Here is a 71,412-nt window from a genome sequence, read left to right as displayed (position 1 = left end):
TTCTATTGTAGACTAGGGAGACTGATCTGCTTTTTTTTTTTTTTTTAAACTTTATGCATATGGATGTTTTGCCTGCATCCATGCCTGGTACTTGCAGAGGCTAGCATAAGGCATTGGACACCCAGAACTAGAGTTATAGATGGTTGTGAACCACCATGTGGGTGCTAAGAATCAAACCCAGGTCTGAAAGAACAGCAAGTATTCTTACCATGGAGCCACTTCTCCCCTGCCTGCTTCTTCTATGTAGCTGCCATCAGCCAGTCTTTCCCAGGTTCCTCTGGGACCAGAATCTCTGCCTAACCTCCAGCCTCGAGCTCTCTCAGGAGGTACTGGCATCTGCCATTGGAAACACATATGTGGGGAAGGTAGAGAGAGATGCAAAGCTAGTTGATGATGCCTTCATCAAAGACAAATGAGAGACTGAGGAGCCGGGCAGAGCCCCCAGGCTGCCATCACTGAAGCGTTGGGCACACTTTTGAAATGAATCACTTCCCAGCGACACCCATCTTCTTGCTCAATTTTCTCATCTTGCGTTGATGCTTTTCTTCCCTTTTACAAAATAACCTGGCCTTTTCCTCCAAGCAGGCCTGAAAGTGAGATGCCGGCCACCTGGTAAATGAAATGCCGGTGAGGTCAGTTTCTCTCTCTCTGTCTCTGTCTCTCCTGTCTCTCTGTCTCTCTGTCTCTCTCTCTGTCTCTCTCTGTCTCTGTCTCTGTCTCTGTCTCTCTCTCTCTCTCTCTCTCTCTCTCTCTCTCTCTCTCTCTCTCTCTCTCTCCTTCACTGCCCCCTTTGCTGGGAATGGAAGGCAGGGCCTCTTATGGTAAATGTTGTCCACCACTGAGAGCACACCCTTCAATCCCAGGTTGGCCGGAGCGAGGGAGAACCACAGCTGTTGAAAGAAGTTGGTTTTTCCTTATTGGGTCTTGATGTGATCTCAGGGGCAGTGCAGTTTTCAGATGCAATCCTTCTTTCGGTTGCCCCTTGTCCACCCTTTCCCACCAATATTCCATGACTGGTTTTGCCTTGCGTATAGAACAGTGGTGGAAAAGCCAGTGGTAGAGACAGAAGAGTCTAGGACAGTGAGTGATAGGATGGACTGCAGCAACAGAGGGCTTCTGGGAGCAGGAGGGGGTTCTGCTTCCCAGGACAGGCATTGGACAAGACGATAGAGTTCTGCGCTAAGAGCCAGTCTGTGGCCAATCACTTACCCCATGGGAAACCCACTCACACTAATGGTCTTAAAATTTTTTTGATTGGCATATATGAATTATGCATAATGGGTTTTATTACGGCAATTTCATGTATGTATGTAATGCATTTTTGCACATATTCATCCTCCATTACCATCTCTTGTATCCCTCCCATTCCTTCTAATGCCCTTCTTCATATCAGTTAGTTCCCTATACGTACATGTGTGTGTGTGTGTGTGTGTGTGTGTGTGTGTGTGTGTGTGTGTGTGTCCTATTAGAGTTGCTTACAACAGTATGGCTGAGGAATTATATATGAACATTTTATGAGTAGTTACACCAGTGAAGAAAAAGGCAATCATAGCTTGCCTGTAGATACTTAGGGAAGGGCTGTGAGTCCTCGCAGGCCCCCCCCCCCCCATCCTCCGCAAACTACCATTAACCGTCTGTAAGTCCTCTGGCTTTGTGAGCCCCTCCCCGCTCCATGGCAGAGTGTTGGGAGGGCTAGGCAGCAGGTAAGAAGCTCCATGCCAGCTTGATATTTTTATATCCTGCAACCAAACAATGGGGTGTTTTCATCCCTAGAGCCATATTCTGTAATTCTGGTGGACAACCAAGAGCATTCGCCACAACCTGGGGAGCTCAGAGGCCTCTCCAAACAACAAAAGCAACTCAGGGAGGAAGGGTTTAATTTCAGCTTATATAGAGGTTCTCAACATTTCTACTGCTCTGCCCTTTTAATACAGTTCTTCGTGTTGTGGTGATCCCGAACCATAAAAATATTGTTGTTGCTACCTCATAACTAAAATTTCTACTGTTATGAATTGCAATGCAAATATATGTGTTTTCTGATGGTCTTGGGTGGCCCCTCTAAAAGGGTCAGCTGAGAACCCCTGGCTTATAGGCTATAGTTTATCATGAAGGGAAGCCAGAGCAGGTTGTGGCAGGAACCTGGAGGCAGGACCTAAAGCAGAGGCCTTATTGGTTTGCTCCCCGCCTGGTGTTCAGTTACCATTCTTACAGAGCCCAGGCTCATCTGCCTAGGGCTGATCAATTAGTAACCAATCAATCCATGCCCCACAGCCACGCCCAGAGGCCAATCTGACAGGAAACAATTCTCAGCTAAGGTACCTCTCTCCAGGTGCAGCAAGCTGTCAATGACAATTAGTCATGGGGTGGGGTGGAGCAGAAGGTTGGGGGGTCTGGGAGGTAGCTCTCTTCTGCCTCTAGGATTTTCATTAAATAACCTATGACTTCTGGTAGAGGTTTGATTTATCTACATAGAGTACCTCCATTCAAATGTATTCTTTAAAAATGTGTGTGTGTGTGTGTGTGCCTTGTGGAGGCCAGCTAAAGGTGTTGGCTCCCATGGAACTGGAATTACAAGTAGTTGTGAGATGCCTGGTGTGAGTGCGAGGAACCAAACTCAGGCCCTCTATAAGAGCAGCAAGTGCTCACTGCGGAGCCCCTCTCTAAATTGTTCAAAATCAACTCATCGTGTATCAGGTTTCCTTATGGCTTGCCCATATATTCTTAGTTTCGGTTAATCCTTTCCTCTCATTTCCTCCTCGGCTCCATCTCATTGCCTCTTCTTCACCCGCCGTCAACCTTTTCACCACCACTGGGGCCTTTAACTGAGTTCGGCTGCTTGTCTTGTGGGCTGATTGTCTAAGTCAGTCATAACAAATATTTACTGAGGTCCTCTTAAGTGCCAGATTCTATGCTGGGTAGTGTGGGTGGGGGTAAGAAAAACACAGAGAAAAAGTCTGTTCATTCCTGCTGTCACGTATTAGGATCTTAAAGGAGTAAGATAAACAAGTAAATGTTCCCTGTACACAGACGTGCAGGGACGAGGCTAGGCCGCAGTGGGAAGAGTCCTGAAGGAGGGCAAGATTGTTCCACAGGCAGCAGCTGCCCAGAAGAAGCAGAGTTTAGGATGGAATGCTCTGGAGTAACAATTCTGCATCTACTTAAGGTTGGATCCGGTAGAGGCATGTGAGAACATCTCCCTTCTCGTCTACTTGCTTCTCTTTTCCTCATCCTCATCCAAACTTGTATCTGAGTGAATTCCATCTCTGCCTCCCTGTTAGCATTATTTAGAGCATGGCTTGGCAAACATTTGCTGGAAAGGTCCAGAGGGAATTATTCTTAATGTCCCGGGCTGGACATTGTCTGTCAAGAGCCCTGATATTGTGGTGTAAAGTGGCCACAGAAGACACACAACCCCATGCTGGTTTTGTGTCTCTATAACTTCAGGTATAGACTCTGGAATTTGAATTTCATATGGTTTTTCACATCTACTAATATTATTCTTTTGCTGTTTTTCAATTGCTTAAAATGCAAAACATATTTTTTAGCTCATAAGCTATACAAAATAGGCAGCAGCTTATATTTGGGCAAATGGCTATAGCTTATGGATCTATGATTTAGAACTATAGTTCTTATTGCAACAAACCCCTTTGGGCATGCAAGGAAGGTTGCCAGCTTATTCATTTGTTCATTCATTCATTCATCCATCCATCCTGATATTTTCAGGTTTCCTGGGCTCCAGGGGTTTTGGGAGTCACCGTAGCTGCAGCTATAACCACCACAAAACCCTGTCCTCAGGCAGCTTAAACTTTATACATTAAATCACCAAGCCAAGGGAGTCCTAATATTTATATTGCACAAACAGGCACTACAGAGAAGTAAGGGAGGGGAGGAGGTGCTGCCTTTCCAGCCTGGGGAGACAGGGAAGGCCTGCTTGGGGGTGATCCATGGGAGCATGAGCGCCTGAGACATGAGAGGGTGTTCTCCAGCAAAGGGGAGACAAGTGAGGTAGAGAGAGAACAGCAGGCATGAAGAGCCTGAACAGAGAAGGAGCCAAGTGGACATGGACCTGTGACCCAGGCCCAGACTGAAGAAGAGGGCAGCAGAGGGTTTTCTACATGCTCATCAGGTTTTGTCTTCTTTACTGAACATAAGAGAACAAACAGGAAGAAAGCAAAAACATTTCTGAGAAGATGAGCTTCCCTGGCTCTCTTTTGTGGCTCCTTGGGCTGAGCCTCGCTACCTACTGGCTGCTCCCCACCTTTAGGAGTGACAGTCTGGTGGGAGGCACCCAAGGTCAGGCCTTGCACATGACTTCCAGAAGTTACGTTGTCTCTTCTACACCGTGGCCATCACCCTTCACCCCACTCTATCCCCCAGGGAACCAGTACTCGCTGACCCACATCTTCTACATGGTTCCCAGTAGGCTCTGCCATTGAATGCTACACAAACCTTCAGGGCCTCACCCTGCCTCAAAGGGCTGTGATTCCCCAGGGCTGAGCCTCGAATCCTCCTCATCTTGCAAAGAGAACCCAGTCTGAGTCAGGTTTTCTAACCCAGTGGCCACCTGTGCTGGGGAGCTCTGGGGAGGCTGGGAAACTTTCAGAGTGCAGTTAATCACTAACTAGCTGGAGATAAGAAAAAGAGAAACAATTGAGAAAAATGCCCAACCCAGAGCTTAGCGTGTCCCTGCCCACACACGCCAGGACCTGGCATGCCAGGAAAAGCCTCAGGATCAAACTGAGGTTGTTCACCAGTGAGAAAGCATGCCAGTCCCTGGGGGTTGCTGACAGGCTCATGGCAGCCAGTGAGTTTTTCTCTTGCCTTCAGCCAAGGCTCAAACCCCACCGAACAAACAAGGCCAGTTTTTCATGCTGCTCTCTGTACAGGCCTTGGAACCACTGGGTAGATCAGAGAGCTGTCTGCCTTTGCTGGATTCATGCTGAAAAGAAAGGCAGACAGAATGCCTGTGCGTAGTCTAGGCCAACATGGTTAAGACCACAAACAGGTTGAGGTCAAAGGGAGTGGCCAGGCCTTCCTAGGAGGTCAGGAGAGGGGGCTCCACAGCTCATAATCCTCGTTATTAATGGAGGGTTTGCCAGTGTTAGGCAAGCCTAGAAGCTTCCTATCTATTACCTCCAACTCCATAACTGACCCGTGTTCAAGGGATTAGCCCCACTTTACAAGTGGAGAGTTTGGTGTCTTGTTCCAGGTCACCGAGCTGCAAAATCCCAGAGCTAGAGTCCCAGCTAAGGTCCCCCTGACCTCAAAACCCACAGAACTGCCCCTTTAACTGTCTCTTTCCCATGGCCAATGGCCAAAATGCTCTCATGGGAGTGTTCGGTTTTCAGACGGAGACTTGACTTCTGGAGAAAACAAAACCCCAGACCTCTATTCAAGTGCTGGCAGCCATTCATGCCTTGCTATGAGGGATAGCCACCCGAGGGAAGTTGCTGAGTGACTTCATTCGCAGGGAAAATTGAGAGGGTGCTCAGAGTATAGGGACAAGCTCCCTCAGTCATAGAAAAGGAGCCAGCGGAGGCATCTGGATCCCAGCACAGTTCCTGCCTCTGCCTGGGGTTTTCCGCAACATCTTCCCAGTCTGATACCCTCAGGGGCCTTTTTATTTCTGTCTCTGCGAACTCACTGATGGGTGTCCCTACCTTCCTGCTGATGCTATCAGTTGGGCTCAGTAAAGTTGCTTCATCCATTTTTTTTTATTACCTCCTATCTTTTTAGAATATTGTAGATAAAACTCTGCCCCCCTAAAGCTTAGAGGGGCTTTTAGAGAAAAAGTACCCCAGCAATTGCCAGCTGGTAGCTTTACATGTTGGAAGACAAAGTAAGGTGGCATGGCCTGGGATGCCTTCCTCAGCTCCCTCCAGCGCAGCTGCCACCAAGTGCCCTGTGCTGTGCTGATCATGGTCAGGGCCATTTTGGTCTCATGGTCTGTGGGGAGGTGGGAGCATTTCTGAGTGCCCACTGTGTGGTAAAGGGAACTAGACAGAGCACTCGATGTGTGGGAACGCATTCAAACCGGCTGCCAACCTTGCACAGCAAGTCTAAGCAATGGGCTCCAGCCCATGTGGCAGAAGAACAGGAGAGTTGATTATTGAATCCACGCTCAGCTCACTGACCCCTGAGTGAGCTTTGCACTGGTCAGGCAGTGTGCTGGGATCACACTATCACGTGTGTAACACAAGAGCTTGATCAAAAGCAGGAGCCCCAGCGTGCCCCCTACAACTTCCTTCAGCTTGCATCTTTTTTTTTTTTTATTGTTTCTTTCTTTTTTTCTTTTTTAAAATTTTTTAGCCTGCATCTTTTAACAAGATCCCTAAGTGACTGGCATGCACTTTGCAATTTGAGAAGCACCACCCTTGTTGCACAACCCAACTCTTTTTCTGGTGGGGTCCTAAACCATTGTATTCAACCAAACGGCTAGACAATGACCAGCCTCGGACATCGAGTCAGACAACCCGTGTAGGTCGAGGGACAGATCTTACAGGAACTCTGGACTCTGCAATTTACAAGGGAGTCAGGAATTGGGGCCAGGTGGTAAGAGTCAGGACACTCAAATCCAAACCCTGGCAATGCCAGTCGCCAGCTGAGTCACTGGGCTATTCCTGAGTTCTGGCTTCTCATCTGTGGAACCAAGCAAGTAAGCCAGCCTGGACCTAGCACGCAGTGTGTTTCACGAACATGGGACAGGCACCCAGTAGGCTCTCATCAGGGATCTGCTGAAAAAGGAACCCCAAAATTAGTGAGCTACCTGGTCATCCTCTAGAAGGAGTTCCTCCCTCCTGCCGCCCCGCTCCGGATGAAGAGGTGAGGTGGGAAGAGAAGACCGCCCATCTGTGTCAGAGGAATGCAGGGTCTTCTGACGACACCTCCTTATCGTGGTAGTGGCCTAGATCTTCTCTTTCAAACTTCCCCCTAGGTCTCCCTAGCTTTTCTTATTTTGTGAGCAGCTGCCGCACACCGTGGCTCACTCAACAAATTGGCAGTATGTTCAGGGTGGGTAGATGCCAGAGAGTGGGTGAGTGGTGAGGAATGGCTTGAGTCCTGGCCTCTGGTCTGGGAACCTCTCATGTTAAAGGGGAGGAGGTAAATAAGGTCTGGAGGTCCAAGATGGTTTTCCCACCCTCCCCTTAATCTCTCGCATTCTCCCTCGTGTTTTCAAACTTTCTTGAGTCATCCTTAGTTACCAAGGTCTGACCAATCCCACCTTAATTACAGCTAGTGTTTCCTTTGCTTATGCCAAGTCAGTCACCACACTATACACTATATATGTATATATATGTATATGTACACACATATGTACATATATATGTATGTGTATATATACATATATATTATACATTCTCCTATGGAATCCCTCAAACATCCTGATGATGTGTAGATGCTGTTACTGTTTTCATTTTATAGCAAGGGCAACTGAGCCACAGAGTAGGGAAGCAACTTGCCCGAGGCCACTCAGCCATTTCCTCCTGATGGTGAGCACGGGATCTGTACCTGGGTCCATTTAGTCCCAAAGCACGTGTGCTAACCCACTAGGCTCACTACCTTACAGCTGTGGGTGCCTTGGTTGAGACAGCAAGCCTGTTGACATGGTGTCTCCAACCAAGATCATTGGCATCCCCATCCCAGTAAGCAAAGTGTCATATTCCCCAAAGGAGGGACAGAACGCAGCTTTCCAGACCCTACTTTAGGTGTCTGTCTCTGGTGGTCTGCATCAGCAAGGCAACTGTAGTTTGGTATAGTTCCCAGGTGTTTTGGAACCTCCGTGGGATTCCTCACCCTTCGAGCAGCTGGGCTCCATGGACTGGCCTCTTTGCTCTTCCTTCATGCAGAGTAGCCTGCTGGCTTCTGGGAACACAGGGTCATTAAATCCTAGGAAGCTTCCTGCAGGTGACCTTTGCCTTTGTGACTGAGATAAGTGAATTTGTAGTCTGCGGTCAGGCTTCAGGGCTTAGCGCCGGAGCTTCTTTCCTGGAGGTCTGTGGTGGCTGGGGAGTGGGCAGAGAGCTAAAGGTTATTAATTAAAACACTAAGCACAGGGCTGGAGCGATGGCTCAGAGGATAAGAGCGGTGACTTCTCTTCCAGAGGTCCTGAGGTCAATTCTCAGCAACCACATGGTGGCTCATAACCATCTACAGTGAGACCTGGTGCCCTCTTGTGGTGTGCGGGTCTACTTGCAGGCAGAATACTGTATATATAATAAATAAATCTTAAAAAAAGACAAAGAAACCCTGTCTCGAAAACAAACAAACAAAAAAGTTTGTTAAAAAACACTAAGCATGCACGGAGCTTGTGGACTGTCTCATTCTGGTTCTTAAATACTATGTATGTGTGTTTGCATACATGTTCCTGCATATGTAGATACATGCCTACATGTGTGGAGGCCACAGTTGAAGCTGTGTTTCTTCCTCTATTTTTCCCCACGTTAGTTTTGACATGGGGTCTCTTATTGAACCCAGAGCTTACTGACTGGTTAGATTAGGTCAGCAAACTGCAATGACCTGTCTGCCTCTGCCTTTCTAGCACTATACTCAAAGCACAAAGCACAAACTGCCAAGCTCTCATACTTACCTGCCCACTGAGCCAAGAACACCTCAGGTTCTTAAAAGCCCATGTCTGAGTCTTTAGACATAGATGTAGAATTACTCTTGGCACCTCCCAGTCTGATGGTGTCTCAGACATCCTTTTGTTTATTTGGTACATTTACCACCTACTTGATTAGCCGCTTAGGCTTTCCTTTAAAATGGGTCATTTACTAAAGAAAAGGTTCTGATGTTCTGCATTGCAGAATGGTAAGAATAGTTCATAACACTCCATTTTACATTTTATAAAGACCTAGAAGAGTCAATAAAAGGCTCCAAGCAGGGAAGTGATTATGTTAAATGTTTTATTTAAATTATGTTAAATGACTAAGTGAAATGTTAAAGGAGATGGAGGAGACCACCACTCTGATTTGATAATCACTCACTATATGCAGGAATCAGACATTACTCCACAGCCCACAAATATGTGTACTCACTATAGTTCCATGAAAAAGCAATCATTTCACCACCAATAGTAGAAAATAAGCAGTGCTTGCCGTGTATAGAAATAAATAGATACCTATGCTAAAATCCAGCATTAAGCTCTCAGGTTGGATCTCCAGTTCTTTCTGTGGGCATGAGATGTCTGTACATGGAGGCCTTTCTTGAAGTGTGTGAAGAATGAAAGAGGATCAGAAGAGGTACATTTTCTCTGTGATTACCTGTGTAAGTCCAGGCCCATAGGTAATCTAAAACCATGCAATTTCTGCCTACATTCAATACTACAGCATTAGAACATCTGCCTCAGGAGGGCAGGGTTGCTGTGCTTTCCCTTTAGATGATCTGTAAATTCACTACTCTTGTCCCAGGACTTGGATCAGTGCTTGGAATGTATCAAGCTCCTCCATATCAAGTGAAGACATTGTTATGGGGTGCATGACCTGAGTTTTCTGTCCCTTATTTTTCTCTTCCCACTGAGAAAGCTGAATGTAAGTGGAGAAGAGTATTCAACTGGCCATTAGACATCTTGGGTCCTTTATCACAGCTCAAGCCCTCACTTAGGTCTGAGAATGGTGGGACACTGACCTGTAGCCTATATCAGTCTTGGCTTCTTCCAGCTCTTGGCTGAGCAAATGACTGTGTTGATGTGTGGATCAAATGATACCATGGGTGGGTAAGCATTTTGAAGACAGAGAGTCCTCTGCACAGGGAAAAGGTGGGTTGCTTGTAAATGGTAGAGGAGATGTCAGATTGCGATTCAGTGACATTGTGTGGCCCCCAGTTCCTGTGGTAGAGCTCCTTCAAAGTATGGATCACCTCATTGTCTTTGTCTTCTAATAGAGAACCTAGGGCTCCTCTTCTTTCACTGAACAAGCTCATTGATACTATTGAGACCAGTTCCTGTCCTGAGTGTTGGAAAAGTTGACTTATGAGGTTGATGCCATCTTCCCAATGTTTATTTTTAGTAGAACTATTATTATACTGCTACTAATATTACTAATAATACTGTTCTTACTAATAATGCAACGAAACTCCCACTTGTCTATGACTGGACCAGTTTTGCCTAGAGGCAGAGACATGGATCCAATGACCTTTTGATCTCAGCCCTTGGTTCTAATACTATCTTGAAAACCCAAGGGTGTTCTGTTTCTACCCTTAAGGAGTTGTGGTTAGAACTAGCCAAAAATATCATCCAATTCAACTCCCAATGGTCACCACCTTTCATAATGAGCCTGTCATTCAAAATTCAAGGCTTTCTAGTATATAATAGTGAAGTACTAGCCATGAAGATGAAGGTAGGATTTATGTGACACACAACAAGCTGGTGAAGCTGTCATTGCAGAAGTCTGATACCTGTCATCTACTGAGGAGGTGACATCTATACTGTGCCATTCTTCATTCATTAAGTACATGATTACAGATTCTTAGGATATACCAGCCACTCTGCTAGTCCATCCCAAGAGACAAATAAGACAGTGTAATGAAATGCTGTAAGAGCTTAAGACAGGAAGAATCAAGGAGAGAGAATTCAACAAGCCAGTGTGTGTGTGTGTGTGTGTGTGTGTGTGTGTGTGTGTGTGTGTGTGTGTTTACTGAGTAGTGGTAAGATAGTTAGTTAGGAAAGCTGTGTTTGGGCTGTGATCTAAAGAATGAGTATCCAGGAGAATGAGGAGAATGAGGAGGAGGAGGAGGAAGAAGAAGAAGAGGAGGAGGAGGAAGAAGAGGAGGAGGAGGAGGAAGAAGAGGAGGAGGAGGAGGAGGAGGAGGAGGAGGAAGGAAGAAGAGAAGAAGAAGAAGAAGAAGAAGAAGAAGAAGAAGAAGAAGAAGAAGAAGAAGAAGAAGAATTAATGAACATATTCTGGGTATATGCAAGAGTATAATAACAGTTTAGTGAGAATAACCTGCCCATTTATGGGGCTGTGATATTGTGAGATGTAGATTTGGGTTTCAACCAGTTTGTTGGCATTCAATTCTTATATGTCTTAGAATCTCTAAAGTGACTATGTCTGAAATGGTACTTATGATAATGAATTGACTAATTGATGGCCATTCCTATGTTCCTTTAGGGCACATCATGGACAATGTAAAAACCATGGGCTGGAGAGATGGCTCAGTGAGCAAATGTGATTGCTGCCAAGCCTGGTGATCTGAGTTGGATACTTGGGACCCAATTGATGGAAGGAGAGAACTGAATCCTGCAAGTTGTCCTCTGGCTACACACATGCATAAAGACATGCACATATCATCCTTCCTACAAACAAACAAACAAACAAATATAATAGAAAAGAAAGAAACAAAAATCTAGCCACATAGTTAGAGAATTGTAGTTCAATCCCATTCTGTACCTCTGAAGATGAGATGGGGGCTAGAAGTTTAGTTAATCAGAAATGGCCAACAATGGCTGAGCTAATGATGCTTCCAGAAAAATCCAACAAGATGAGCAATAAGGCATCCATATGCTGAAGATCCTAATTCCATGGGAATGGAATCCTGTGTGCTGGGGACCCTTCTAGAACTTGCCCTATATAACTTTTCATCTGGCTGTCAATCAACATGGTTTAAAATGTCTATTATAGTAAACTGGTAAACATAAGAGATCTGTAAGTTGCTTCCAGAAAATTAGTTACAACCCAAGGAAGTCTTTGGGAGCTCCAATGGACCCCTGCCTGAAGCATATATCCAGGAGTTTATAGTCCACAGAAGTTTTGTAAACTAGGTGCTTAGCTCATGAGGTCTGATACTATCTCTGTGTGGTTAGAGGACACCCAGCCAATGTCTTCTGCAGCATTACTTACTGGGGAAAGTCCCATGCAAATTTCATCACAGAGGTAATCTGTGTTATGAGAGTATCATAGAACAAACTGAGTCTATCCTATTAGTATCCAGGTACTAAAAGGAGGCACTATGCAAGGTGAGAAATACTCAAAGAAAAGACTGGAGAAGTGACTAGATGCCAAAGGTCCTCTGCATTGTGCCACAGGGCCTAGTTTTCTTTCCAAGAGGCGAGGAAGCCACTGGTGGGTGTTAAACAAGCAGGTTCCCATTTTAAGAAGAGCTCCCAGCTTTCTTCTGTTCCTACTCAGTGCTCCTGGGTACATCCCTCTTGAGTCACTCTGGGTAAGATTCATATGACCTGCTATAGCAAGAGTGGTGCTGCTACCATATTGGAGTTTAGGCTTAGCTCCCTGGATGTATTCAGATGTATGCGGGATGTCAGCGTAGAACAGGATGGCTTTAAATAACCAGTGCTCAGTCAGCAGAAGGAAGGAGGCATACGCCGGGGTCTTGCTTTCCTGGTTTGCTGATCACTTTCGCATTTAATTAGATGTTAGGATGCCAAGCCTCTTCTGTCTTCTCAACTCTTCCTGTCCTCCCTTCCCTATCACGTCCTTTACTTGTCTTTGTCTTGCTGATCTTCTGTCCTTTCCTCTCAGCATTCTCAACTGCTCTTCAGTATTCTGGGTTCCATATAGCCCAGAGAAGTGCTGATTTAAAAAAAAAAAAACTTTTGTTTTTAATTTGTTCACTTTACATCTTGATTGTAGCCCCTTCTCTTGTCATCCCCCAGTCCCACCCTCTTTCCCTCATATCACCTCCTTCCTTCCCCTAGTTTTCAGAAAGGGGAAACCCTGCTCTTCTAACATCTGGCCTCAGCCTATCAAATCTCATCTGGACTGCCTGTGTCCTCCTCCTCTGCGGCTTGGCAAGGCCACCACACCAGGGGGAAGTGATCGATGTGTGGGGACCACAGTCCATGTCAGAAGTAGTCCCTACTCCCCATATTATGGGACCCACCCGGAGACTGTGCTGCCTATCTACTACATCTGAGCAGAGGGTCTAGGTCCTCACCATGCACGGTCCTTGGTTGGTGCATCAGTCTCTGCAGCATCCCCCTCCTCTGTCTGGATTTGTTGCCTTCATTGGTCTCCTTGTGGAGCTCCTGACTTCTCCAGGTCCTTCTAGTCCCCAACTTTTCTATAAGCCTCCCTGTGCTCCACCCAGAAGTTTGGCTGTGAGTCTCAGCATCTGCTTGGATGGAGTGGAGTCTTTCCGAGGACCTCCGTGGTAGGCTCCTGTCCTGTTCCTTTTCTTTAACTGCTTTCTGGTGTCTATTCTATGTGTCCTTCTGAATGAGAATTAAGCATTATCCCTAGGGTCCTCCTTGTTATTTAGTTTCTTTAGGCTGTGCATTGTAGTGTGGTTAGCCTGTATTATGTGGCTAAAACATACCATGTGTGTCTTTCTGGGTCTAGGTTACCTCACTCAGGATGATTGGAGAGTGCTGATGTTGATCAGAGGAGAAATCTTGCAGATATACTGAGAGGGCTAGCAAAGATGCCTTGTGATGGAGATGGATAACCTGGGCTTTCAGACCTGGCTCCACCAGCTACCAGCCACTGGTCATGGTGAAAACCATCTTTCCTCTCTGATGCTCTGTTTCCCTGTCTCTAGAATGGGGGTAATATCGTGGAGACGGCCTTATAAGTATAGGGTGGGTAGGACTTCATCGAGGTTTCCTTTGCGAATTTGCTCCATAAACTGCAGAGTTCTGAACACAAATTCCTTTGAGATTATACATTGCTTTCCTGGAGGACTCTACTAGGAAGATGGCTGGGACGGGAGTGGATAGAGCTCTTGTATTGGGATATTTTGGTTCTATGTATAAAAACGAATTGTCATTTGTAGCAAAATTAAAATGATGAATGTGACTTTCCCCTTCTTCACTCCCTAGGGGAAAAAAACTAGCTGGTATATACCCTTCCAGACATACCCAAAAGGAATATGTGTGTGTGTGTGTGTGTGTGTGTGTGCATGCATATATATAATATTTTATATGTAAATATAAAAATTAAAAATGTAATCACAAGCCTTGTTCCTTAGCACTTTTTCAGTTTTATGGATTTTTTTTTTATTGTCTTGGCATTTAGAACCACCACAGACATCACCTTTTCTTCCTTTCTTGCCACCTTCTCCCCCATCTCTTCTTTTTCTGTGTGAAGGTGGAACTCAGGACACGCCACATGGGTTAGGCAAGCCCTATGCCAGTGAGCTACATTCCCATCCCCAGATCTACCTTCTAAACATGGCTTTGTCTCTGTGTAAATGGTCCGCGGTTATTTTAGACGCTTTCCTACTGAAGAAGAGTCAACTTACTTTCGGTTTTTTCATCGCATGTTTGCGTAGCCTTTTGTACATACACCTACAGGAGGAATGCTCAGAGCTGGGGTTGCTGTTTCACAGGCATGAGTATCTGAAATTGTGGTAGATGTTACCACATTTTTTTTTTTTTTTGCATGGAGATTGTACAATAATATCCGCCCACGCTGAACCAACCGTGCATGCTGCCAGTTTTGTTGGGGAGTTCAACAATTCCTTCCTCGAGTGCCTCTGGGACACTGACCAACTGCATCTCACTGCTCTGTCTTATGCATCTAGTTCTTCATGACATCAGGAGGTTGGACCATTTGAAGAATAGCTTCCCAATATAATGGAGGGGCCAGGCCCTGAGATGTAGGGAAGACTTGCTTTGAGGATTAAACAGAAACTCCACAATGTCTAACCTACAGTTTAGAAGCAACAGGGTCAATGGGCCTTAAGCACACAGTATTGTGTCCTAAATATTAAGCATATTTCCTGATTTTGTTCTTATAGGAAGGCTGTGTTTAGTAGGGTGGTACTTAGAAGGCGTGAGGAAGTCTACGTGTTAGCTTAGAAGAGTGTGTCTCTGTCAGTGTCGAGCTGCGGCTGAGTCCTGATCACATGGTCGAGCGTCAGAGGCCTTTGGTGTTACTAGATGCAAAGCATCTGGTAATCAAATAGCATTTCCCTGGAAAGAGCTTCTGGCTGGAGATGTGTGCTGGTGAGAGAGTGAATTCTTGGAGTGGAGAGGAGGGAAGGGACTCGTGGCCTCTGAATCCTTGAGGAGGCTGTTGGAAAATTGTAGATTTCGTTGGAGTTTATATTACTGTGATAAAGCACTGATCAAAAGCAACTTGGGAAGGAGAGGGTTTATTTTGCCTTATTGCTTACAGTCCACCAGGAGTGGGGATCAGGCCAGGAACTTGAGGCAGGCACCTAGAGGCAGGTGCTGATTCAGAGGCCAAGGATGAGAGATACTTGTAGTTTGCTCCTCCTGGATTGCTCAGCTAGCTTTCTCCTGTAATCCAAGACCACTGGCATAGGGGCAAAGGCCCTTCCACACTAATCATTAATCAAAGAAATGCCCCCTAGACTTTCCTATGGGTCAATTTGATGGAGGTCTTTTCTCAATTGAAGTTCTCTTGTCTCAGATGACCCTGACTTTGTTGCCAACCACAACAACAATAACAACAACAACAAACCACCCCATAACCAGAACTATTTTGTATCACAGTGACTGACAATACAGCTACCACCTCTTCTATAGGGTAAGAACCCAGGACCTAGTTGGGAGTTGGTTCTTAGTCCTATTGGCTTCATCTAAAAAAAAAAAAATTCTCACAATGGATGGGAGAGGTGGTGTGGCAGTTAAAAGCACATCCCATCCTTGCAAAGAACCCGAGTTCCTTTCCTATCTCCCATGTAGGATAGCTTATTCTGCAATTCCAGCTCAAGGGGATCAGATTTCCTCTTTTGGACTCACCTGAACTCACACGTGCATCTCCTCATACACATAAACACATAAACACATGATTTAAAATAAAATAATAAATTTTAAAGTTTTATTGGGCTGGAGAGATGCTCAGAGTGCTCGAAGCTCTTACAAAGGACGAGATTGGTTCCCAGAACCCATCGGCTGCTCACAACTGCCCATAACTCTAGCTCTAGGGGATCTGATGCCCTCTGCTGGACTCCATAAGCATCTGCACATGCAGGCACATATATTCATCCATGCACACACACATTATTATATACAAATATTACTTATTTGTATAAATGGTATTACTCTATCCATCTATCAACCTATATATCATCTATCTATCTATCTATCTATCTATCTATCTATCTATCTATCTATCTATCATCTATCTATCCACTCTGGAAAAATAAATATCAATGAAAATTGTGTAGGACTGATGGCTAATGTCTCACTGTCACAAATGACCAATCTGGGATACAAAGAGGCCTATCTTATTCCAAACCTAAATGCTGCCTACAGCATGATGGGAATTGACTTGGACTTAGAGTCTGCTGCCATAATGGCTGGATACACGAGAATACAAGCTTTTCATTTTTTGACTAAAAAAAAAAGTGCTATTGAACATGTCACAGGACAGTGGGACAAGTCAGGACTTTCATTGCTTAACTGGCAATGCAGATCTGTGCATGTTCTGAAGTCTCACATTCCCTAACCTCACATTCTCCCAACTCTGTTGGAGAACACTGGGTAAGGGAGGACCAGTTATGGGGACTTAGTAGGACTGACTATGGAAGGATAACATGGAGACCTTGTGGGGTGATAGAATCCTGAGTGGCAGTTTTTGTTTTGGTTATTTGTTTGCTTTTAAAACTTGACTTGGGTCCGAAGTACCTGCTGGAACCTCTGGACCCTCCTGGAAGTCTTTGAGGTTGTGATTTATGACCGTATAAACTAGACCGCCCTTGGCCTTCGTGTCGCTGCTCCAGCTTGTAATTATCTTGGCCACAAGTGGCCGCCCGGCTTTGTTCTGCAGTTAGCTGCTCCTTCCTCAGTCCTTCTGAGTTCCTGAGTCACTCTCAAGCCCCAGTGTGCACATCCAGACTGGTGAGTCACTAGCCATCACCTGGGAGGGCAGTGTGGGCCAGGGAGGAGGAGGTGCTGCCTTGGGGGGGCAGTGTGGGCCAGGGAGGAGGAGGTGCTGCCTTGGGGGGTATACTCCTGAGGAGGGCCTCCTCTCTTCTACCCAAGCTCTTGAAAAGCAAGGAATCGAGGACTACCCAGCAGAGGGTGGGAGCTGGGCTTGTGGATGAGGGCAGCCTTACGGAGAACTTTGGCTATGAGCAAGAACACACCAATGATGGGCGAGGCTTTCAGGTTAGACAGTCTGTGTTCTAGACCTTGCTCTACCACATATAGCCTTGGCCCAGTTTCCCACTTCTCTGAGTCTGGGTCTCCCTAGCTATAAAATAAGGATAGAGGTAGCCTCTGTGGGCTAGGGACATCCCAGTCAGCAAGGAACTTGTCTTGGAAGTGTGAGAACCTGAGTCTGAATCCCTAGACCCATTGTAAACTTTTGGGTATGCTGGCACATGCCTGTAATCTCAGTTCTGGGAGGTGGGAGAAGGAATTTGGAAAACACATGGGCCAGCTGTGCCTGCCTATAGTGGTGGAGTCCTAGGCCAGCAAACAGATAGATGAGCGGTTCCTGGGAATGGACACCAGAGGTTGTCCTCTGACTTCTACATGTGTGCTTTGCATATGTGTGCCTGTACACACACACACACACACACACACACACACACACACACACGCACGCACGATAAAAAATATAACCACTGCATTAAAGGATTTCACACATTTAAGTGGTACCAGGGATAACGATGATAGCAATGACAACGAAACTAATTTATGTTCATTTTAAGGGTGGTTGAATTGAGTCTCAAATTTTCCAAAGTAACATAACTAGTAAATAGTCAGACACAAACATAGTCTGTTTCCAGGGTAGGAACCTTTCCTTCTGTAATTAGTCAATGTGTATGTTGTGGACTGACCAACAAGCTGTCCGTGTTACAGTGGCAATAGTCACCCAAGTGGGTACTTGTCTTTTCTCCTCAGTATGAAGTTGGAAAACGATGTAATACGATTATGTAAATATTAGCTCAGGGTTCTGGGAAAGCCAGCAGGGCTTCGGGGTAAGCCATCTCCCAGCAAGCAAAGGCTTGCCTGCTAATTCTCAGGCCTTCTAAGACTGATCAGGTTGCCCAGTGTGGAGGCAAATGCCAATTTCCTTCTGTTTAGAGGGGACAGCAGCTGTCTGCTCCCACTGAGGCTAAAGGAGAGCACGTTCCCCATGCATGGTTAGAAGGTGGTTAAGGAGAGAGAGAGGTCCTGAGGTCAGCCTAAGCTGGTTCCCATCTGGCCTTCCCAGCAGTGTGACAACTGGAAAGTCACCTAATTTTTCTCAGTTTCAGTGTTCTCATTCTTAAAATGTGGGATTATGGTGGTACTTTCTAGAGTCTGTTAAAAGATTAGGTAACAAGTTGCAAGTTAATAAAACAGTATCTGGTGCGTAGTAAGTACTTGTTCAAAATAATACAGCCGGGTAAAGTGAGGTTTGGCTACCAGCATGTTGCAAGCATGACTCTTCCTTCCTGCCATATGTTGGCAACCCAAAGAGATGGTGGCTCAGCTAGGATTCCCCAGTGAAGAGGTTCTTTGATTCAGCAGGCAGCTCTTCCTGCCCATGCGGCTTTCAGTGCATCACCCATAGGTATTAATCAATGCAGGTGTTCATGGTGTGTGCTGAGCCCCCTAACATGCCCCCTTCTCTCTTCACTTTTCCCAAGTGGCTTTTCAAGTCCACTTGCAGGTGAGAAAACAGAGGCTCAGAGCTGGTCCCTGGTCTAAGGATGCAGAGCTGTTAGAGACCCCCAGGTTGGGAAATGTTTATGTGCCATGCTCCCAGGTTGGCCAGCTTTTCTAGTTTGACTGGGAATGTGGGGTTTCCTGGGACATTCTGTGTTCAAATGGGGGACTGTCTAGAATGAGTTGGCCACTGTAATGCAGCCTTCTGGCTGAGCTTGGCAGGGATTCTGGAGGAGGGTGTGTGTGAGAAAAGAGGGGATGTAGAGTGAAGACAGAGGGTTCAGCCCTGTGTTGTTTTTGCTAAGATTCTGGCCTTCCCCCAGTCCAGAGATTCTCAGTGCCTCCCTCTTTCCTGTAGTCACCGCATGAGCACAGGGTGCTCAGTTCCTTCCATGGGCTTGGCTCCTCATAGGGCTTGGAGTTATCTCCCAAAGAGCCTTAATCTGTAGCTTGAAAAGAAATCTTGAAGAGAGAGCCATAAGGGGAACCCTGAACTTGACCCCAAGCTCTGCCAGCTGCTTAAGAACTGTATGAACCCCAGAAAGTCACCAAACCCAACAGTCTATATTATTTACTGAAGGGACACTGTGGGGGAATCTAACAGATGTAGAGAGGAAACTGATGGTAAGAGATGGGCAACTCAGGAGGCAGAGGCAGAGGTAGGGAGATCTCTGTGAGTTCGAGGACAACCTGGTCTATAAAGGGAGTTCTAGGACAGCCAGGATGGTTATACCTGTCTTGAAAACCTGTCTTGAGAAAAGAGAACAGCAACAAAAAGATGGGCAGTACACAGGATTTTCAGTGGACATTAATGATGCTCTAGATTGGAGGTCTCAACTCTGGAGCTGATTTGATTCAACAAGTAGATTTGGGTATTCTACTGTCTGGGTAGAGCTATGTCAGACCACAGAGAAGATGTGGCTGAGATTTGCTAGGGTGGCAGGGGAAAGCCGCAATCTGAAGTAGCTCCATGGGGGCAGAATGAGAAACAGTTTGCCACTTCGTTAGAGTCTGTATCTGCCACACCACTTCTTAGTACACTCTAGGCATGAGGCATGAGGTCCAGAAGCATTTGTTAAATGTGATAGATTGACTGTTTCCAAGATCAAAGGATCCAGGGAAATTCATATTCTGAATGAAGGCAGTTGGAGAGGGCTAAATGGGAGGATGGCATTGGGGAATGGCTGCTTTGCCTATCTTGGTCCTGTCTGGGTGATGGGACAAAGGGAACGAGGAGGCACGGGATGATTTATAGAAGACGCTTATCTTGTATTGGGATGTGCCCTCTGAGGATGGAGACTAAGAGACTTCAAAGTAGGAATTTAGGTGGAGACTCTGCCTTGGTAGGACACAGTATCAAGAATTTGCTATCTTGCTCAAGCACCTATCTTCAAGCCAGTTTCCCTGACATTTCAACCACTCCTGTTTCTTTGCTACTGATTTTGCTGTTTCCATTCTCACTGAAGAGAGAGGTGCTCTGGTACAACTGTGCCTAGGATGGTAAGACATTTTACTAAATTGACTTTGCAGTCATCGGGGTTAATCATAAGGCCCCCAAGCCTCCATCTCTCTTGGTCACCATCTTTTCTAGCAGTTCTGCCCTGTGCCCTGTGCATGGTGGAAGCTCTGAGGAAGAGGGGAAGTAGAGTGAATGGAACACATTGGGTCTCTTCTGAGTGAGCCTGCAGACTCCATAGTGACCCGCAGAGCTCTGAATGCCTGGCAGTTACACCTTCATTCTTGTGATTTTTGTAGCTTTCTATGCTCATCTTACTTGATTCTAAAAAGAATGCTACCCCCAGCCAAGGCTCAAGTTCACAGAGTGATCTCCCTCCTCTTAGCAAGCAGCATATGTTTCTCAGCTTGGTCTTCAGTTCACAAGTCAAGTTGATCTGCTAAGCTGGAAAGAAAAATGGATTAGCAAAAGCCAGGTATTTGTCAGGGGCACCTATCCCTCACCATGACCAAACAAACCCCTCCCTCACCACAACCACAGCCCTCTCTCACCATGACCATAGCCCTCCCTCACCATGACTGCAACTCTCCCTCAGCATGACCGCAGCCCTCCCTCAGCATGACCACAGCTCTCCCTCACCATGCATGTACTCCTCCTTCACTATGACCAAAGCCCTCCCTTACCATGACCACAGCTCTCCCTCACCATGACTATACAACCCTGAGAGCTAAGATTGGATCCCCTGAGCTTTCTGCCCTGGTGGTTCTAGCCACAGACCAATAAGGCTGAGGGCCATAAAGAAGGCTTTGAAATTTTTTCTTTCTTCTTTTCTTTTTGGTTTTGATAGGAAAAGTCCATCAACATTGGAGTTCAGTGTTGATGGAAAAGAGTCTGCAGTGAGTAGGGTTTGCTAGAATGACTCTTTCCTTTTCACTTCTTATAGCATTCATCTTCTTATTAATTTTAAACCATGTGTGTATCCATATAAATGCTTGAGTGGGAGTTAGGTCAATTTCAAGTGTCTTCCGTTATGATTCTATGCCTTATTATTTTGACACAGAGTCTCTCTCTGAATCTGGATATCACCGATTGGCTAGATTGGCTGGCCAGTGAACCCCATGACTCTCCTGTAGCCACCTCTTCAGGAATGGGGTTAAAGGTACACACCACCATGCCTAACTTTTATGTGGGGCTCTGAAAGTTCTCAGCCTTGTGGGCAGGCATGTTACTTAGTGAGCCATCTTCCCTGCCCACCTTAAGCCATTCTTTTCAGAATACAAGGGCTTGGAGCCATCGTGATTTCCACAGTAAGAGGATTTGTGCAGATTGTGGCTGGTCACTCTTGCTGCGGTGTTCTGCACCCAGCAGAAGTTTTCACATGCACCGACTATGCAGATTTCGTTCTGTTTGTAGCCAAGTTCCTTCTTTCAGTTTTACTGTACATCCACCTACACAATGTGTGTGTGTGTGTGTGTGTGTGTGTGTGTATTTCAGAATTTCAGAGCTATTAGCCTCCAAATCAAGACTCTTATCAAACTTCCCTAGTTCAATGTCATAAAAGAAGTTAACTCTCAAAATAGGACTATTTGGCATATAGTCTGTCCAGAGCAGGAGACTGACTAATCTCAAACCCTGACCTAACAGGTGGTTACTAAGAGCTGGGGTGGGGAGAGAGGGGAGAAAAATCAGAGACGTGTCCCAACAGCAGCAGGGAGATTTCATCTGGATTTCCCCCAAATACGAAATTATTCAGAAATAATTCCAGAGGCTCCTTTCCTGCTGTCCTACCAGGGTGCAGGTGCAAGTATTTTGAATGGCCTGAATGGATAACTTATTTATGCAAATGACTGTTTTGCATAGTCCCTGTAGATGTGCCTGTCTACTCTCTGATGTCACTTTCAGGAGTTCCGAGATGCTTTTGTTCCAAGGGCATGGTCCTCATTTCATCTAGAAGACATTTTAGGCCATCTATGTGGCCACTCTGAGATACCCTAAGCTGCTTGTGAGGAGTGACGACCACTGGATGGTGTGTGACCTTCTTCCCAGCTAAACTTCCTTGCTGGGCTCTGTCCTTGCCATCACAGCAGCCCTCTCTGCTCTGTTCCTCAATTTTGGATCCAGATGTAGAGATTTCTCATATGGCACTTAGCTTGTTCAGTGCCACCAAGCCTGCTGAGCGGCAGGGTGACCTTTGTGCCAAAAGACCCTCAAGACTTCCCCAACAAGACAAAAATCACTACTTTTGTGGTGGGTTTTCCCCTCAGTTTTTACTCTGATCATTCAGCTTTTTCACTATTTTATTCTGAACCGTAAGGGCTGAAGATTGGCCTCTAAGATCCAGGTCTGTTGTCACATTTTAGACTTTTTTCATTTTAGCCTTCTAGTTTTCTTTTGTTTTTCTGTTCATCCATCTATTTTTACTATTTTGAGATAAGGTCTCACTCTGTAACCCGGGCTGGTCTGGAATTCAGCCACATGCTTTAGTTGGTCTGGAATTTAGCCACCATCCTTTAGTTGGTTTTCTATTTAAGGTTCCATGGTAGTGAGAAGGGTGATTGTATGCAAAACATAACATGTGAAAACAACTAATAATTATACAACATGGTGACTGTAGTTAAAAACAATGTATTGTGTGTTTGAAAGTTGTTGAGAACAAATTACAAGTGTTCTCATGGTCTAAAAATGCTAAGTATATGTGGTAATGCATATGTTAATTAGTTTGATTTATTCATCCTACATTGTATACATATATGAAGACATTATGCTGTGTACCTTAGATATATACAATTTCAATTAGTCACTTATAAAATGAGTAGTGCAGAAGGTGGGAAAGCCTACTACAACTATGAAAAGCTTTTCCCTAAACAGGAAAGAAAATTATGGCTGCAGGAAATTTGTCTGGCAAAAGCCAACTTTTTCTTGGTCTTCTGGCCTTTTCTGAGACTGAGAACTGAACCCTAGTAGCTGGAAGTAATTTGATTCAAGAGCCACTAAGTTGGGGCAGTGTGTGAAGCTGTTCATGAGGGAAGATAAAGCCAGAGAGAGAATAGGCGATAATATGCTGTAGGGGAGATAAGGCAGGGCAAACGGTGCAGGAATGGAGGAGCCCTGAGTCTAATTTTAGTGTGTGTGTGTGTGTGTGTGTGTGTGTGTGTGTGTGTGTGTGTGTGCGCACGTGTGTTTTCTTTGGCACTTAAGTAGGGCTGGGGACATGTTCAAATGATGGAAAGTTTCTTTCTGTATGTGTGTGTGTGTGTGTGTGTATGTGTGTGTGTATGTGTGTGTGTGTCTGTGTCTCTCCATCTGTCTCTTACCACACTGAGCTCTTCTCAGTATCATTGGGTTCCTCTCCTACTTGACAGTCAGGTTCACCTTGGCAGTTTAGAGGTTTTGCTTAGCCTGTGGGTGCACAGATATGATAGCAATAGCCACAGAGTGCTTCGTGCAGATGTTAGGACAACGGTCAGCTTGTGACCTCCCAAAGAAACTGAAATGCCACCTTCAGGGCCAATGAGCTCATCTTGGAGTCCAGGGAGATACCCTGGAATCTGATCATTAACATTCAAAATGTGAGGAGGACGGTAAGGGCAAGATATGTATGAACCCTAGCCCTTATTTGACTATAGCCAGCCTAATAAATGATTGATGTTCTGTCCCCTGTGAGTTTTACAGAGAGAGAGAGAGAGAGAGAGAGAGAGAGAGAGAGAGAGAGAGAGAGAGAGAGAGAGAGAGAGAGAGAATTTCTTATTCCTGTTCAGCTTGTATTAATTTTTGTCACTTAGTACATGCTTGTTCCATTCTGCCCTGGGGTAGATCCATATCATCAGGAGAGAGTGAGAAACAGAAGTACACAAACACATCTTTGCTTTCAAAGGTAAATACAGGCCACTGGTTAGGAGCTGTTGTGTAAAGCAAGTGAGCATCCACCTTCGTGCAAAGCAAGGACATCACTGCCATTTGTCTTCTAATGACATCAGGGCTTTGTCTGAGACTTGGACCCCTTAGGGCTTGCTAATCTCCGAGAGACTCTTTGTTTTGGCCTTGGCTTAGCAGTTAGGTCCCTTTGCTTCTTTAGTTTTGTGATGTGGATCTTTTAGTAGACAAACCAACTAATTAGGGAACCCTGGGCCATTGCGAATAGTCCTGTCTTCTCTGCCGGACCCTCGTGTGTGTGTGTGTGTGTGTGTGTGTGTGTGTGTGTGTTGCGTATGTATATACACTTGAGTGCATGTGTGCATAGAGACCAGAGGTTGAGATTTTCTTCAGTCATTCTCCACATTATGTTTTGAGACAGGGACCCTTGCTGACTCAGCAAGACCAGTTGAGTGAGCCCTAGGAAACCTCTGTCACCACATCCCTAGAGCTAGGATTGCAGGTGCATGCTGCCATGCCTGCCTTTTTACCAGGGTGCAGGGGATCCAAGCTAAGGCTTTCATGTTGGCACAGTAGGCACTTTACTGAGAAATCTTCTCTTAGGACTTGACTCAGAGGCTCCTTGTCTTTGCCCAAGTCTGATGCTTGGCAGAGCCTTGACCTGGAGGGAAGATGAGGCAGGTTTCTATTCATAGTATTTGTGTTTCTAGACTTTATTCCTCTTCCTGGTATTATCTTGACTCTGACTTTGCCGCATTATTCTAGTTCCTTCTTATCTTCTCCCAGAGAATCTTAGAAACACAGAATGAATGTTGAGGTCTGTGGTGATAGTGACATTCTCCCACTTCCTCTTCAGGAGTCAGCTCTGTATTTGTGCTAAGTAGCTGCTCTGTTAGATGTTTCCATAGTTAGTTATTATTTAAAGCTTTTATGGGGTTTACTCTATCCATCTGTCTGTCTATCTGCCTACCTACCTGTCTAGTTATCTACCAGCACAGTCTTGTTGAAGTTGACTATCAGGTAAATGAACTCATCTGTCCTCCATAGATGTATGCGTAAGAATCAAGCCTCTCTCTCTCTCTGTCTCTCTGTCTCTCTCTGTCTCTCTCTCTCTCTGTCTCTCCTTTCCTCCTTCTCTTTCTCTCCCTCCCTCTTGAGAGAAGAGGTATTGTTTTTCTTCTACAAAGGTATGCTCAGTCTCAAGTAAATAAAGCAATCAGGGCTTAATAAGGACCCACTAATTACCAGACACTTTGCTAGGCACACTTTTTAGTCTATATGTGAGTCTTCACAGCGGCTGTGGCTAGTGCACCTTTTTGTCTCCTCCCACCTCCACCAATGGCCCAGATGGCCTCTTCTCAGGGGCATCCCTTTAGATGATTAGATTTAGAGTGGACAAGGAATGGAGATAGAAACAGACTGCCTCATCTTGAAATGAAAGAGCCTATGACTAAAATGAAGGACTATGGCTGAGCCTGGGCTAGGGAGCCACACCATCTTAGGCATCTACTTTTGATCTTCATTCCTCAGGTTTGACTGCCCACCCCCTACCCATGACCACTTTCATTATTTCAGGTGAAGGTTGGGCCGAAGTGTGGTGAAGGCTAAGGTTGCTTTCCCTAGATCCCTACTTTGTCACCCCCCCCCCACTCACCCTTTCCTCCCCTTGCGAACTCCCCATGGTGGGTGGAGTTACAGGAGCTTGATTCATCTCTCCTGCAAAACTCCAGCTGGCTGTTCCCTGGGGCCTCTCTCTCAGATCTGGAGCTGATAAACTAATTGGGGCTAATGTGATAATGGGCAGTGATGACATTTACTGTTTTTATCAGGCCCAGGGCACACATTTGCATGTTGACAGGGCTTTTGGCAGGTAGACAAGGTTGAACTGGAGGGGAGGTGGGTTTATTTGCTGGAGGTTAGAGAAGTAGAGGGCGCACCCTTATAGAGCTACTCCAAACTCCACCACATTAAGGGTGCCAATACCTCCTTTAAAGACTCACCTTCTTCCAAGACCCCTCTGAACCCACCCCTGCCCCACCACTATCTTTTGCACTTGAAACTTTTCCGAATTCATGTGGCTTTAAACCAAGCAACACGTGAGTGCAAGAGACTAGCACAGCTCCCCAGCTCCTGTCCAGTTAGCAGGACCACAGCCATTTGGGTTCTGTTCCTTTTTCAAGTCTTTGTGTCTATAATTCTTTTCCATAGAAGGAACTTGTGTGGTGACAAAATCTTTATCTTTTGGCCCAAACTCCCTCCTGTCTCCCAACAAAAGGGAAGAGGACGCTTGGGGAGTTCATGAAACCTGCCTGGATGCTTTGCTCATAAAGGCTGGTGTCCAGGAAGACCCAGTGGCGGGGGTGGGGTTGGGGGGAGTTAATGGTTAGGGGATTGTATTTTTCCTGGCCAAGGCAGTTGCTCACCTGTGTAGGTGGAGAAACATTTGGGACCCAGTCAAGCAAGAATAGGAAACTCCCTGCACACCCTTGGTTCAGAGGGATACGGATCTGTGAAATCTGTAGATCCCCTCAACAGTCCATGTCTTGCTCAGACCATTGGCATTTTGATTCTTCTCTTTTCCCAATCCTACAGGGATGGCTGATAAACAGTAAAGAAGCATCATGAAAGAGTCAAGGGGAAGGAAGCGAAGATGATCTGGTCCAGCAGCCCTCACCTGTTGTCCTTAGACATAAGGTCTCATAGTGGACCCTCCCTTCCAGGACCATCCCCTTCTAACCTTCCTCCAAGGTGCTTACCTGGGCTCGGGGGAAAAGCCTGCCCAAAGTCTTCTGAAATTGTTAAAGAGTCACTACAAAGAGTCGGTCATGATGCCCAGAGACAGAATGGGCTAGGCTAGAAGCTCCTTCCACGCCTGGTGCCTGTATAGCCAGGGCAAAGATCTCCATGCCAAAGCAGAGAGGTCTAAACACAGGCTAGAAAAGGAGACAGATGTTCAAGCACACCTCCACAGCAGCCCTCTTCCTTCATCTGCCTGACCCGGACTTGGCTTTTATATCGCCCCCCCTTCCTCATGTATTTGGGGAGTGAGATACTTTTCACCTGAAACTGCCTCTAAGCTGAAAAGTACAGTCACTACCAAATCAATTCCTCATCCATTAACAGGTTGTCTCTGTTCTTGAGACACAGGCATAACCTGGTTAGACCTGTTTTGTTTGAACACTAACGTGTGAGTTGGCCAAATGCAAATGAGCTAATGTTTGTAATCCTTTATTTTATTTTTTTAAAGGGCTGGGCAGCCAATCAGAGGAGGGGGAAGTGACTTAGGGAATTCCCGGTTGGTGGCTTATTGCTTAACATCCTACAAAATGATTTTAAATTATTGTCATATGCATTTATCTTCACTCTGATGAGAGCTCAGATGTGATAAGGCCGTGGCTCCCCATCCGGGTCGGAGCCGCTGTGATAGCTTCCTGGCTTCTCCATCGACAGAGCCATAGGACTTCCCACCCAGAATCTTCAGGTAAATGAGGTAAGTCCTCGCTTTTAAATCTTCTTTTGAACCTGGAATTCCAACACCTGTGTGGAAGGAGAAGCCTGTCTTGAGTCAGACAGATGTAAATAAAGCAGAGCCTCCGGGAGGCAGCTGGCAGGAGGAAGTAAAGCTTGCGTTACCTGGGCTCACCTACTGGGTCTTGTTAGAGTTTATTTGGGAGAGAGTAGCTGGGCTAGCTCACTGTAAGTGTTATCTGTGAATTTCCTACATTGTCTGGACTTCCAATCAGCAAGAATCTAAAAGTCCTCTGGTTTCTCTCTGTCCATGTGGTATAACTAAGCCATATCCCTGGGTTAGAGTTCTCTGGAACAAAAAGCAGCCGGAGACAGGTGACGCTGAGGTTGCCCGGTGACAAGCTGGTTGGCTAAGGGCTGGTAGGGCTCATTGTGCACCAGCTCACATTCTAGAAGTATCAGCTGATATATTTTTTTTTCTGACTCAAAAGCTATTGGGAAAAGCTAATTTACCTTCAGTGTATTCCAGTTTGGAAAAAAACAAGGGTAGGTAGGCAAAAGGACCTATGTTCTCAAAAGGAACAAGGAATCATCTGGCTAAGGTAGGCAGACTGTGTCATTAAAAATGGTCCTGCGCAGACAGAAAACTCAACCTAAGTAAATGATTTCTACCCTATCACAAAAGGACAGACCAACCCTTTGTTTTTCCACAATGGAATACTATGACCAGACAGGCAGACATGACTCACCAGCAACAAATGCCTTCGCTATAGGGACTCTTTTGATTTTGCTTGTCTACCATGAACAGATGTTGGTCCCAGGGTGAATTGAGCAGACAACAAGTGGGGGTTCGTGAGAGCAGCAAAGTGGCAACGCCACAGTCTTAAATGGGACACTCTTGGGACACTCTGAGAGTTGCTGTGGAGTGATGCGTGTTTAGGATGAAGTGTAAGATTCTCTCCTTTCAGTTCTCAGGTATCTCTGCTGTTTCTCTGTGTTGCCCTCAGAGAGGGTGGGGGAGTTTGGAGTCTGAGATTTCTGATGGAATACAGGTTGGTTCGGTGGTCACTGTTGAGGGGACGAATAGAGACAGGCTCTTTCAATGTTAGGGATCATGAATGGCTGTGTGCTACTTCCCCTGAGGTCCAGGGAAGAGTCAATTTCTACCAAAGAGGTAGATGTGGTTATGAGAAGAATTTCACAGTTTAAGAATGCTATGAGAACACGGAGCCATGTGGGACTAGTTGCTGCTGCGTCTCTTTGGCCAGTGGCATTTAAAACTGTGACTGAGGAGATGAGAGTTTTTCAGAGTTTGTAAGCATACTTCAACACCACCAGACAGCATGCGTACCGCCTTCCATGTTTCTAGGTTGCTGGGCAGAGACATTCAGAAAGAGAGTAATCTTGAGGAACCTTCCGGAAGTTACTTGACTACTCAACCCAGGCCTCATATATGCGAAAGTCTCAGAGTCAATACCATGTGTTGTTGATGTGTGCTAAAAAATTATATTACCTATGTCTACACAAACTTCCTGATTTTTTATTATATTATTATACTGTGATTTCTCCTGGGAGTGCCTTGGGCTTTTCAAGGCCTCTGACAAGCTCCACTCACACTCATAATTCCATGTTTGTGGGTACCCTAAGGGCCTCCTGTTCATTGGCTGGTTTTATCTCAAGCCTCTTTCCGTACTTCTTTGACTCTTTTGAAGGCCTGGCATGAAAAGTCAACTGGGAGTTCAGCTGTGCTCTCACTGGCATTTTGTTAGCTAGCTGATGTGAGCGCTTTGGGGCCATGATTCACTCCAGGGAAGTGGGGTCTTGCTTTCTGGAATCTTTATGAGATTTTATTTCCCTCTTCTCTCCTGGGGAGTCGAGAACTGGACTGTGTTCACTGGACGTTCTTGGCATTTTTAACATGAGAGGATGTTGTTTCGTGTTGTGTCGTGGAGGCTTACAAGACAGGTCACTTAGTCTCTCCCTTTGGATGGAGACATCCCTAGGCCTTTGAAGACTTCTGGGAGATGAGGTGGGCAGGGTACCCAAACACCAAAACAGAGCCTGCCAGCACACGGGGCTATGGTGTTAAGGACCCGAATATAAACTCGCAACCTGGTGTTTTAAGCCATTTCTGCTGCTCAGCTGGCTCTCCTCTCCTGTGGAGGTGAAGCAACAGGCTTTTCGGTTGTGGGTGGGGCCCCGGTTCGGAAGCACTGACTTGCTGTTTCAAGACCATACACCCTGACCCTGCTTTCCTTACTGCTTCACCGAGCACAGAGCAGTGGCTTTCAGCTTAGGTAAGCCAAATCTGTAGTGGGGAGGGGGGGAGCGTCTCCCTCGGAGCATGAGACAGGAGGCTACCACACTGCTCAGCTTTTCTGAAATTGGTTCCCAACAGCTCATGGGAGAGGGTGGATAATTCACTTCACTTGGCATTTTCATACTTAGCTATTTACAAAATGATTTTAAGTGTTACAATTTATTCTAAGAAGCAGTCATTTTTGCTCTCATTAAAATTATATTTTTTAAAATGCTGGTCAGAATTTTAAAGGGTCATGTATTAAGAAATGCAGGAAATCAGCAATGCTGTGGGGAGAATGGCTGCTCATGGTAGCCTATCTTAGGATAGGACAGAATCTCTAGCCAAATGGCATCATGAGGATGATAAGATGCTCTGGAGGAAACACTTCTCTCAGTCCTTCAGTGTTAGCTGATGAAAACCTTTCTGCCTTTCAGATGGGAACAAAGAGTCTTTCTTTAGGGATCTTCCCTGAGGCTGGCCCTGACTTTGGAGTGATGGGAGCGAAGTTCAGGGAAGGTAGTTGATAGGGCTCAGCCAGCACGGCAGTCAGGAGGCCCCGGCAAGGCTGCGTGGCCCAGACCAACTCACAGCACCTCTCTTAGGTTTTAGTTTTCTCTTTTATACATCCTGATTATCTTCAAGATATATTTGAACTCACAGAATCTGCTGGCTATGGTGCCGGCTAGGGTGGGGTGTGGGGATCAACTATGCTAAGGATCAGCAGGGTTAGAATCTTTTATCCCTGCACTCCGGGAGGTAGAGACAGGAGAATCTCTGTGAGTTTGAGGTTAGCCTGGTCTATAAAGTGTGTTCCAATACAGCTAGGGCAATTATACAGAGAAACCCTGTCTAAAAACCAAAGACAAAAACAAAAACTCTGAGAGAGAGAGGTGTGGCAAATACCCCCAAGACAGGAAGACCATTGGGGGGCCCTTAAATGTCTCCTTCTTCAAAACTTTGACTAAGAAGAGATTGACGAAGGATGGAACTGGTCTCTGGAGCCCTTGTAGGGGATCTCAGCTGCTGATTGCACATGGTATGCCACCCTAATCCATGGCCTCAGAGCTGGTGGGTTAGCAGAATTGGGAGGCGTGTGATAATAGGGGGCAGGTGATTCGTGAAGACTACTTGAAATAGCACTGGAGCTACATCCGGATCCGCCCAAGGCCAGCCTTCCACACTCTGGCATCCACTCAGCCTGAGCTCCGTTGATTTATCCATGGGTGACTGGGCAGCTGAGAAAGATGTGGACCCCAACCTAGAGGAAGAGTCGATGGTAATCGTATGGGCAACAGGGCTCTTGCCAGATGGCTCAGCTCTGCATCTCCAGCAGACAGAGCTTACCACAGGGTGAAGCTCAGTGTCCCACTTAAAGAGGCTCCTAGGGTATTAATTGACTTGGTTTTTAAAAGAGACATCCCATAAAATGCTCCTTTGAAAACGATTTCACTGGCAGTAACCACAGTCTGTCTTTGGTTTGCTGTATGGGGCTAGGCTCCTTACCACCTGGTCACTGGCCTCCCTTGCATTCCCTCTCCCACGTCCTCTCTCACTTATTTCTCAACATTATAACCACTGCTAAGGGTTTTTTTTTTTTTTTTACTATTTATTTAAATTATGATGTAGACAGGGCCACCCAAAGTATGATCCCTGATGAAACAAGCCTAAAATAAAAAGGGAACAAAGAGCCTAATGGACAATGTGTGCCTGTTAAAAGAACCGAGCATCCTATTAACTCAACTCTTTTACTACCAAAACTTATCTCAGATAGCCTTGTCTGGATGCATGTTTTCTTTGATGTAACTGTGATGAGGTCCAAGTGCCGTATCTGCTGCTTCTTGTTCTCCTTGTATCACATACTTACCATAAACAGTCTGGGCCTAGGACCAGTTATGAATCTGAGAAACCTTATTATCCCTCCCCCTACCTGATGCCAGCTTAGCTCTGATGAGCCGCTCAGAATAAGAGGGTGTTTTTCTCGAGTGTGACAACAGAGTTTGGTGAATGTGGCCATCACGCAGATTGCCCTGGAATCTCTCTTAGGAGCCTTCAGCGAGCTGCCCTCAGTAGGGCTGGAGGAAGGGAGCTAATATCAGTCCTGCCTTCCAGGTGACTGCTGACCAGACTTGTCTCGGTTTTGCGTGGGCTGTAGATTTGGCCTGAAATTCAGCCTATGCCTAACTTTGTTCTTTTTAAGAAATTAAAGAACAACTAGCTGTAATTTTGCCATCTTCCCTCTCCTGGCCAGAGGCTGTGTGGAAGATCATGAATAAACAGTCGATTTTGACTGCCTGTGTCTGAAGGAGCAGGCAGCATTGAGTTCTCATAGCTAGGGCTGGAGGTTTGCTGGGATGGGTAAGACCAGCACTGAATGTAGACTCAGAGTAACTGGGCTTAAATTGGACACTGCCACTGGATAAGCTGAGTGCCTCTGGGTGAATTCTGTAAACTTTAGCTTCCAAGTCTCTTCATCTGGAAAATGGGGCAATAGCATCTACTGTGCAGAGCTAATAAGGATTAAATTAAGCAAAGAATACCAGAGCATGCTAGTGTGTAATCTGTAGTAGTAACGTGTAAGCTGGAAGTCAAAAAATCATTCAATCTGGGCATTTTTTCTCCTCACTGAGTTGGAGCAGATGAGTACTACAGTCTGTTTTTTTGTTTTTTGTTTCTTCTTTTCCTATAATGATTGGAGAAGAAACTGGATATTTACTTTTTAGTGGTTGTCAAGGAATGGGCTGGTCCACGTTAATAGGAGACCTCCCAGTTGAGCCTTGCGTTGAACTGGCTTCCAGCTGCAACACACACATACGGGGGAGCTTTCAGCACATTTTTATCCTCTGCTTTGCTACCTGGCATTCAGGAGGCTCTGGAGGAAATGTCTTTCTTCAGGTCGCTCACAACTGTATAAAATGCTGCCCACTTCTACAGTTCTTGAAAGTCTCCTTGGGCAGCTGGAGACTCTCTCTCTCTCTCTCTCTCTCTCTCTCTCTCTCTCTCTCTCTCTCTCTCTCTCTCTCTCTCTCTCTCTGTGTGTGTGTGTGTGTGTGTATATACATACTTATTTTGCTGAGACACCATGGGTCTGCCTTTTGGTGAATTGTTGAGAGGTTGTGGACAGGTGCAAACCCTAGTGGAGCAAATAGTCCTTGCTGTTAGTAAAACATCCAGGGTTCTAAGCTTGTGTCCAAAGGAGAAGTCAGGAGACCTAGGGACTCTGATGTAGAAAAAAAAATGACATTATTTTTAGTAACTTTTAGGTATAAGTTAACATATCCTTTCAATATAAATATAGACAAAACTTCCCATTAGTATTAGCTACAGCTGTGATTATTTCCAAGGAAAAACCATTATTATTTTTATATCACATTATACTAGTTACAAATATATCAAAGTATCAACATCTGAAATCACAGAGGTAATTAGAAGTGTGACAGTGTTATAATTCAGTGTGTTAATGAAGCAGACATTATAACATCGCACATTTAGCATGATCGAAAATGAGGTTCACAAGCCTTGGCAGAGTGCGCAAAGGATCCACAGAGAAAGGAAGCTGGTGAGGGCTTGGCTACAGCATTCTCTTGCACAGGAAATGACCACCGAGTAGATCAGCTGATCCACATTCTTCACCACAACAGGGGAACGTGTCCTTTCTGCTTATAGACAGCCTGGGAGTTGTGGATGTACTCAGGCGTAGGGCGTAGTGAAGAGAGTAGTGCTGACGCTGATGTTAATAAGTGCTGTTGGCTGTAGGACAGGGAAGAGGGGGCTTTCGGGCATGTTCTATGTTATACTCGTTTCATCCTCTAAACCATTTGAGAAGGCAAGATCATGGGGTATTCAGCGACAGAAAAGAGCACTTCACCCCCAGTGGTGATAGAATAGTGGTGGACGACGTGTGGCTTACGTGGTTATGTAGGTATGGTCTGTATTACGTAGAGTATGCACTTAGGAAGACTATTCAGTTTAATGCCCTGTTGCAATGCTATTGACCTGCATCTCTGTCTCTATCTCCATCTCTGTCTCCATCTCCATCTCTGTCTCTCTCTGTCTCTGTCTCTCTCTCCCCATTACATAGGTAGGGCTGGCCTGGAATGCAGAGGCCACTGTAAAGGGAAAATGAGATTCTTGTCAGAAGAATCTAAGAAGGAGCTTAGGGTTCTTACCTCTATCCCTGAATGGTTATCTGAACAAAAAGAAAGCTACATTCTCTTAAGAAGTCATCTTCAAATTTGCAAGGAAATCCAGGTGTTCTTTGCCTCTGAAACTGCAAAGATGAAGACAGACCCTTACAAGGTTCTCTAAGATTTCTGGGTTGAGTTTATAGACTTACCAGGTTTGACACTGTGGTGTTGGAAGGCAGGGAAGCCTTTACTGGATCTCTTCTGTCGGAAATTAGGCTCCCAAACGACACACCCAGTTTCTTTCCTTGCTGTGGTGTTCCTAGCACTAGTACTTCTTCCCTCAGACTTCCAGGCCCCTCCAAGGAGCTATAAATTCTCTCCCTAATTTTCATCAGTGTTTCCTGTTATTATTAGTGCTCTTTTATTAAGGCTAATAAGTCTGAGGTGACTTGAGGCAGCCATTTCAACCCCTGAGTCAATCCAGGGCTTTCAACAGAGAGCCAGACTGAAGGGTTTTTGTTTGGCTTGGTGCTGGGGATTGAATCTTATAAGCTCAACAGATACTGCCTCACTGGGGGGGGGGGCATCTTCAGCATCTCCTCTGCCTGGACTCAAGTTTTCATGAAGACATTTGGGCAGACACGAGTCAGTGTCATGGTAGGATCCAGACTCATGTTCACTCAAGGGCACCCTTCTTTCCAGAGTGCAAGATGATCAGCATGTCTCTTCACATTTAGGGGGAATATTCAGTGGGCTGTCTTGACATACTTTTAAATGAAAACTATGAGGTCCTCTGTAGTGACAGGAAGATCCATTTTCAAAGCTGCAAAGAACTAGGCTGCTTTGCTCACGCCTTTCCTAGTACACTTATAGTACACCCTGTCTGTTTACTAAATCAGTGGGTAAGTTTTTATATTACACTGTGCTTTTTCATTTGTAAAATCAAGATTTTAGTAGCTGTGTTTGGAGTTCTTCTGAGGATTCCAGGAGATAGCTCGTGTACAGTTTGGCTCCATTCAGACTACATGGTAAACGTGCCTTCCCTAGCTTAGATTTTGTTGTTGTTTTGTAACTATACAGTTTGTGAGCTTTCAGAGTGGTGGCCATTGGCTTGACATTTTGGTGTTTTCCTAGGAGGAAACTTGACTCTTGGGTTGGTCAAATCGACTGTCCTAGTTCATCCCCACAACTCCTGCCTCCAGTCCCCACCCCTTACCTCCCTCCACCCTTCCCACATTCCTGTGCAGTTGGTCTTATTTATTTTTCAGTCAACTAAGGGTGTTGTTAAATCTTTTCTTTTCCTGCTGCCTGATTTGATGTGAAGAACTCCACTCCCTGCCCTGCTCACGACAAGAATGCCTGGGAGTGCTCAGCTAGCCATGTTCCACCCCTGCTGGATCACCCTGTCCTTAGCACTCAGGAGAAGAGAAGGCACAAACCCTGCTTGTTTCACAGCCCCTCCCCACTGCTCTCTGACCCTTTAAACACCTGGTGGTAATGGGCCTGTGGTCCAGAGAAGGCTGGGGGGAAAATGTTTTTTTTGGGTGGGGGTGAGGAGTGATATATATTGTCTATGACTATGCATGAGAAGAAATGAGAAGAAGATGCCTCCTCTGACTGTGTGCTGAGGGTTGGGCAATGATGCCACTGGCTAATCAATATTGCTCATCCTCTCTGTTTGACTTATTTGTCTGGTATTCTGTGGCCTTAGCTCATCATGTGTTATGGACAAACTAATGAGAAATGAGAGTAGCATGTTGTTTGGATTACAGAAGAAATCACACTTTGAATGTCTCAGCTCCTTTTCCACCTGGGATGTGGGACCTCAAAGCTTGTGGCAGAGCACAAATGAGTTTTTATGGCCTGTTTTTGGTAGAAGTGTGGCTAGCCTCATTTCTGAGATGGGAAAGCCATGGTCTGGGGACTAGGGCTTTTCCTCCTGGCTAGACATTGAACATCTGTGGGAGAGGCAGGGCGGAGACCGGGGGTGTGGATATGTGCTAACTCTCCTCTCTAGGTAGACCATAGACCATACCACCTCCTTGAACACCCTGAAGTTGAGAAGTCAATCATTTGAAGAGTGTTGTTTGGGATCAAATCACCTCCCAGGAGTCCCTTCTCCACCCTTGTTCATCTCATTCCTGATCTGAACCTGGGCTGGCTGGAGGCTGGCCATATCACTCTGTAGACCTTGGACACCCCTCAGTGCTCTTGCAAACCAGCCAATGGAAAAGTACAAAGTCTTCTGGCTCCTGGGCCCTGCCAGCTCCCACTGGCCTATGTGATACCCCCTTCCTTCCAAGGGAGTGGGAGGGTGACATCAAAACTGAAAATACAAGGTTTTCTCTGGTTTTTACAGGAAAAAAAATTGGCATGAAGGCTGAGTCAAACCAGCTCAGGCTGTCTGGGCAGATGCCTCTCTCTGCTTCTTTTTTTTTTTTTTTTTCTGTTTATTTTCCAACAAATCAATGCTTAACTGCATTGTTATCGGAGTAGAGCAACAGGTGCAAAAAAATAATCCTGCTGCCAACTCAAATGAAGAGGTAGGGCTTGTCCCCTCTGGGAGGTATTCAGAAGATAACAGAAGCCCCTGCCAACAACTGAATTAACAGCTCTGTGTACGGTGGGTTTTATGTTAACAACTCACTCCTAACTCTCCGACACATAAACACACCATTGTCTGGGGAAGAGAAGCTCAGCCATGCTGACAACCAACTGCTTTCTTCTGCCCTGAGTGGAGATTGGTTTTGGCCGAGTCTGCTTTGCGAAACTCAGAGGCATTATCCTGTCTTGCCAACTCCATGTCTAAGTGAGGGTTTCCTCAGAGGGCAAGGGTATGGGGTTGCTGGAGAGAAGAGGACCTGACTTGCTTTTTGAATTTGTTGAAATTCTTCCCATGGCTATGTCTCCCCAAATACCAGAGGGTTGCTCAGCTGTCTCTGCTGTTGCTACCATTCCACTGGCCAAGGGATGATGAGCTCAGGAGACGCTGGAAAGTTCTGTTACTGTTTTGAAAGCGTGTCTTGGCTAATAATCTATTAGTACAGGGCAGCATCTGTGTTTTGTTCACTATTTCCCCCCAGCATCTAGCAGGATACAGTGTATCTAGTATACATGTTAATTGGAATAAACCAGTAAATATTTGTAATAATTGAACAAGCATTTCTCAAAGGTAGTTCTCCTCCTCTGATGGCTGATTCATCAATTTTGAAGGGTAGAAGGCTTAACACCTAGGTGGTTAAATAATCTTTTAAAAGAGGAGGTGGGGCTAGGTCAGGTCAGGGATCACTTAGCCAGTCATACCAGTTACAAGATTCTTTTGAAGCAAAGCAACAACAAACAAACATCATAAAGGACATCTGGAAATTCTAGGTCTTAAGATCAGAATATCTGTTTACTCTTCAGAGATGCCCACTTATAAACAACCTATGGATGTGGCAGTTTGGGGGTCCTGAGTATCAGGACCTGTGTGGTGCTGGCAAATGATATAGCAACAGGTTATCTACAGGCAGATTGGAGCTTGAATTCTCCTGGTAGCATCTTTTGTCTCTGACTTTACGAGGGCTTGCTTTCATGTTTATGGCGAATTCTTAGAAATGACCCATCTGGGTTGTGACATGGTTCCTACATCAGGTGCCACTGGAGAGAGACAGTAGAGCTTTCTTGGTCCCAGTGGGAGGCACCAAGGCAGCACCCAAGCCAGATAAGAGAACAGAGTTGAAAACCCTCCAAAACCTTTCTCAGAGATGGCTGCTAATCTGTGTCTAGCATGAAGTTTTCTTAAAATTCTAATCTCACACGAGCATGGAGCTTTAGTGTATATTTTATACCAACTTATATAATGGCACCCATGGTAACTATACTGCTGTCCTAGATCTTTAGGCATCAACAGCTGATCCTTGGAGGGACTGTGGCCCATAGCGCAGAGGTGTCAGAGGCAGAAGCACGTGCACATTCTTGGTAGAAGAAAAGAACAAATGCTTCTATTGAGGCCTCAAAGGGCTCTGCGACCTTTTGAGTTTCAATCTTGTCCTGGTTTGTCATATCTGCATAAAATTGACAGAAGCCCTGTGGGTTATTTCAGGCGATCTCTTGGTTTGATCAGTGTAGCTGCCTGCCACTGTCAGGATGTGCCATCTTGTCTGGGTCTGGCACACAGGCTGATAGAGGTCAGCGCGATGTGCTTCGTTCCCAGTAGCTTAGAGTCAATAGATCCATCTACCACGTAGAACCAGCCTCACTCTCCCCGTGTTGTGTTATTGGTCATGAAAATGCTCAGGGTCCCAGGAAAAATACTTCAGATGTTGCCGCTGGAAACATAAGAGAACTGTTCATCTCAGAACACATTAGGATGGCATGAGGTTAGCTGTGATGTAACTCCAAGAAGATCAGAGACGTTCTCCAAGCTTGATTGAATCACATTTTGATTCATTTGTAAAATCACAAATTATGGCCTGTGTTCTATTTAGCTACATTTCACACGAACATGACTTTTTTTTTCCCTCCTCCTGCTTGGGAGCAGTCGTTTGAAAGGACAGTCAGATTGAAACAGGAAGTCAATAGTAAGCTCTTGCAACATCTTTTGGGCAAATGCTGTGAATTCACCTGCTGGCAACTTTGATTAAGACTGGAGAATGGTTTGGCTGTTGCTCTCTTGACTTGGGAACTAAACGTGTCCCGTGGCTGCCAGTCCTGTGGCTGCCAGTCCTGTGGCTGCCAGTCCTGTGGCTGTCAGTCCTGTGGCTGTCAGTTCTGTGGCTGTGTGAGGAGCGTGCGGTTGAATGAAGGACAGGGGAGCTGTGAAGGAGCCCCATATCGAGGCTTTCACTCGCAGTTCCCTGGGGCTGAGGACAGGGAATACAAACACTAACCCTGATGAGAAACCTGCTCCACAGCGCAGGCAGTTCTCACCCTGCTTTCCACCCTGTGATAGGAGGAAACTACATTCTTGTGCCTGGGATCTAACTCAGGGAATGCACCAATAGTTATGGGCCAACTCATTTCTCAAATACTAAGTTGAAAATAACTCTATGGAGTTATCAAGGAGCGCAGTTATACTGTATGGAATCTATGCGTGTGCATCCTTGTATCTATTTATTAGTATATGCATATGTGTTTGTTCAGGGGTATAAGAATTGCTGTGCAAATGACTTGTGCAAATGACTTGAAGGACACTTTATACTCTTTTGAATGTTGTTAGGCTGAGTCTGCATTTCATCTAGTTCCGATCTTGCTGTGCCCCATGACCTTGAACAAGTTGCCTAATCCTCTGAGCCTTGGTAGTCCTCCTGTTAGATGACATAATGCCTCCTGGAGCTGTGGTCACCATCAGCAGCCACTGAGGTAATGTGCTCAAGACTTCAGCACATAGGTGGCACACTGAAAATATTCTCGAAGTTTTAGTTACTACAATGAAATAAATGTGATTTTTTTTTATAAACAGCATTTGGTCCTTGTGGGGAGACCTACCCCTGAGCAAAAGAAATACCTGCTTCTATCGGAGCAAGTCTATATTGGGATTGTTTGCCTTTTCTGGGAGATTCTCTGCATGTCTTCGAAAAAAGGCCAGTGGAGCAGTCTTTGGTCTTGTTAGGAGTCCTGAGGCTGGGCAGGACTTCCTGTGAGATACTGGGCTTCATTACTTGTCAGACTCCTGTCCCCTTCCTTTGTGTTTCTGTCCCTATGGCCCAGATTTCAGAGACCAGTCTTCACAGCCATTGGTTAAGGGGTCCCTCTCTATTAAGGGGTTGTACAGGGCAGAGAAGCCTGTGGCCGTGTTTTGGTCCACCCGTGCTGCTCTCCTCATCTATTCCTGTCCCATCACAGCAGCTGTGGGCTGTGGGAAGGCACAACCCATGGTCACAGAGAGCTTGGAAATGTGTGCCCTTACTGGGCTGGGCAGCCTCAGGCTCAGTGTGGTTGTTGAGAGGTGGGGGGAACCAGTGGGATGGGATAATGGTTTTCAGTCCCTCAGGTAATAGCTGTGCCCATAGGGAAATAACATGACTTCTGTGAACAGTCCAGCTGTTGACTTCTCAGCTGTAGTATATTGGTGCACCCACACAGCAGCTAGGGGATAGGACAGGAACCTGCAGAACAAGCACAAAGCTTGGAAGTTCCAGGCAGTGGAGTACAGTGCAGAGGTCTGGGGCTTCCCTTGAATGAATTTGGTGTTGCTTTCTTCTTGTAGGTTCAAAAATGATAAGGATGATGGGTGTTATTAATATTTGTCATTATGAAAGCCACCTAACATTTACAAAGTATTTATTATGTGCCCCAAACTTTTCAAAGCATGTATTAGCTGTCATTTTATTTTTCCCACTCAAAAAATCCCTTTCAGAACATCCTTGTATCATAAATGAGGAAATCAAGGCCTGGTGAAGTTAAATAACTTGCACGAGTTTACCCTGCTAATAAGCTAGCAAGGCTAGGATTTAAAGTATGGTCACCTGACTCCATAGCCAATGGCTCCCAGACTCTTACACCTTCTTGCTCCTGAGGAGTCTAGCCTTATCCCAAGAATGTCCCCCAAAGCAGCTAATTTCCAGCTTAAAAAGAAATTCATGGGTTGATCCCATTCTAAGAGCAAATGAGGACTGGGGAGTGGCTACCTGTATAATGCTGGAGTCCTTTTCAAACAGTCCTAGTTACTTTTGTAACCTCTGTTTTTTGTCATATGGGAAACTGAGGCTGTGAAGAAGACAGTACTTCCCTATGATGACCGTGGCCACCAAAATCTCAACCCTCACGGTGTATGTCATAATCCTTGGCATTTAAGGATGGTTCTGGAGCTACAGCATCTTGAGCCGGGTTAGCATCTTCTGGTACCCTTGAACATGACCTTCAATCTTAGAGCCAGGAGGAGCCAGTCACTGTGGCTAAGCCTTGCCTTCTCCCATGTAAAAATCCCCCACAAATGGTAGCAAGAATCTGAGACTTAAGTTTTAGAGTCAGCTCAAGTGTTCTGTTTTCTTCTGTATGGGTTTGTCCCAAGTGGTCCAGTCTGTGAGTGGTGGTTGGGCTGGCTTCCTTCTGATAGAGAAGGGAGCCTCTGATGAAGACCTAGAAGAAGAGTGGTCCCAGGGCATCACATAAGCTCAGAAGCAGCCCTGTGAGAGTTGAGTAGTTTATCTTAAACCACTCATTAAGACTGCAGCAGACATAGGGTCTGCCTGTCCTGCCAGGATAAGCCTATGAGTACTCAATCCACCATAGCACTTTCTGTCTGTAGAATTAAGCTCTGGGTTGCCCAATCCCTAGTGGCTCATGATTTTCAGAGAAGCCGATGGCTCATTATTTATAGGGAAATTGCTCCTGATTGTCAAACAGGTCCCAACAAGGCAACAGAACTAGATACTTGTCTGGGTTTTACTCTGCCAAGTAGCGTGGCTGGCCTCTCTTCTTTACATAAAGTACTGGCTTTTGTTCCCCAAACTGTCATGCTTATGAACTTATGTATGGGGTGTCATTTGGGATAAATTGAACAGTCTAGATTATCAATAAAGGCACAGAGCCAAGTACTCTTTACTCTGGTTGTTCCTACCCACAAAGAAGAGCGAACAGACCGTACATTAAAAAAAAAAAAAAAAAAATCCACGTATTATTTACATTTATCTCATTCTTTGGATATGGGCTAAAACTTGCTTTGTTATAGTATAGTTTTTAATAGGCCAAGTCGTTAATTTATATTTCATCTCCAGAATAAATGCAGTCCAGAGCAGGAGGTGCCCAGGGGACCTGATGCTTCTTCTAAACCACCAACTAACAGTGGCTTTGTGTGCCAGGCACAGTGCTAAGCTCACCGGTCCTGGTTGTGTTTAATCTCCTTGCAAGGCCGTGCAGCCAGGACAGGTGCCACCTGTGTCTCAGGAGAGGAAAGGACAAGTTAGAAAGGCTGAGGTCCAGCTCTAGGTTGCTATTCTAGCAGAAGTAGAACCCTGCCTGTTGCCTCCACAGGCTTTAGTTTGAGCCATAGTTCTCAACCAGGGGTGACTTTGCTGTAGGGGTCACAGAGGGAGGGGGCGGGCTGGCACGTGGGATCTAGTGGGTAGAAGCCATGGGCACTGCTCAGTACCCTCTGTACCTGTGTGTGACACCTGTGTGTGACAACTTTCATACCAAAGAATTTACCAGCTCTGCCCGAATTCACATGTTTCTTACACCGGGATTCACAGTGGGCCAAGATATGGTTCGTTGACAGATGAGTGGGTAAAGAAAATGTGGTACATAGATGCAGTAGACTAGCCACGAGATGAACAAAATTGTGTTCTTTGTGGCAATGGGGAAGGGACTGGAGGGCATCACAGTGAGTGATAAGCCAGGCATAGAAAGAAACCCTGCATTGCTCCCACTCCTTGGTGGCAGGTTAAGTAATGATCTCATAGGAGAAGAGAGGGTAGTGGAACTAGAGGCTAGGAAAGTAGAGAAAAAGGGCGCGGGGGTGGGGAAAGGCTAGTATGTAGCAGAATGCATTTAGAGGAATAAATAGTTCTTGTGGGTTTTTTTCCTAAATAATAGCGTAACTACACTCTATAATCACTCATTTTATATTTCAAGATGACTAGGACAGAAGTATTCCAAACACAAGCAAATGACTAATGTCAGAAAGGAGGAAATACTAATTATATATAATATACATATATGTATGACCATACTGAACCCTCTAAAATATGCACAAATACCAGGCCTTAATTGGAAATTTCAAGAAGAATAATTCAGTCCCAAATTTTGGTTGTGGGGATGCTGAGAAACTGCTGTTAGCCTCTTTTTGGTGTGATGAAGAGCTAGCCCTCTGAGCCTCCACCCTGCACCCTGACAGCAGTATCAGCATCCTTCAGGATGAGGATGGAGAGGCTGCTTTGTACACATGGCCTAGAAAGCATCTCCCAGCCTCTGATGTGTAGACATAGTCCAAGCACAGGCGCAACACATTAGATCAACACCATTTGTTACTTAAAGAAAAGAAAGAGAAGGCTACGTTTTAGTGTGTATGTGTGTGTGTGTGTGTGTGTGTGTGTGTGTGTGTGTGTGTGTGTGTGTGCGCGCGCGCACGCATGCACATGTGCACCATTCACTGGGCTGGGCACTTCTAAAGTATGCTCTATTCTCCAGTACAGCTCTTCCTTATGCTAAGCGAATCAGGGTACCTTGCCTCTCAACCCCATCGTTGCCTGGGCTCAGAATGAGGAACAGACTCAAAGACGCAGAGTTAGAGGATGGAGCCTGGGACCTAACTGGGGTCCTGCTGATTCTAGATGCAACTTAACACATTACTTGTTTTTGTTGTCATTGTTGTTTTTTTATTTTGTTTTTTTTTTTTTTCCTTCAAGGAAAGCTATGCTATAGGTAAAGAGCTGAAAACAAGTCCTAAATTATCCTTGTTCCTTTTAATGAAAAGGGTAGCTCTTTATACCCCATGAAGCAATCAGTATATAGCATGGAAAGTCTATATTAGTATACGGGGGTGTGAGTACATTGGTCATAATAGGGCTTTTTAAAATAGTTCTCAGGGCACATTTATTATCCATTATCTCGTTTGATCTCCTCAACCGTCCTGAGAGGCTGTTGGAGGATAAATGCCTCCATTTTGTATTTGAAAAGCTGGGCCTAGAAGGAACTACATTTGACCAAAGGCCTTGGCTAGACTAGTCTACCTAGAGCACCTCCCTGCGGTTCCCTGTGGCTGCTGTCAGGGCGCAGGAGGTCTCCCCTCACAGGCCCGGGGAAGCGCTGGTGAACTCTGACTCACTAAGGGTTAAGCCACATAAACTTTTTTTATGAGTGGTAACCATTTAATGGGCCCTGTAAAAAGGGCCCCTCACCAAGCTGCCTGCTTTCCCCTGGAAAGAGGGTGCTGGCAGGGAGGAGGGCTTGGGAGGGGGTGCAGAGTGGAAGGTCCCTATAGTCCCGAAGGCATCTTTGTGTGTTGGGAATAGTTATGGAAGTTTCCAGGGGATTGTGTCGAGAAATGACATCTGCCCCAAGGAAAGGAGCCTGGCCAGAAGCTGAGAACTGGCCTGAGACACCAAATTCTTCTTTAAAAAGTTCTTATGCTTCTTCTTATTAACGTTTTCTTAGATTTGTTTTTCATTTGTTTTATGTGTGAGTATTCTGCCTACATGTATGTATGTGCACCTTGTGTGTGCCTGATGGCTGAAGACAGAGGGCAGGGGGTGGTGGCGGGGGGGACTGGGAGGTGGCGGGGGAGTAAAGTACATCAGATTCTCTGGATTGGGAGTTATGGGTGTTGCGATCCACTGTGTGGGTGCTGGTAACTGAATCTGGGTCCTCTGCAAGAGCAACAGATGCTCTTTCGCCCACTGAGCCACCTTTTTAGCTCCAGTTCTTGCTATGAACTCCTAAGGTCTTGACATAAATAGTGTCAGGCAATTCTTCTCAGGCTTCACATTTGGTGATATGCCCATTGTACAGCTGGGAAAAGTGAGGCTCAGCATCATCTATAGTGTGCGAAGGACCTAGAGTTTCAGTTCCCTCCTCAACTGAGAAGGGTGGGGCCAGCCCCTATAGCACCTGCCTTTTCTTTGGAAGCTGAGAACAAAGCCCAGACCTGGCTAAGATGGAGGCTCCTACTGGATGCAACAGGTTTTATCACCCCCCTCACCCCCCACTAACACAACCACTTTCGGTTGGCCCTGCAGGCGAGCTCTGAGAACCGTGGCAGGAGGCCTATCTTAGCCTGTCCTCTGAGCCTGCAGGGCTGCTCTCTCCAGCAGGGCTGGGCTCTGAGTTGCAGCCCTCTTAGGGTTAAAAAGTAACCTTTCCACTGCTTGTGGGTGAGCAACCGCTGCCAAGGAAGAAACCCAGCCTTGAGCAAACAAGAGCCAGGGCTGGGCCCTGTCCCTCCCCGGCTGCCTTCTGGGTCTCACAGAGTTTCTACTGCCTTGAAGTTCCCCGGTGGATGAAATAGCTTATGGGGATTGTTCTAAAATGCCAGATGGGAAAATGTCTGCGTTTTACTGTGTGAAAAGGAAGGTTTGACCCGGTTAGTGTTCCTTTTCTCAAGGTGAGAACAAACATGTTTCTAGAAGGGGCTTAAGATGCAGTTTTACCTCTTCAGATGGAGGCATATAGGCGGAGGCTTGGGTTGAGTTCAGGCTGTCCCTCACAGTGGCTTCTCTTAATTGTGTTCAACGTTGTGTCAAGTGCTTGCACGTGTAGAAATGTGTCTGATCTCCAACCAGGCTGGGTGGCATCATCTGCATATTTACGTGGGGGAAAGGAGGACTAAGAGGTATTGAGTAACCCTGTGAGTTAGCATTCACTCAGGCTAGCAGGTGGGAGAACTTGGAGGGATCCACCCCAGCTCTCTTGGCTGCAAAGCTCTCATGTTGGGACCAGGATGAAGACTCCAGCTCTTCTCTGCTCCCTCCCAAGCCTCCCTCTCCACTAACTGAATTGCCTTTGCCATTGTTTCTTTCTTCCCTCTCCACTCATGAGGGGTGCATGTGCTCGCCAAGCACAAGTGATGACGAGGTCAACAATTACAAGTGGTATCTAGCCCTAAGTGCTGCCCTGGGCTCGGGACCTATAGGCAGTGCTGAATTCTTGCTCAGGCCAATAAATACTTGCTGAATAAATGAATGTATGGATGTATTCTATGCTTTCCCAAGGTTATGTGTCTTTTCTCTTAGGTTCTACATAAAGCCAACCAGAGGACCTGAAGCTCAGCTGGGAGTGGCATGTGTGTGTGTGTGTGTGTGTGTGTGTGTGTGTGTGTGTGTGTGGATGTGTGTGTATGTATATGTGTATGTGTGTGTGTGTATGTATGTATGTATGTATGTATGTATGTATGTATGAGATTACACTGAGGGGACTATTTCAATCTGTTGACATGAGTGACACCTGAGAATGCAAAATTTTCTCCAAAAAGGACCAAAAAGAAATCCATGATCTGTGGCTCTCCACACCTTAGCATTTTATAAAGAACAAGGGGCATCACTCCTCGGCCTTTTGGCTAAGATCAAGTGTGAGGAAGGAAGGACCTTTACAGCCTTACTAAGCTTCAGACAAAAACCTGCCCCATTGCCCCCATCCCAGTGATTGTATCCACTCCTGGCCTCTGATCTCTGGTGAGAAGGGAGTCCAGTTAGGAGGCAGGTACACCATAAATACTAGGGAATTTTTCTCTGAGATGAAAATGTTTTACATTGTTCCAATGTTCCCAATGGGCCCTGGATGAAAACTATTCTCCAGGGGCCCAAGACTGAGAAGCCAAGGAACTTGTCTTGAGGATGTTTCCAAAGCCTGTTGGGTCTTCCAGGTCTCTATCAGAAGAGAAACTAGCTATAACTTTTTAGCAGAACATGAAATCTTAGTTTTCTGTACCAGCAAGATGAAGTGTCTGTCACAGAAATCAAAGGATTCCTAATCTCAGTCCAAAGCCAAAAAGCTGAAGGAGTGCTACGTAGATAGGATCGTGTCTCTCAGAAGACCCGTTGACCCCAAGGAGGACTTGGCACTGAGGAAACCTTCCTTGTCCCTAAGTGTGGAAGCTGATTGTGGTGGACTCACAATGTTGTCTGACATAAGGGCTAGATCTGAGATTTCACTGATTGAAATTCCACTTCAAATAAAGTTGTTCTGGTATTTTCACTTTTGTGAAGCACTTGGATGCTGGCCAGGTTTGCCCTGCGCGCAGGTATTATGTTTTCCTCTCGGCTTCATTTCTGATCAGAGATTATTCATTTATGAATGGGTGGCTGTAAAAACTGGCCTCATGCATATGAAAATTGAACCTGGAAAATTTTAATTGCCTCGAGTTTTGCTTTTACTGAAAGGGCTGTGGCAATGGGTGAAAGGACACGTTCCTTTTATCCTTTCTTTCTTTTCTTTTTTTTCCCCCTAAATGAATTCCATGCTCTGTACTCTCTAGTGACATTTGTCTAAGAGGTGCTGATTAAATGACTATTTGGTTCCTTTCAGATCATGATTCTGGAAGGAAGTGGTGTAATGAATCTCAACCCGGCCAACAACCTCCTTCACCAGCAGCCAGCCTGGATGGACAGCTACCCCACATGCAATGGTAAGGCCCTGCAGTTGGTGGCACGCCCCATGCCCCTATCCTCTCCTCATCTGACTTTCTTTTTTCAACCTGATGCTTGGAAAATAGGTTTGATTCAGTAGGTGACATAGAAGCTAGGGAGAAATCTCTCTCTCTCTCTCTCTCTCTCTCTCTCTCTCTCTCTCTCTCTCTCTCTGTAATTGAATTCAGTGCTTTGATAATCATAGACTCCACAACTGATCTATACTTTTTTATATGAGGACACTTTTAATATTGAAGGGCTCTGCTCTGTAGGCCTCCAAGGCTCCATGTCAAAGGCCACCTTCATCCACAATGCAGAGGGTTTCCAATAAAGTTGGTAGATGAGATAGATGTCCCAAGGGAAAAGAGACATCTTGCTGAAGTTTTCAATAATGTTGTGTTGCTATATCAAGGTAGGATTAGGGAGGTGAGTGTGTACAAAAGTATACACATGCATGTTTAACACACATACACGTATGTTAAGGAAGAGAGAATTATAATGGTGTGAACTTTCTGGCTTGTTTATCATAATGCCCCAGTTTAAGGAAGAGATTGGTCTGGGAACCAGGTGCTATCTTTTAGAGATTTACTCAGAAACATACAGACCCAAAGTGGGAGGGCCTGGTGACAAGACTTGTAGGTAATGTTTGACCCAGTCTGTGGCTCACAGCGAAAGCCAAATCAGGGGGCCCTGTGCTGCACTGTGAAGGCACTCAGCCTAGCTGGGTGTCCAACAGAGTTGGGTTAAGAAGCTCCAAGACTCAGTGCACCCCTAACCTGCTGCCAAACACAGACGCGGCACATGGATGTGTCCTGTCAATGGGAAGAGTTGGAGAAGCCCGCGAGAGGGTAATGGTAGGGTGTCATTCTCCGCTGAGTGGCGCGTCCATGTGGCACTCCTCTTTTAATTTGGAATCCCAGCCAAGCATGACAGGAAGCACGAGCAGGTGGCCTTCCTGTTTTAGATCACTTGTCTCCTCAAACTGCTGCCCTTTCTGAACAGTTCCATATTCTGTGGCAGACCTCAAACTTACTGTGGGGACCTAGGGGAAAAAAATCTTCCAAAGAGAACAAGAAGTGTTGGCATGCCCTAGGCATCGGCTCTACTATTTACTTTGGAGAAAACTGCAACAGTAGACTTAGCAAGGAGTATAATTCAGATGTCACTTGTCTTTCTCTAGCTCTGGAAGTCCCAAAGAAGATCCTAGTCTTTATCAAGACTGAAAGGGAGGGGAAGTCAGCTGAATGATAGAGAACAGAACCTACTGGGTTTTTAGTTTCCTTGACACGAGGGGCTTTGAGGATTCTTTGTCTGAGGGAGGCTTCTTCTCCCAGCCAACTTCAGGCAAGTTTCTGGCTCTTCTCTCTCAGGTTTGAACAGAGTATCAGAAACTACGTGTAACTAGGTTCACATTGAGTGCACAGGGAGAGAGGATTCCAGGCCTGCCACCTAAAACAATGGAATTGTTTTAATAATAGAGATATCATTATCATCATTAGCAACAGCAAACTAGTTCTCATCCTTAAACAAATGTCACATGTGAGATACAATAATAATACAAATGGTAATAAGGCCATGGAAATGTCCATTAGAAGCTTTTTATTTTGGGAAAAAAGTTTTTTTTGGGGGAAGAATTTCTATATACCTCAAGTTTTAGACTACATTTTCCCAGTCATGCTCTCCATTCCTTGTTGCTCTCTCCTGTAGGAGAGGCTGTAGGGATTTGTCTATTTGGCTGTAAGGTGGGAGCAATAAAGCTCATCCTGTGAGTGGCCAGTATCGATGGCAGTCACCTAGATGTTCTGACTGATCTTGACTTCTTTCTTTCTTTCTTTCTTTCTTTCTTTCTTTCTTTCTTTCTTTTTTCTTTTCTTTTCTTTTCTTTTCTTCTTCTTCTTCTTCTTCTTCTTCTTCTTCTTCTTCTCTTTTCTTCTTCTTTTCTTTTCTTCTTCTTCTTTCTTCTTTCTTCTTGTTCTTCTTTCTTCTTCTTTCTTCTTCTTCTTCTTCTTCTTCTTCTTCTTCTTCTTCTTCTTCTTCTTCTTCTGTTTGTTTGTTTTGCTTTGTTTTTCGAGACAGGGTTTCTCTGTGTAGCCCTGGCTGTCCTGCAACATTCTCTGTAGATCAGGCTGGCCTCAAACTCACAGAGATCTCCCTGTCTCTACCTCCTGAGTGCTGGGATTACAGGCGTGTGCCACCACAGCCAGGCTCTTATCTTGACTTCTTGCTCTTGTTGCTTCTGAGGTCTTGGAAGCAAAGGCTGGATTCTTAAGGGGGAGGGGAAGTGAGATTGCCCAAGACCCTCCCTGCTTCCCATGTTTCCTCTGGTAGGATAGAGGGTTAGCCCCAGGCATTATGGGAATGGAATCCTGAACCTTCCTGTCACTCTACAATCCAGCAGCAGCATTGCGAGGCTTGCTAGGAACATAGACCTTTAATCCTTAGCCCATACCTGTAGGATGGGGATCTGCATTTAAGCACTAGTCCCTGGGGATTGCAGTTACACAGAAGTTTTACTTAGTTAAGCTGCCTGATTTCGAAGGGAGAGCTATTTTTCTTGTAAGTACATTTTCCTCGCAGAATGCTGTCCCCTCACCATAGCTTGGCTGTGGCTTCTGGAAATTGGAGTAGCTGTGACTACTCATAGGAGACCCACGTTTAGGCCAACTCTGTGAAGTTCTCTTACGTGAGCACGTAACACGTTTAGCAATTTACTCGCTGGAATGTACTTCACATCTTCATCCAAATTAACCTCTCAATACATATCTACAGTCCTGCATTGCTTGCTCTTCAGCCAAAGTTAAATCATATTGACTATGTAGTGAGCTTCCACTGTGGCCCCGAAGGAGTTTTTATAGACATATGAAGATGAGTAAAACCGAGTCCAGGACCTTGAACATACAGTTTGCAAAGGAGAATAGGCCTGGACTTAGAGCTCTATAAAGATAAGCAGAACCTAACAGGTTCACTGAGAGAAATCCGAAGCCGGAGGTTCAGTTCTCAATGTAAGTCAGGGCTCCGAGTTCAAAAGATGCAAATACAAAAGAAAAGAACCAGGAGTTTGGCAGCAGCAGAGGGCAGGACAGAAAGGTGCCAGGGGACAGACAGCACAACAAAACCACAAAGGTCACTTCAAAAGCAGTTGGCAAAGTGTTCTAGTGTCTGGCGTAGCAGCTTTGTATCTCATTTGAGAGAATAGTGGGGAACAGTGAAGGAAACTTAGTGGGGAATGGTTGCTGGGGAAGCTATAGCACCAGCCATAGGCGAGGAGTTGTCACACAATCAGTAAATGGACTATGCCACTTCAGGGAAGAGCCAAGCCGTTAGAAAAAGGGGAGCTTAATTTAAGGTTGAAAATGGTCTATGTTTGCTTTTGTCTCTGTCTTTGTCTCTCTCTGTCTCTCTTTCTCTCTGTCTGTCTGTCTGTCTGTCTCTCTGTCTCTCTGTCTCTCTTTCTCTCTATCTCTCTCAGAGGGGGAAAAAAAGGAGTGGGAGCAAGAACCACGGTCAGCCATCTGCACCCCAGGGATCCACTCCTACAGACTCAACTACATCCTAATTAAAAATGTATCTGGGGGATGGAGAGATGGGCCTATGGCTAAAGTGCTTGCTGGGCAAGAATCTGAGCTCAGAGTCCCAGTACCTATGCAAAAGCCAGGTAGATGTGCTGGACCACATCTGTAACTCCAGCACTGCGAAGGCAGTGGTTGGATCCTTGGACCTCTCTGGACAAACCAGTCTAACCAAACCAGTGAGCTGCTGGTTCAGTGAGGAGACCTTGACTCAAAAAATAAGATGGAGGGCTGGGCTAAGCATCAGACATTCTGGGCTTGATATATCCATCCAATACACATATGCATGCACTTGCACACACAATGCATCTGTATTGAACAAATACAAATCTTTCTTGTCATTGTTTTCTATTTACACAGCATTTACTTTCTTGTAGGGATTGTAGTTAATCTAGAGATAATTTAAAATATAGGAGAAATGTGCATGTCATATGCAAATATGACATATATAAGGAATAATTTTGGTATTCATGAAGTGTTCTGGCAAGGTGAATGTATTTGCATATATACAATCAGCTCGAAAGTGATGAAACTATAACCAACGCTTTCACTTTGGCACTTCTTTGTGGGTGGGGTGAAGAGCGAACTCAGAGACTTCAGGTGTCATGTACTATCTAGTATTCAGAGATGGACGTCACACTAGGAAGAACATGAAGAAGCCCTGCTACAACTGGGTAAAAACCCCACATGCTAGGAGCCTCCTATCCAGAGCGCATTCTATATTCAGTTCCCATGGTGATACTTACCAGGTGGGGGCTGTGGTTATGGGCCCCAATATATTACCCATAGCTATGCCTCCTGTGTCTGAGACTGCCCAGGAACAAGTAGGGGCCACTAACAGCGCCATGCCCTATTTTGCAGTTTCCAGCGGTTTTTTTGGAGGCCAGTGGCATGAAATCCACCCTCAGTACTGGACCAAATACCAGGTGTGGGAATGGCTGCAGCACCTCCTGGACACCAACCAGCTGGATGCCAGCTGCATCCCTTTCCAGGAGTTTGACATCAGCGGAGAGCACCTGTGCAGCATGAGTCTGCAGGAGTTCACAAGGGCGGCAGGCTCGGCTGGACAGCTGCTCTACAGCAACCTGCAGCATCTCAAATGGAACGGTGAGTGGGACCTGGGAAGTGCAGGGGCTCCACAGCTGGCTGTGCTCCTTGTCAGAAGTGACACCTTCAAATTACCATTTCCCAAGACGGGAAAGTAGCTGGGAGCAGAAAGGCTAGCGCACAGCCTAGGGTTTGATATGTGTCTAATCCCTTAGAAACATTTACGAAACTCTTCCTGAGGCTGTCTTCATTTTCAGAGAGACAGGACTGCAGAGTATCCTCAGGGTACTTGTCACAGTAAGATGAGCTTTTCCTTTATATAAAAACAACAAAACAAAACTCATATGTGTTTTATTCTATTTGAGACATATGAGAATTTTATATGTGTGCGTGTATCTGTTCCACATGCACGCCTGGTGCTTATGGAGAGGTCAGAAGAGGGTGTTGGATTCTCTTGTCACTGGAGTTATGGATGAGTATGAGCCACCATGTGGGCACTGGGTACTGAAGCTGGATCTTCTGTGAGAGCAGCAAGCGCCTTTAGCTTCTGAGCCATCTCTCCAGCCCTCCATTATGATTAGATTCTAACAGAATCTAATAATTTAATTCTCGGTCATTCATTTGCTTATTGAAGATCAATGATTTAAAAAAATAATTTAAAAATGTATTGATACAGGTTTTTAAATTTTTGAATTAAAAATGTTCCTGTTATCTTGAGATTGTTGCTATTCTATAGCTGGCACTGAGCTCTCTACATCACTCAGGCTGGCCCTGAACCCAAAATCCTCTTCACTTAGCCTTTCAAGTCTGAGGATTACAGGAATGCACCAGCATAGCCAACCCAGAGCCAGCTTCTTAAAATGGGAGCCTAGTGTAGTTAGGAAGGCAAGTGAAACTAGATCTGTGAGAGGGGAAAAGGTTAGCCCCACCCCCATCACTTTCTTTAAATGGCTTGTGGGTGGGGCTGGAGAGGTAGCTCAGCAGTTAAGAGCTTGCGCTGCTCTTGCAGGGGGCTTGAGTTGGTTCCCAGCACTCACATTGCAGCCTTACAATTTCTCATAACTTCAGTTTCAGGGGAATCTAACACCTATGACAATCCATGCTGCATGTGTGCTCACATGCATGAATCTACACACAGAGGCATACACATGAGGGCTCACATAATTAAAAATAATAAAGATAGGTATTTAAAAATAGATTCATAATTAAAATACCATTGCAAACGGAACGAATGGGCTGGATTCTGCAGTGACTTCTGGAATAGTTGCTAAAACTTCAAGGTTTACTCTTCAAGGTTCACCTCATACACAGAGGCCACCTTGAAAATTGTCCATGGTGACAGTACACACACACACACACACACACACACACACACACACACACACACACACACGGGAAGGGAGGGGGAGGAGGAGAGGAGGAGAGAGAGTGAGCACTTATTGGAAAGTGCATTTATGCCCCAGCAGAGATTGTGTTTGACAAGTAACTAGGGCTCAGTAAATGCAAGCTCTAGAGCCCCATGGACAGCAGCCACATCAGCAGGGAGCATGGCAGCGACGCTGGCAGCCATTGTGCCATTTTGGATGACCTCATCTGACAGCCTGGCATTCTCTTCTTTCCACTCATCTCATGGTGGTGGTTACTCATTTTTGTTTTTACCAGAATCAAACAACAAGGCTCTATTATTTAAATAACCCTCAGGAATCTTTGCAAAGAGTAGACTTACACTTCAAGAATTATAAATAGCTCCTTTAAATATATCCACTCCTGTAAAGCTTTGGTCTGACTGAACCATGAGGCAGGGAGGCCTGGCAGGTGTGGTGGCCACCTTTGACCTTCCATTACTCATTTGGTCTTGCTGTTCTTGCCTGTGAGTACCAAATGGTAGGGGTTTCTGCTCTGGGAATTTCGGTTGGAATTTCTCTACATATTCCATTAGTTTACATTTGTTGTGAATATAGTTCCACTGTGAATTGAGTCATCAAGTGATCTTATGGAAAAATACTGTGCCCGTTTTAAAGATGGGGAAAACTAAAGTCAGAAATACACCCTATTGGTAATCTCGGGGGGGGGGGGGAAGAAAAGCACTATAGGCTCATTGACATCTGTGCCTTTATACATCATAGTCGAGAGGAGTTGAAAACCAAGATGAAGCTCTGTGACAGGAACCATGTGTATGAGAGCTGAACACATAGGTAAAGGAACACTCATGACATTTTATCCAGATGTGTCTGAAAGATGAATTTAATAAGGGTGGGGTGGATTGAGTTTAAAATCAAAGCCTTAAGTGCTAGTGAAGTGAAAATGCCTTTCTGGGCACTTCCACTTTCATTTCATATATCTTAGTGTGAGAAAGTACCATAGGTGTCATGTACGTAGCTCTGTGCAGTTTAACCCCTGAGTTGACACAGGAGGAGACTGAGACTAGAATAACAAATGCCTTGCAGCTCCTAGTATTGGAGAAGGTGGCCTTCTGGCTCATGGCATTCTTTACTTCTACCACCAAATGATGCCCTGGGCTACTAGTTCTCTGGGGTCAGAGATAGTCCCAGGCTTTGGTGTGCTGAGGGTTCACTGGGGAGACTCCCAGAGGCAAACCAGGAAGGCGGCAAGGTAGCAGAAGGTCTTCAAAGGAGCCAGCTCAGTCCTTACCAAAGTGGCAGGTTTTGACTCTGACTTTCCCGTCTGTCCTTCACAGGCCAGTGCAGCAGTGACCTTTTCCAGTCCACACACAATGTCATTGTCAAGACTGAACAAACTGGTGAGTGGTGAGAGGCAGAGGGAGCCAACTTGGCTAGGCAAAGCCCTGGGGAGAATAAGGGGAAAGGAGAACAAGAGACCATGGGAGAAGAGTTGGCAGGCATCCACGGAGTTCACCTCTCTGCCTCCAATGGGCCACTCTGCTGTAGCCTCTTTCTTGCCCCTGGGACCAGTGGCAACCAATTATGTCTAATGTGTAGACCTGTGGTGAGCTGACTTTCTGCCAGTCATAGCATCCAGACCATCCAGATCCAAGGCCAGTAGCCGGGTAAATACAGACTCTAGCGTGGGCTGCCTTCCCAGAGAAAGTAAGGCTGAATTCAGAAAAGCAAGGGGAGGGAAGTCTTTGCTTTCCCACCTCCATGAGTGTGAGCTTTACAACGAGGGAGCTTCCACAAGGATTTTTTCAAAAATTTTTTATTAATTTATTCTTTTTTTAAAATTTTATTAATTTATTCATATTACATCTCGATTGTTCGCCCTTCCCCTGTTTCCTCCCATTCTTCCCTCCCTCCCATTTCTCTCCTCTCCTCTCCTTCCTCTCCTTCTCCCCTATGTCTGTGACTGAGGGAGACCTCCTCCCCCTATATATGCTCTTAGAATATCAAGTCTCTTCTTGGTAACTTGCTATCCTTCCTCTGAGTACCACCAGGTCTCCCCATTCCACAAGGATTTTAAAAGGTGGCTGTAGAGCCCAATCACTATCTTAAGGCTATTTCTGCTTGAAAGATTCTATCTCGGGCTCTGAGAAAGTCTATAGTTTCATAATTTCTACATTAATTTTTGGTTCCTTTTCCTCTGTACCCCAAACTTCATGGGTACAACAGAACAGAATACAAGCAGGTGCCACTGCTCCTAGGTCACTCCCTATGTTCACATCAGGTAGATTATAGGTCACGTGGGCTGAAAGAGTTTACCTCAGGTCTCCCTGAGGGTTGCGTGCCAGTCACCAAGGACAGATTTTGACCTAGGGGTAATTTTTGAGTCACTTGGCATCAAAATTAGCCCATGTGGTTATTTAATCTTTTATAAGGGCCCTGGTCTACCATAATTAAAGAAAAAAATAGCTGCTAAACATGTTAATTAGGCCTTCCTAGGCCTGTCCTTCAACTTGGATGCTCTGTTTTGTAGGCCTGCCCAAGCTCTGGAGACAGATCAGGATTTGGCTTAGAGAATGGCCTTGGCCTTACATATAGTCTCACTTCAGGGACCAGGGTGATATTGGAGAGGCCCCAAAGAAGCTGATAATTGTCCTTGACCGTCTAGACATTCTTGCTTTGCTGGTTCAGAAAAGCTGAGCTTGAGGGTGGAGAAGGTCCACTCTGGGAAGAGGTGAGAAGAAGCTCACAGAGAGACCCCCCCAAAGCTCTTTGGGGGTTGTTTTTTAGAGACAACACCAGATGTGCAAGGTGACCCAACAAGGACAGAGGGCGTAACCCTAAGACATTGGGCTTGGGGTGTCCAAACATGTATCTGTGAGTTCAAAATACCAGCTAAATCCCCATGTCATAAACAGGAGGACTTAGCCAGTGAGTCAGGCTTTATAGTATTTATGCTATAAAAACAAAACAGAGCTCAGCCAATGGCTGGCCATCCTGGCCCTCAGTGTGGAACCCGGCTCTTGGGGAAGCCAGAGCAGCCTAGATCGGGGATGGGGGTAGGGGGGCTGGTGTGGGGGGGGGGGGAGGAGGCAAGAGCTTGATGGCAGGAAGAGGTGAGAGCATCAAGCTCTTGGCCAGCCTGCAAGGAGAATGCTTGTGTTGGAAGCTGGCCTGGACCTGGCAGTCGTGTGGGGGTTGGGCTTGCTTGGGGTAGGTAGAAGGGAGTTTCCTTCTGATTTGAAATCCTAAGAGTGTGTCTCACTCCGACTAACTCTTGACACATGGGCCTTCACGGGAAGGAGCAGGCAGTGAGGGGGCAATTTCTGCTTCTCCCAGAAATGAAGCAAGGCCCCCTGCCTAACAGCTATTTGTGCGGTTTGAGAACTCCCTACCCCCCCGCCCCCTTCTCCGAAGTTTTGAGAATTTTATGTCAACCCTTAAGCTACTTAAAGAAGACCTAGATGGCAGTTGCTATCACTCAACTTAAGGGAGCTACTCTTGGAATTTCAGCAGTGAAGGAATTGTGAGGAAACTGGCCAGTTTTTTTTTTCCCTGAAAAACAAAAACCTGCCATCAGTTCCCCATTGCCACCAGACAGAAGAATGCTCATTAATTCCTTATTATACATTTATTCATCTCCAACAAAGATTTCTGTCCACTCCAGAGTTAAATTATCCTGGTGACTTTGTGGTAGGATGTCAAGGAGGTCACCCAGGGTGGAACAATTTCCAGAAGGATGGAGCGTTGGTTCAGGATAGGATTCTATAGCTTGAAGGGTAGTGAGTGTATCTTCCAAGGTTAGGACTATAATAAAGCTGTTCTCACGATGCTGGGAGAAAACTGGGCTGGCGTTGTCATAAAGTAGGACACAGCTGAAGCAGTCTTACTCCTTCTCGTGGCTGCCTCTTCCTTTCCTCACACCTCTCAGATGAGCAGTCAGACTCCTAGAGTGAGAGTTCTCCAACCCAGGCATAACAATTGTTGACCTGTCCCATTCTCTGTTCCCTGTAGATCCTTCCATCATGAACACATGGAAAGAAGAGAGCTATCTCTATGATCCCAGCTATGGTAGCACAGTAGGTAACTACCTCCCTGACGCCAAAGACCCTTTTACGTGCTTGCTCTGCCTCAGAGTTCTGTCATCAGGAGGGTCTCTCAATGCCCCTCTCCTCCTTTGTTTCCTGCAGATCTGTTGGACAGTAAAACTTTCTGCCGGGCCCAGATCTCCATGACAACCTCCAGTCACCTTCCAGTTGGTAAGTTGTCCAGTCACGGGCTGGCTTTGCCTCCTGCCTGTGCTTATTAACTCTCATTAAAATTCACCACCACCCCAATTTCTATCTCACTGGAGTCTTTCTCATTAGGAAGTTGGGGAATGGACTAGGTTGTCATCTGTGTGAGTGGCCATGCTTCCCAGCCTGTATGCATACGATTATCAGCTCAGAAGTATCCTCCTGCGTTACTCTGTGTCATTAGTCTCTGGAGACCATGAAAATTCCTTGTGCTTTTCTCTATTCTTTAAAAAAAACAAACAAACATTTGTTTTGGAGCTAAACCTGGTAGTTTTACTTGTATTTCTTGTGGGGGGAGTAGGCTGGATTTAATTTTTTAATTGCATGCCAAACATACTTTTTGGAACTATGTTTGGCTTTCGAGAACAATGAACTCAAAACACTTCTTCGCGTGCTGCAGATTTGGAAGCGTGGACAGCAGTCCTGCCCACATAGACCCCCATCCCTCCATTTTGAAGCCTTACCTTAGTGGTTCCTCAGCACTCTAGAATCAGGGTATCTGCACTTGGGTCAGTTGTGTTTGTATCAATTGTTTTGGTCATGATTGGCTACAACTAGGGGCTATCTGCGATGTTTCGTCAAAGGCTGTAGCAAGGTTGGCACATTGGACACTGGGTCTGGGAGAGGGCTTTCAGATAAGAGGTGCATTCATATTTGCACTCTAAGAGTTAGCTGAGCAAAAGATTTTGTGTTGTTCCTTGACCTGGGTATTTCTGGACCTCTTCATGTCTGTGCAGCTGAGAAATCATTTGTAAGAGAAGCATTCATCTCAGGAATTGACTTTGGGGGCAGTGATGGACCTGAAAATTAGCAGCATCTGTGTGAAAGGAAGCACAGATTTAAGCAATGACCCGCCCTCTTCTTTTGTTTAGGTTGAATGTGTGGTCAGATGAACTAAACTAATGAGTGCGAGAGCTTTTGTTTGAAGTTTGGTTTGGGTCAAGCCCCTTGAATGAGAGAACTGGAAACTTCTGGAATTATGGCTGGGATTCAAAGCAGGGCCTCCCTCCTCCCAAACAGCCTTTAGTGTGTATCCCTTGAAGTGATTTGTTTAAAGCAGGGAGGAAGATCAACGTCAGAAGAGCAGCAATGTGTCTGCCACCACGGTGGAACAGTCTAGTCATTGCCACCTAAAGAAGACTAGTGGCTTCAGGGCTGAGGAAAGCACCCAAGTCACCCTGTAGCTTACACTCCAACTTCCTGTACTGTCACCTTCTCTGTCTTTCCTGTTGGGTCTTTAACATGTGGCAAAAGATGTCAACTCAGGATAAAGTTGAACCAACTGCTTGGAGAGTCTCCAGGGCTTTTAAGTTCCCCAGATTCCTAGGAAGTCACAGCTTTGTCACCTCACTCCTGGTCTGCCTTCCCCATCTTCTAGAATCTCAGAAGAGCAGGGGCTCAAGGCAGCAGCTCATATCTACAAGCTGTAACAGCAGAGAGTACTGTCTTCTGCAGCCACATATTATAGATTTAGACGGCCCTTGAAATGAAGTTATGAATCTGCCTCCCCACTTTCTGCCCACCTCCTAGTCTCCTGTTTCCAATTTTCATCCAGCCACAGTAACAGGCTGGAAAACAAGATGAGTAACCCAAGCTTTTTATCAGAGTTAATGTCTTTCAAAAAAAAAAATCATCTTGGTGTCTGAAGTTGATGTGTCTAAGTTGTCTTTGAGGTTTTAGGTCTGGTAGGATGTTAATTGCAACCATATGAAAGTCAGTTTCCTTCCAGAATAGTTTAGTCTCTACTAGATGGGGCCAGAATGCCTGCAAAGACCTTTGCCATCTGTCCAAGTGATGCCATTTCAAGTTCCTATAAAGTAGGGTGCAGTTAAACATCTTTCTATGTTTTCATGCAAGTTCAAGCTGAGCCGTGTCAACTGATGGTCTCCTTGATAGTGCAGGTGGGGAAGCCGGCTTTGTTTTGATTTTTTTTTTTCCTTTCTGTCATCAGCCCATTCCATAAAATGGCTGCCACCAGTGTCCCGATCTGCTTGATAGTCCTGAAGCCAGTCATGCCAACTCAGGCTTGATGTGTTTATCTACTGACTTGTTGAGCCTCAAGCTAGGGTGGCACAGTCTATTAGAACGCCGAAATTTGTATATCCCGTAAAGACATGGCTCACAGCTGACTCATATGCAAATGTATCTAATCTCTGCTTTCTTGCGAAGCAGCCAGGCTGAAGGCATAGGCATCCACCTAGCGCCGTGAACTTGGGCCTTTGCTACTGCTTTTACCTAGACCCCGCTGAACAAGAGAAAGCCAGGCTGGACAGCCTCTGTAGAGCTAGCCATTACTTTATAAAAATGAATCACTTGACCACCCAGCTCACTTCAAAGGTCTGGCTTTCGGTGTGTGGCAGTGAGGGGGACCAGGGGGCAGGAGAGAGGCTGTTGTATTAAATGATCAAAAGCTTTAGAGCTAAGGCTGGTGGGGTTTTTGTGGCTTCCTCTGCCTGTTGGCGGGAGAAGAAGATCTGGAAAGAGCAGTCATCTTTTTGCTTTAGATTCCTTATTCTCCCATGTGATGATGGAAACATCTGGACTCTCTCTCTCTCTCTCTCTCTCTCTCTCTCTCTGTGTGTGTGTGTGTGTGTGTGTGTGTGTGTGTGTGAGAGAGAGAGAGAGAGAGAGAGAGAGAGAGAGAGGAGCTGAAAGTAGGTCTACCGTGAGGAAATGGCTGACATCTCAAAGATAATTCCTCCAGTCTTTTAATATAGAGTCTGTGAACCCCCTAAGTCAGTAAGGGATCCGTGGAATGGCTGAACAAACTTCATTAGTGTAACACACTTACAATTTCTGGCGGAGAACATTTACATTTTCATCCAGTTTTTAAGGAGACCATAACCCCGATGTGATGCATTCTACGGCAGGTTGGCCCCATGCACTGAGTGAGGCCAGTGTGCTAAGAAATTTGTGTTGTTCTAAAAGCTATCCCTGGCTCTGAAATCATGGCCTTGTTCCCTTCTGGATCTCATTGGAAAATGAGCTTTGCTTGTGGCCTGCTGGGTAAATGCCATTCTTTGTCTCCGGAACAACGTGGCCCTGTCAGGATGATGTATCACTGGGAAACCAGGGTTGGTGCCAGGCCTGTCTCAATGTCATCATGTCCTGGTGGGGTGTTGCAACCTTGTCTTGTGAACTGCAGGGGGCCAAGTGGTGTCCTTTCTAGTTCTGTGTATTGGTCCTTCTGGATTTCAGAGAAAGCCACATAGGGCCAGGCTCTGCTGGCATTGATGCCAGGAGAGAAATTCTTACTCAGAATGGGGAGTTTCTCTTTTATTCAATCCCTCTTCCCATCCCATCATAAGTTCTGGAGAAACTGCTGGGAATGTGAAAGTGTGAAGGGCCCAGGGATTGGTGGGTGGATGGGGCCCCACACCTGGAAGTATAGGACCAGTACATAGGGATGACTGCTTTGTTTTCTATTGGTGAAGAGACCATGGAAATAGATTGACTTTTGGAAAGACATTTAGGAAAGAGTTATGAGTAAAGCTTCTGGGATCTGACTATTTCTATTTACAGCCTGGCTCTACTTCCAGGCTGTTTCTTGGATCCTCCATAAATGCAAGATGTGAATGAGAACAGTACCAGCCTCATAGTGTTTGTATGAATTGTATAATAATGCCTACCACATATCGTTAGTGTATGAATGACGTAAGATAAGCCATGTGAAGTGTTTAATGTATTGCCTGGCACATGGAAAGAACTATAATTAGGAGTAATTCTCTTAATTCTCTTATCATTTTATCTTTTGTGGTGCTGGGGATCAAGCCTAGGGCCTTCTTTGTATAAGTGCTCTAACCCTGAGCCGTATCTCCAACTTTCTTAATCACTTTAACTGGAAAAAGATGGTTGTGGCTCATAAACTTTTTTGAACAGTGGTGTGCTCTATCAGATGCTGTGTACACATTGTTAATGAGTCTAGAATGCTGTTCATGGCCCCAGCAGAGAACCCTAGCTTAGAAAGTTCTGCTATACTATCAGATGAGGAGACATAATTTGTTGAATTCCTATAAAGGCTTGACTTGTGTTTAAGGACTATTTTGTATTAAACTTAGGTAGCTGCTGATTATAGGGTGAGATCATCAATGGTCCTCACAATACCCAAAATGCCTTTGGGTATATACAAACAGAGATACACAGACACAGACAGACAGACAGACAGACAGACTCACACATAGACACACGCATAAACACACATATGAGGCAAAGCCACTAAGCTGTTAGTTTTCCTTTTCTTTAAGAGTTTTATTCTTTTAAAGATGTATTTATTTTACTTTGTTCACATGAGGGTTTGACTGCACACACACACACACACACACACACACACACACACACACACACACACACACAAATGTATGTGTGTAAACCATATGTGTGCCTGGTGCCTGTGGATACCCTGGAACTAGAGTTACAGATAGTTGTGAACCACCATGTGGGTGCTGGGAACCAAATTCAAGTCCTTTGCTGCAAGTGCTTTTCACTACTGATCCATCTTTCCAGCCTCTGTCCTTTTTAATTGGTCCATTATAACATTATATTTATGGGCCATGCTCTAACAGCTTGGTACTTGTGTATAATATGTGATAGCCAAGGCAGAGGTTTAGCTGGCTAGCATCTCCACTTCTTAAATGTACATCATCTCAGTGCTGGGAGCCTGAAGACTCCTTGGTCCTATCGCTTTGTAAACTACGCAACAAATTGCCCTATATTCATCCTACCCCCTAGTAGAAGAATAGAGCTTGTGTCTCCAGGGTAACTGCATATTGCAGCATGCCATCCAGTCTCCTGCTGTCTCTCTCATGCCCTGTGCATCTCTAGCCTTCGTCATCCACTTTTTGTTTCCCCGGGATTAAAATTTTCAACCTGTCATATGCAGCTGAGAACATGCAGTGGGTTGTTTTGTTCTTTAGAAGCATTTTTATGGCGCAAATCTGCCTCTGTCTTCTCCTCCAAGGAGACAGTGAAAGGGTTACCTCAGAGAGCCATTTGTTAAACTAATCTGTGTTTCCATAGTCCACTGTGGCCTTCTGTGCTAAGCTCAGGCCACTCAATGGCCCCTTTGTCAAGGTGATTAAAATGTAACTTTGCATGCCAAAAAAATGGCACTCCTCTGGCTTAAAAGTCATCCTTCTTTGTTACGAATGTTTACATTTTTTGTATTATGCTATAAAAACATCCTTTAGATGACCTCAGTCTTTCCATGGCTTTCCCCTGCTCTCAGAACAAAGTCCTTTCAAGCATTCTGTGAGACATTAGTGCTCAAAACTTCTCTCCTCTCGCTCTGCCCCTCCTCTTTACATCCACACTGGCTCCTTTCTGGGCTGTGTAACACTTAATGCCAGGTGACCTGAGTGAGGCCCTTCGCACTTACTGTCCTTGGGTTCTCTGCGTGGCCACACCTCCCCCACATGCCCACAGGTCCTTGCGTTATTTTTCTGCATAGCGTTTCTCCTCTCTTTTGGCACTGCCATGCACCCCAACAGTGTTGGCATGCTGTGGGTACTCAGCGAATAGTGGCCAAGTGTGTGGATGATACTTGGAGGGGATATGTAAACTGAGCTGTTCTCATTTCTCTCCTTAGCAGAGTCACCTGACATGAAAAAGGAGCAAGACCACCCTGTAAAGCCTCACACCAAAAAGCACAGTGAGTTCCCTGGCAGGGTTGCTTTGTCTCCATTCCTTCACCTCTAATTGTGGCACTTACTTTGTATCAAAGTGACTCCCTATATGACTGTTTCAGAAAGGGGCCCTTCTGGGGATTTTTTTTTTCCTGCTGATTCTACTTTCTCAAAAATTAGGACACTAAGTGGGTAGTAACTTATGGACAGATGGTTAAAGATTATCCTTTGTTGAAGGAAAAAAAAAAAAAACCAGGGTGGGACAAGAAGCAAGATGGAAAGATGTGGCTGAGGTGCATCACACTTTCTTGTCCTAAGAAATGGCTTTGCTCTGAAGACTCAACTCTCTCCCTTGAAGTTGGATTTTCCATGTGATGAAACCTTATGAACATATATGCATTATCAGAGCCATAGGGTAGAGGGGGCACGGAGAACATCAGGATTGTCCCACCTAGAGAGGACAGAGACCTGGGATAGCATTGCTCTTTGTTCCTCCAGCTTATCTCATGAAGGGGGACTCAGGCAGTTCCTTGAGTGGCATGGCAGAGGGGTGATGGCAGGCGTTTCCTGGAAGGAAAATAAAACTCCAGGAACTGGTTAGTTTTTAAGCTGGTTCCCCTGACCCCTGTGTGTTAACCCTCTCTACTCAAGATGCTCTTGGGGTTAAGAATCTTGTGTTCCAGTGATGTCATTTAGCTGAAGCACAGCTGTGGGCTGGAGTCACTCACTAGGTGAGGTATTAGGTTTAATGGCGGAAGGCTGCTGTCTGAAATGGAGCCCAGGTCATTTGTGAGCAACACTGAGAAGAAACTCAGCCTGGATTACATGGTTAACAGCAACTCTTTAGTCCTGGCTTTGCTAGCAGCCAATTGTCTCACATTGATTAAACCACTGAAATCACCCGCTCTTCAACAGTACTAGCTCATTGTAAGATGACTGTTCAGTGGCTCTGTATCTTGAGGGAGAAGCTGTAACTTCTTCTGCTCTCTCTCTCTCTCTCTCTCTCTCTCTCTCTCTCTCTCTCTCTCTCTCTCCCTTTCTCTCTCTCTCTCTCTCTTTCTCTCTCCCTCCCTCCCTCCCTCCCTCCTTCCCTCCCTCCCATTCTGATTTGGGCTATTAATAAGTCATCGTGTCTTGCTTTTCATCAGACCCAAGAGGGACTCACTTGTGGGAGTTCATCCGAGACATTCTCCTGAACCCAGACAAGAACCCAGGGCTCATCAAATGGGAAGACCGTTCAGAAGGCATCTTCAGGTTCCTGAAGTCAGAGGCTGTGGCTCAGCTGTGGGGGAAAAAGAAAAATAACAGTAGTATGACCTACGAGAAACTCAGCCGGGCCATGAGGTGAGCAACATCACAGTCTTCCAAGGGCAAGGCCACCATCGCAGGTGCTCCCTCAGTGCTAAGGCTGAATGGCCACTTTACCCATGTTCTTCTTACAGATATTACTACAAGCGAGAAATCCTGGAACGTGTGGATGGGCGGCGGCTGGTCTATAAGTTTGGGAAGAACGCTCGCGGATGGAGAGAAGGTGAGAACTGAGGCTGCCAACCCTTGGGACACAAACCAAAGCACACAGCGAATGGATTATGATTAATGAAGAGCTGGACGTAAATATTTCAAAGACTACTTTTCTGTGCTATTTATGTACCATGAAGGGACAAGAACAATCGGCTTCTGATGGGAAGAATGGACACTACAGTTGATAAAAAAAAAAAAAAAATTATTTTGTTACTTTGAAGTATGTCCTATGTGGGGAACAAATGTACACAGTTTTCTGTGAACTATGAAGCTGTACGTGGTGTGATTTGCTGTCGCCTCTGTTGTGATGTTATTTTCTACCCCGAGAACAACAGGGCCTGTAGCCTTGTGCTTCTTGTTAAAAGGAAGGGATAAGAAATGAGGGCATTAAATGTTTTCATATGCAAAATGACTTAGAAAAAAACAGGTGATGTGCTCTCTGCACACAAGCACCCATGTGACCTCCTCTAGAGAAATGAAATTGGTTGACAGGACAATGTTCAGGGTATCAGATTGATGGGAACAACCCAAAGGATGCTGGCAAGTTTAATTTGACTTAAGAGATAGAGAAAAGAGAGCAGGGACTTTTGACAATCCAGACTGGCCTATAATCAGAGTATGATCACGTGAGTGGGAATGTTTCATTAAATGAGAATGACTGTGGAAAAGGGTTTTACCCTCACTCATGGTTGATTTTCTTACACCCCTTTTATCCTTGGATGGTTGGTTAAAAAAGTCATTTGTCACATGTGGTCCCCCCTAGCTATTTAGAGTTCAGCCTAGCTATTGAAAAATAGGCAGGAAAAGGAGGTGGTACTTTGGGAATGACTAGTGAGGATTCTCTTCCATCTCTGTAGTTCAAGGTTTCCCCATGGGTACAGTTAACATTTGGAGAATGTATTGCACATTGTAAAATGTGTAGCAATCTCCATGGCCTCCATCAGCATTTGGTAACTGGGACAATCCAGAAATGTCCCTAGAAATTGCTAAGTGTCTCCAGGAAGACAAAAGTAGCCTTGAGTGAGACCCACCAATTGGACCAGTCAATATAAAGGCCGTCCTCCAGTCACAGACCAAAGAGCTTTGTAGACTCTAGTCCCTAAGAGTAAAGCAAAGGTAAGGCCTTGAAGTCAATATTTTTTTATTTTTTAAAAAATATTAGGGACGACAGGATGAGATAGATGAGGAGGTTTTTTTCAGAGCTCCATGTGAGAGGCAAAGTCAGATGAGTGCAATGATGTATGAGACGGGCAGGAGACAATTTTGCACTGGGAGTGCAGATGCTGCAGAAGGAAATGCTGAGGGAAGAAGCTGTGGATGTCCCTCTATGGTATGCTTCTTTCCTTCTTCTCTGTCTTTCTGTTTGTGTGTGTGTGTGTGTGTGTTTCTGTCTCTGTCTCTGCCTCTCTCTCTCTCTCTCTCTCTCTCTCTCTCTCTCTCTCTCTGTGTGTGTGTGTGTGTGTGTGTGTGTGTGTGTGTCTGTCTGTGTGCCTGTGTGATGTGCAGTTACTAGGGGCATCTTGACTTTTGTCTAGGATGGCCAGGCCTTTCTCTGTGTTCACCCTTCTTCAAGCCTATGAGTTTCTCTTATTCCTGTAACTGGTTTTGGCTCTTTCTGTAGTGACTTCATCATAGATCTATCTTTGTCAGAGAGTAGGTGAATCTGGAGAGGACTGGAGGGAACAGTTCTGCAGATAAATAGATTGTGCTGTTTGTGGAGTGTGGCAGTTTCTTGGCACCCAGTTCCCATTTAAATGGGCTGGAGTATTAAGTTCTCTGCCTATCTATTGTCTTGGCTTCAATTTTCTGTGCTTTCTATGTGTGACTTTTTTTGTGACTTGGAGAACTCCAGGTAATCAAGGCATGCCAATTCAGGGTGTAGCAGAGTGCTTCCCACCACAATTTGAAAGAAATGAGAGTCCTACAGAGAAGCCCCTCTTTCTTTAGGGAATGGTCACTTAGTTGACAGGATCATCTGTGCTGAATTGGCCACACTAAATACAGTCTCCTTGAATATTCCTAAGCGTTGTATTAGTGGTCTCCATGGGAACCTAAGTCAAGTAATGGACCGTAACACTTCACAAGATTCAGATTATCTCAAGCTCCTATATGACTTGATAAAGTTAAGCAAGGCCCTGGATCCCAGGGCTAGGTCCACAGCTTCTTCAGTGTGTTGCCTGAGCAGGGCAGGCCCAGCCTATGGGTTTCATTCACTGAGCCTTCCTTCACAGTCCTATCTGATTAGACTGTAAGCTCTCTGGGAGCAGGGACCCTGTCTGATCACTTTGTTATCCTCATACCTGGGATGCAGCCGGATACCTATTCGTTGACTGAATGATGACTATCTTTTGGGAGTCTCCTCTGACTGGAAAGCCATCAGTCATCTTCACAGCTGGGGTGTGAATCACTTCCCCAGAACAGAGCACAACAAGCAAACCTTCCAGGACGCATCCTCTCTGATGAACATTTTACTGTGACGTGCTCCTTTGCCTCTGACCTGTGCTGAAAAAGAAATTCAAACTGGCTGCTTGGTTCCACACATCGGTGCCTGTTGGATGAGAATTCTGTTGCTTTCTAGAACTGTGAGACTTAACTTGGCTACAAGATGCCAGTAATGAATCCTTGACCTATTTAATCAATGAAGATTATAAATGTGTTTATATGATGTCAGTTGCTATTTAAGCATAAAACTGTTTTCAGTTTTAGTATCTAGGGATTGGTTTTTATTTTATTTTTTTTCCTTTTTGAAAAATGCTGAGAGATATTTTGATAAGGTTAGTCATGCATGTTAGAGTTTAGTGTTGCAAGTGTGTCTTTTAAAAAATGTATACGATATAGGAAAAGGGAAAATTATAAGAAGGAGAAGCAATTACATAATTCTTGTGTAGTTTAAATAAAGCACTTGCTGAGTACCCTGAGCATAGTGGAGCACCAAATATGTGAGACGTGTGTGTGAGAATATTGGTTGTAAAAGACAAGTGATCTGGACCTGTGGAGAAATATCAACGAGCAGACTGAAGCACATCACAGCAATCTCAATGTCACAGATGAATTATGCTCAGCTGTGAGGCTCAAGATTCAGTTTCTGGAATAAGGGAGACCATTAAGAAAACCAAGCTTCGCGGAACTGTGTCTCATGCTTTTGAAACGTGCAGGCTTCAGAGTTTAGCTGAATTGAGATTAATCATCCTGTAGCTATCTATATAAATTGTATTCTTCTTGCCATCTGGCTTCTAGGTTGATAATTGGTGGGCAACAACCCAACTGCCACCATTAAAAAAAAAAATCAGAACCCTTTCCCCTTAAACTGTTTAATCCAGACAGTTTCTGTTTAATGGGAGTGTTCTATTTTTCAAAAATATGTTTTTATTTGTTTATTTGATGGGTCCCAGAAAACACTAATAAAAACCCCAGAGGCCATGCTGGAGATGCGTTTCCTTTTTTGGGGGTAAATCATTCTACAAACTCAATGTAGTAACAGAGCATGCACGAGTTCGGCATCTGGCTACCAGTCAGCCTTTTTGTTTTGTTTTGTTTCTTTCTTATTTTTTTTTAAGATTTATTTATTTTGCGTGTATGTATGTGTGCCTGTTTATCTGACTGTGCACTATGCGTGTGTGGATGGTCTTGGAGACTAGAAAGGCTGTCAAGTCTCATGGAACTGTAATTACAGGCAGTTGTGAGCAGTCCAGTATGGCTTCTGGGAACCAATCCTAGGTCCTCTACAAAAGCATCAAACACTCTTAACTGCTGAGCCATCTTTCCAGTTCCCACTTGTTGGCACTTGTCTCTTCTGTGCCAGACATGGGTCATGAAACAAAGACACTCAGATCAAATGTAGCTTCTGTTCTGTCAGCTGGAAACAGATAAGGGAAATCAAGCCTAGCCTATCAGATGTGTGGAGCAATGAAAAAGATCAGAGAGGATGAGAGAAGGTGGGGTTGTGCTTAGGGTGAGTTGAGAAGACCACATTTCATCAAAGGACTAACAGCTCTAAGAGAAAGAGCCTTCGATAATTGTAAGAGTGTGCTCTACCAAACTGCCTGCGAATGCAATGGCCCAGCAGTGGGCATGTTACTGTCACGTCTAATGGAGAGCAAAATAGACTCTCAGTGGTTGGACATGATGAAAGAGAAGCACAGACAGGGCTGACCAGAGCACAGGGCTCCTGGATGCACACACAAAGGGTCTAGTCTTTGCTTTGTTTGAGGTTGGGGGATCCAAAGGCTAACATGCTTCAGCCTCAGCTCAAATGCTGGCCGTGCCAAGAATGACTTGTAGGAAAACATTTGGTGCCAGGTGGGACACAGTGTAGCTTCTTATCTCATTCTGGTTTCCAATGCAGATACATTTTTCAATAACTCAGCTCTGCTAGGTTATGACACCTTTCTCCCTGGACTCAGTCTGTCACTCAGTCACCTGACCCCCACACAGATATAATGAAAATAGTAGTTAATGGTTTGGGGAACACTTTTTCAGGTCTGAAGAACTGTGATAGGCTCTTGCTTGTATTATTGTGCTTAGTCCCCATGCAAGCTGGTGACATATTAATTCATTTTATTGAATGATATAGTGAAAAGGTTAACTGACTTTTTAAAGTCACAAGCTAGTAATGAGTCTGGCATTGTTTGCTATTGAAGTCCAAGCCCTCACCCTGTTTCTCTAGTTTTTCCAGATGCTAAGGTTACACACACACACACACACACACACACACACACACACACACACGCACACGCACACGCACACACACACACACACACACACACACACGTACATACAGGACCCTTCCTCTAGGTACATTGAAATTTCTAAGTTAAGAGTTTTTAGGAGTCTTTATTATGTTATGTACACTGTGAATCTGCAAGAGAAACAGAAAGCACAGCCATTTCCCAAACTCATTTGGGATGGGCCATTTCCATCAAAGAAAAATCATGATTTTTAGAAATGATTTCTGAGATATGGATGAGGCAACCTTTTCATGATCTGGCCAAATAACTATGCTGACATATTTCCATCTTATTTCCATCTGCCAATTCAGCCAACTTTGTTCCTTCCTTCCCTTCTTCCTTCCTTTTTCTTTCTTCCTTCCTTCCTTTCCATTTTTCCTCCCCCTCCTCCCCTCCCTCCCTCCTCCTCCCTTCCCTCCTCCCCTCCCTCCCTTCCTTTTTCTTTCTTTCTTTCTTTCTTTCTTTCTTTCTTTCTTTCTTTCTTTCTTTCTAGTTTCCCTTCCTTCCCTTCCTCCCTCCTTCCCTGACTCCCTCCTCCCCTCCTTCCCTCCCTCCGTTCCTGCCTTCCTTCTTCAGAAGAAGTTTCTCACTAACTGATCCATGCATTGCTTATTTGCATGACTACATTTCAGTATTTCTTCAGGAATCATTTAACTCTCTGGAACTATCTATCTAAAACTACTACATTAGCTAAGATTCAATAAATCAAGCATTTAGTTTCATATTTTGTCCACCTTTCATGTGCTGAATGGCCACAGATGGCTCATGGGCTCATGCACTGGACAGACAAAATAGAGACACAGCCGTCATTGGAGAAGAGTCTGCTGCTCACAGTAGGGTCTGAGATGGGAGAAGCAGTGAGCCAAGGTAACCACCTAGAAACAAGATCCTGTAACCTTAAGAACCAGAGGCGATTTTGAAATGTAGAGGACAAAAAAGATAAAGACTGAATTAGATGTCCTTGGATTTGCTGGAATGATGACAGTGTCTTGTAGAATAAACCAGTTTGCTGCTGCCAGAGAAGGCGTGGAGTGGAAGGGTTTGATTATTCCAAGCCCCACAAGCACCCTACAGGTAGTATGGATAGCTTGACTCTGTGGCTTTCTGGTTCTAAATGTTGGCAATGGGCGGCGGGGGGGGGGGGGGGGGGGGAGGAGGGGGAGTATGATTGTTACAGAACAGGAATAAAAGAAACCCAAATAAGAATGGCTGCTGTGCCCACCATGCACTAAAAATGGCACCAAAATGATCATCTTTCTTCCTTTCAGAAATACCCTCTTGTAGCCTAGTCTAACCCTGTACCTCCTCAGAAGCTAAATTGCTCTGTGGCGATCACAGCCTGTTCTCTCTGTGCACATTAGGGCATTAACAATGCTTTGCTGAAGGTCATAGCCAACTCATTGTTCCCTGAGGGCTTTACTGGCCGCTGTTCCTCCATCTGCAATGCCCTCTCTTTCAATCTTGAGGTAACTGGCTCCTTTGAGGTCTCATTTCACTGAGTCACCTTTTTGGACACAATTACTGCAGCTGCCTGCCTGCCCCATATCATCTTCTATTAGGGTTTTCACGTTTCATGTTCTCAGAACATAGAATATCTGCCATTCCATTTTATAATAATTTTAATTTTTGAAATAATAATTATGCCATTTCCTCTCATCCCTTTCCTCCCTACAACATCTCCCATGCACTCATCTTGTTCTCTCTCAAATTCATGACCTCTTTTCTATTAATTGTAACATAAATACATATAATTCATATATGCAACCTGGTGATACATTTTTGTTGAAATAAATATCAAGACTGTCTGACTTTCTTAAAGTCACAAGCTAGTAATGAGTCTGGCACCCCGCTTCTCTAGTTTCTGAAGGTGCTAAGGTTTTACATACAGAGAGAGGGGGGAGTAGGAAGGAGGCACACATATGCATATGTACCCAGGACCTTTTGTTATGTTGGAATTTCTAAGTTAAATCATATTTCCCATAAAAATATACCATCAACCCTCTCAGTCTTTATTATGTTGATGCACATTGTGAATCTATAAGAGAAATAGGAAACACAGAATGTGTGTTTGTGCACGCGCATGCATGTATTCGTAAATATATAAGTACAGTCTGTTTAGTCTATTATTTTATATTCATAATGTTTACTTTAATGGCTAGATCATGAGTCATCAGAGAGAAGAGACCTGATACCAACCTCTTCCCAGAACTAGGCTATCCCTAAGATATGCACCGGACATCACCAGTGTCTGTTGAACATGTAAGTGAAGAGTCTTATTTTGATAGAACTGCCTGGTCTTTGCTATTAGCTAGGAAAGGGGTCCACCATTCCCTTCTCTTTATCAACCATAAATCCTTCCAAATGTGAGTCTTCTTGGTCACGTCACATTCCTTCCATCCTCAACACAGAGAGCATCAAAAGAGTACTCCACTCTAATGCTGATGCCATAAAACCTCCCTATGTCACAGCCAACTTCTCTCCTCCT

At 45.2% G+C, this 71,412-nt stretch overlaps 1 protein-coding gene across 4 annotated transcripts; it reads left to right on the top strand.

The window, feature by feature from the left end:
* Positions 1-16,618: 16,618 nt before the first annotated feature.
* Ehf (ETS homologous factor) lies at positions 16,619-64,772 on the top strand. 4 transcript variants are annotated; one of them, XM_051144243.1, is made up of 11 exons: positions 16,619-16,762; positions 26,445-26,600; positions 27,232-27,342; positions 46,689-46,788; positions 51,220-51,465; positions 54,104-54,166; positions 56,778-56,846; positions 56,954-57,022; positions 62,643-62,705; positions 63,828-64,023; positions 64,122-64,772. In XM_051144243.1, exons 4-11 carry the CDS (start codon positions 46,692-46,694, stop codon positions 64,219-64,221), a joined length of 903 nt encoding a protein of 300 aa, XP_051000200.1. In that variant the 5' UTR covers positions 16,619-16,762; positions 26,445-26,600; positions 27,232-27,342; positions 46,689-46,691; the 3' UTR covers positions 64,222-64,772. The 4 variants fall into 4 exon arrangements, with proteins under 4 accessions (XP_051000200.1, XP_051000199.1, XP_051000198.1 ...); XM_051144242.1 differs by having other exon boundaries at positions 27,225-27,342; XM_051144241.1 differs by lacking the exons at positions 16,619-16,762; positions 26,445-26,600 and having other exon boundaries at positions 26,962-27,342.
* The last annotated feature ends 6,640 nt before the right edge of the window (positions 64,773-71,412 follow it).

The sequence above is a fragment of the Acomys russatus genome, chromosome 4 (assembly GCF_903995435.1).
Source record: "Acomys russatus chromosome 4, mAcoRus1.1, whole genome shotgun sequence".
NCBI lineage: Eukaryota > Metazoa > Chordata > Mammalia > Rodentia > Muridae > Acomys > Acomys russatus.
Note: the sequence above shows the minus strand (reverse complement) of the source record. Positions and strands in the feature narration are given on the sequence as shown.

Bases quoted from the DNA above. Each gene is read 5' to 3' on its own strand.
- Ehf (XM_051144243.1), top strand. From the start codon at position 46,692: ATGATTCTGGAAGGAAGTGGTGTAATGAATCTCAACCCGGCCAACAAC. The intron at 54,167-56,777 runs GTGAGTGGTGAG...TGTTCCCTGTAG, and splicing joins TGTCAAGACTGAACAAACTG to ATCCTTCCATCATGAACACA. The intron at 56,847-56,953 runs GTAACTACCTCC...TGTTTCCTGCAG, and splicing joins CAGCTATGGTAGCACAGTAG to ATCTGTTGGACAGTAAAACT.